A 72,089-nucleotide genomic window follows, 5' to 3' on the forward strand; every position below is an offset into this window, starting at 1 on the left:
CAAGCTGCCGGATGAAAACACAAAGATAAGCTGAGAACACAAATCACCTTTTCACCGCAGAGTTCTTGAACACAGACTCAGGTGCGTAGACAATAGATTTAATACATTTAACGCCTGTAACACGCTGATTAATAATATCCCAGCAAGGAATGTTGTAGTCTAGAAATAAAAAAAAAGGACACTTGGTTCTAAATGCAGGCTAAAAGTCTTTTTTCCCCGCCTTCTTGTTCTGCTTTAATAGAAGTCCGCCAGCCGGATCGTTTTACATCGTATTAATAACACTTTGCATTGTGGTGCCCTCTCCAGAAGCTGGACGAAAACCAAAGTAAGAATCCACTTTGTGCCCCAAACAGCTCTCCCTTATAGAAAGCTTTAAAGCTTTTATGAAACACATTTAATAAAAAGTGGAAAATACAAATGACATTATCTCCTCCTGCCTTGGCAACAACACAAAACGTACTTTGATTAATGATTATAATAACACATTATCCTAAGCTCGTGTAAAAACACAATCTCCGGTCTACAGTGTGAATTTACATAATCAATGCATATTCATAGCAGCCTGAAAATAAACTCTAATTGATATGAATGGAGCAGTAAAGCTGTTACATTGTTACGCTCTTTGCTTCGTGCACTTTGCACCGCTCCTCCACTTCCCTGGATAACTCAAGTCCTCTCTCTCTCTCTCTCTCTCTCTCTCTTTCTCTCTCTAGCCCAGCCCCCTTGATCCCCCTCTGTCCATTGGTGTCTTCGGGGTCTCTCCTCTCCCCCCCTCCCTCACCCCCCTTCACACCCCTCCTTTTTCCATAGGTAGTCCATCATGAGTGTCCATTGGTTTTTATTATGGCCTGTCCCCCTCCCACTGGCCGGCTTCGCCCTGCCCATGTTTTCTATGTCTCAGTCCGTCCATCTCCTGACGTTCAAGTTCGCAGGAACGTCACGTCCGCACTTGAACTTGCAGCTCAGGGGGGCTCCGCCGTACCCCCATCACTCTCTCTTCGCGAAAAAGTCATGAGGAGGTCCGCACAGCCCGCAGCGCGCCGCGACTCACCCTCTGTATGATCCGCAGCTCCTTTTTTTTTTTTTTTTTATGGTTTCTCTTTTTTTTTTTTTTTTGCTATTTGGATGTCAGACGCATCAATGAAGATATTTCATTTGGAGTCTACCTTGTAGGAACGGATTTCCCAATGTGAACTCAGCTGAAAAGCCGCCACTAAACCAACATGTCTCGCCGCAAGCAAGGCAAACCCCAGCACTTGAGCAAACGGGAGTTTTCGCGTAAGTGGACATGAACCGCATTTTTGACTTAATTCAGCTGCTCGTCCCTCTCAACGAGCCGCCTCTTGTCTTCTTTCCCCGCGTAGGGCAACTTCCTTGGGGGGTGGGAATATTAATAGGTAGGATACGGCCACGTACGGACCCTCCGCTGTCCTGAGTGAAATTACAAACGTATCAAAGACTGCAGGTTATTTGATATTGATTGTGGGATCACCTGGTGGAAGTTTTGAAACAACGTGACACAGAGCTTCAACTTGTGTTGGTCACCGTGTTGTATAACGCAGCCTTCAAGGTTTCTTTCGCCATTAAAGGGCATGCACGGGCTTTATGGCCAGAGACCTTTGGCTATATGAAGGCAGCCCAGGCTCGCTGCCGCTGCCGTTCGCTGCTCACAAGTTTTCAGGTGCGGCGCGTAAAAGCTGTTTGGCCACAACGACACACGCTTCTTTTTTGTCGTTGTTAGGACGTATTTGCAGAGGCTTGAGCTGCTTTGGACACAGGGAAGTGGTGTTTACATGACCACTTGTCCACAGCGCACAGACCTCGTGCGCGCCTATCAGGGAGGAATATAGTTTCCGTGCCACAGATTCCTCATTCCTTTAAATCCAGTGTCTTTAATGCGTTAGCCAGCGTTATCTGGTGTCACTAATCGGCATATTGGTTGTGTATAAATCCGCTGGAGTCTCTCACGACCGGTGATGTTTTTCCAACTACACGGGAGAGGAGGGCAGGAAAGTCGCTTTACGCGCGCGTGTGATAAAATTGCAGGGCATTAATTGAGATTGCATGATTGGGTTTTCACCATATGCTTCCATGTTTGCAGGGGAATAATTCCCCACTGCCCGCCTGATAAGTGCTTTATCAATACATTCTCACGCAGGCCAGTGACTGCGGAGGCTTCCTCACAGCCACAGATTGTTATAATTTAAGTTTTCAATGGCGATTTGGAGCCCATGTATTTCTTTTGTTCTTGGTCATTTTTGGCATAAAAGCGTCACTGCATGCTGCTCCCATTTCGTTCGGAGCCAATTATGCTCTCGCAACATGTATGCCTTCATTTGTGGGATAATTGTCAAAAGGTTTGTCAGTGGGGGGCGCAATATGATCGTAGTCCTGTAGGCCACTTATGAACTTGAACTTGATCCACTTTTATCCCTGTGCTGCTGGACCAGGCGCACGCAGAGGATGTTTTAGCAGAAATAAGTGATTGCATATATATATTTTATGTTCCTTGAAATGCTCATGTGTGGTTTCTAAAGGACGGGGGGCGGGGGTGGGGGGTGGGGGGGGACGTAAAATATTCAAAGAGAATGCAGACAAGCTGTTAGAGGCCTGTTTGCATGGAACAATTCAGCCTAAAAAAAAAAAAACCCCAACTAAAAACGGTTCTTCCACTTTCAGTGATTTCATTTAGCCTGTAAACTTTCTATTTTTGGCACAGAGCCAGAGTTCAGTAACATTTAATTTGACAGAATAAGTATGTTTTCATCTATTCATATTAGAGATTTTTGAACACACAAAATGTTTACACACTTTGCATAAATTTGCTTTGCAGCCCATGGTGAGCTGTCATGTAGCAAATGGACACTTAATTACAGATTTATACAGCCAGAGAGGAAATTCACCAACATGCTTCATACATTTATTTGTGTTTTATTCCATTTGACGATGAAATATATATATTTGCCCTTATGCTTTTTAAAAAAAAAAAAATTAAGTGATTGAGTTGAAATTAAATCATTGATCCTCTGTTGTAACAGGGAGTCATAACAGCCTAAAATAGCAAAGGAAGAGGCCTAATGATTTTCCTGATAGTGGAACAGACCTACTCCTGTAGCCCAGTGGGAAACACTGGCCTAAACTACTTTAAATTCTGGCGCAGTCAGATGCCTGAAAGAAGGATTATATTTTAGTTTTCAAAGTTATTCACATCACTCTTGCGTGGCATCAAAATGAGATTATTTGGTTTTGAAGAAAATCTTTCCACCTAGCCCAGCCTCACACACCTTGCCGATGTCCATGGCATAAGTTGGTTAAGATAAGCTCCACTAAAATAGGGGCAAATTCCCTCATCTTTAATGCAGTAGAACATACAGGTAACAGGGCCTATCTTGCATAGTCCCTCACCACCCTCTCGTCTGACCCGACATGGAATTAAAGGCTGAACCGGCGGCAAGAATTCATCACATCTTATCTCAACATCCCAGTCGGGGCGCCCAATGTCGTTTACCGTGTGGCTAGATTACTTCTTTTAAAATGCTCTCTCTCTCTCTCTCTCTCTCTCTCTCGCTCTCCTCTCTTCTCTCTCCTCTCTCCCTCTCTGTCGGTACTTCAGGGACCTACTCCACATCCAACCCCTCAATGTCTAACCTTGGTTCACGAGATCCCAGCACTTTTAACGAAATGGGGTCCAATCATCTTGAACTCAAATTAGAATCTATTTTTTGATTCTCAGAGGTGTTAGGTTCATTAAAAAAGCGAGATTGGCAGCACAATAAAGAGGGTCAAGCAACTTAATCGTTTGGCTGCTGCCTGCAAGCTGAACATGTCAGTCCTTATCGAAGTAGTCTGTGTGCTCTTTCTTTCTTTCTTTCTTTCTTTCTAAAAATAATTTTCTACACATTTTACAACCTGACCTTATTCCTGTACATGTCTGTATATATTGTAGCAGTGTGAGACTCAGTAATGTGCTTTTCCATTGCCTCTCCTGCCACATTTGTTTACAGAATCACTACATCTCACTGAACTATATCTCACAATCCTCTTTCTTGTCTGTCCGTCCAGCTGAGCCGCTGTCAGGTGTTTTACCAGAAGAAGACTCTCAGGACTCCCCCAGGCTGGGAGTGGCTCAGGGTGAGCCCCTCAAAGGGGACCAGGACCTGCTGACCTGCGGCCAGTGCCACTCCCGCTTCCCCCTGGCAGACATCCTGCTGTTCATTGAACACAAACGGAGGCAGTGCCACGGTAGCCTCTGTACGGACAAACCTCTGGACAGGCCGCCCTCCTCCCCGCTTGCCTCGCCCCTCTCCACATCCTCCTCACACTCGCGGACCCACCATCAGCACCCGCGGAGGGCGTATCACCCCGTGGAGGTGGCTGTTCAGGTGTCGCCGCAGGATGAGGATTGTTTATCTGCACCCTTGCAAGGAATAATCCCCAAGCAGGAGAATATCACAGGTAAACACAGTGGGAGCTTAAAATGGCTGCCACGCAAGTGTAAACAAATGAGCAAGAAAAGAATGTGGGAAGTGAGTTTGTAAAGCCTAAAGGTGTGTGGTGGGTCACGCTTTCCGAGGTTCATAGAGAGTTTATTTCAAAAGGAAACAAATGCTTTCTCAGATGCTTCCGGTAGTAGGGATGTATCCAATCTGCATAACCAGAGTGTGAAATATGTGAGCTGCATTTCAGAGCTGAGAGCTTCCCTCAGCTGAGCCATGAACCCATGAGAAGACTAGCAGCCCTGAAAACGATTGCGAGACAGGGAAACATTTCAAGATAGTGAAAAAAGACACACAGCGGCAAAGAAAGACAAAGAAACAGATTATGAAAGAGAAAGAGAGAGAGAGAGAGAGAGAGAGAGAGAAGATGGATTTCTATCGGTTTGTCGCTGCATCACAGATGTGCTCAGATCCTGTGGCCTCCACGTTCTCTCTCATGTGGTGCTGAGAGATGTATCTGTATCCCTCCCTGGCTTATTACGCTGCCATATCTCTCCTACCCTCAAATATGCGCCTGTGAAGGCTCACTCTGATGCTAAAATTAAAAAGAGATAGAAAAGAATGTAATTATGCTGAACTGTCAAGGAAGAAGCGTTTATTTGAGGAACCCCACAGCCACTAATTGTCAGTGTTTCTTGATTTGAGTAATTAAGGACTTCTTAAGGCGGCTGGTTTGTTGTTTGTCCACCGGGGCTAAATGAGGCTGTAGTGAAAACACGAGTCGCTGTGCAAACAAGCGTGGGTCCCTTATGACTGGTCATACAGAGTGGGGCTTGATTTTGACCGGCCCGTTTAAATGTTTATTCATTTCTGTTAACAGATGCGATATCGTGTGCCAGATTGGACTGATTGTCTGCGCCGTTGTGATTTAATTTGAAGCCAATTCAGGCTAAATGCACGGAGAGTAGTGCTCAATAACGTGCACTACTGTACTGTATTAGTCTGCGCTGCAGCTTTGCAGATGGCATTGTAAAGGGTCTACTGTTATCTGTTGTTAGCTAGTCCGCCCACTGTCATACAGAATGACCTCTGTTCATTAGTGTGCATTTTGTTAAACATCTGCCCTGTGCGCGCGCATACACACACACACACACACACGCGCGAATCCTCACACACACACATCCAACATGCCTCTTGGCCTTGTCAGCTGTTCGAACATGCTTTTCTTTGCTCATTTAGATCATCATGCAGAGGAGTTCACATGATATCATAAGGTCACTAGCATTGTGAGCAGAGCTTTATTTATAGGCCTTTATATGTCTCTTGGCTTTGTGTAGCAGTCAGGCTTTGTTGTAAGGAATAGATTAATTTGGTTGTTTGTGTGAGTTCTTGTCCTGTTCTGACACATCCTCTAATTTGTGTTGTAAACCTGATATAATATTGTTTTTGTACAAAACATAAGAGAAAGAAAACACGATCGTGTGAGGCCAAGATTTCAGATCAGGAAAAGCATAAACCTGCTACATTTTGGGTAAAACAAAAACCCGCACACCGCACATCAGTCACATATGCATAAAAGCCAGCCTCCCCCACCTTTGTTTTCTATGCTCAAGATTGATGGATCCAGCCTGGCAGTGCCAGTACGCCACCTTTTACCCCATATGCTAACTGCCATGTTCTCTCACCCTACTCAGTTAGAGGCTGACACTGAGATGAGGCATCTCCATACACACAGTATTGTCCCTAAACACTGTATTGCTGCCACATTGGCTTGATGTCCAGTTTCTCCCAGGGGGGTGTATTACATGTTGTGTATTACAGTGTATTACACCCTTAAAGATTTACCATATCTGCTGCATTGCATACCCCCAAACGAACGTGAGCCCTCTGCTCCCCACCCTCCCTCTTGATGGATTTCTGTATGGACGGCAGCTTATATGGGCAAGAGCTTTGGCTAGGTTTAGGGAAGAAGCCGCAGGACGGAAGGAGCTGACACCCAGGATGGTTGAACTTGGAGGTGGGGGAGGTGGGGGCAGTTGTCTGTAATGCACCCAGAGCTGGAGATGAAGCCGTGCCTCTCGGTCTTTGGGGCAGCTGAGGCCGTCTGGGAGGCTCATGGCTGCAGCTGGGGCTGGGGTCTGCAGTCTGGAGCTCTGGGCCGTTAGAAGAGGGCAGAGCAGCCTGCGTGCCATCATTTGCATGATAAACAATTTAAGATATGCATAGGGACACCGTAGCTTGTCTCCAGATTATGGATGGCCCAGAAAGAGAGCAGATGACGGTTTCTCACACAAACTATGTGACCGCAGAGTGGTGTAAAACTGAATTTATTACATAGGATATAGTCACTTTTCAACAGGCATAGTGGTGAAGTGGATTCATGCTTTTTATTTACAATAACAATAACATAAATGTGGTTGTTATCAGTGCAGTAAATGATTGTTTGGTCTTCCTACACTAAGTAATTGGAGCAAGATGCTGTTCATTGTTATGATTTAGGATGCACAGTCGCACTGCTGTATTAAAGCTCTATCATGTCCTATATACTATAATTAGTATTTTTACAAATCATTTCTCTTCACTACATTTTATGTGTGGTACTACAGTCTCGCGCTCGTATTGCTACATTACCGTGGCCTGTATTTATCCACCCCAGCATTAGCACCTCTTGCATTCTCGCCAGTGTAGCCATGTGTGATAATGAGGCCATTGTAGCCGCTCAAATCGACCACCATCTCACACTTCTTCCTCTTTCCAGCGCGCTGCCTCCATTGTAACCTGGACTCTGAATCGATACTGAGTTAATTATAGCAGCCACCTTTCCCCCTTTTTCTATATGAGGAGGAAAACATTCTTACGACGGAGAGGTATTTCTTGTAACACCTCTCTGTGGTTGTAGTGCGTCTTCCCGCAGCGGCCTGCCTGTCCTGTTTGTCCCTGTGTGTTGTGGAGACAAAGGTATTTAGCAGGGTCTGTATTGGCACTGTGCCACCTTTCTGCAAACCACCCCCCCCTTACCCTCATAAGCACATATATACACACTGGGTATCAGACAGGCAGAACAGGGGGGCTGGGCAGTGCAGAGAAAGTGTGTGTGTGTGTGAGTGTGAGTGGTGGGGGGCGAGAGGCTTCTTGGTAGTGATATCTTTTTTCATGTGTCCACAGTGTGTATGTGCGAGTGTATGGGTTGCTTCGCAAGCTCACATGCGGTGTGTGCCATTGTTTTGGTGATCACTTTAATTGATACTGAAAAGGCACAATGCACGCTATTGTAATTATTGGACACCAGCTAATATTTTCACCATAAGCGCTCCATTGTCTGTAAAAACTGACTCTAATTTGATCCTACAGTCGTTCTGGGCTCCGATAGAGTCAGTCGTGTTTTTGGATGTGGGCTTCACTAAGTTTTAATGAAGGCGAACATGAATGGTTTTTAGGATGAATTTTTCATAGAGGACATTTTTGTATTCCGAAGCCAACCTCCAATAACAACCACAAATGTTGTCGGCAGAGATTTGTCAGCCTTTGTTGCTGAATTGAGTGTTAGTGGCCTTGGCTGCAAGTGCTGAAGTGTAGTGGATGTTTACATCTCGAGTGTGGATGCGGTGTTAAACTAATGTATGTGCATACGTGTGCATGTGTTTGTGTGTATGAGTGCGGTTTTGACCACTTAAACTGTTTATAGCTTTCCGTGTGTGTGTGTGAGACAGAGAAGAGTGTGTGTGTGTGTGTGTGTGTGTGTGTGTGTGTGTGTGTGTCGGGCTGTTTGTTAAAGCTTTTACTACTCTGGGCGTGCAGGCTGAACATGAAAGGGTCTTTGACTTGGCAAGGCTCGCCTGAGGACACCCCTCTGTGGACCATGCCAGGCCAGACTTGGCACATAGCGCTGAGCCTGAGGGACGGGCTGGGCCTAAATGTGTGTGTGTGCATGTGTAAGAGGGAGGCAGAGGAGGTGTATCTGTGTGCTAAAGCAATCTTTTGTGGGTTTAGGAAGCAGGACTTATGGTGAGGTGGTTGTTATGTGTGTGACTGACAGCGGGAGTGTGTGTGTACTTAAGGGTAGGTGTGTGTGTGTGTGTGTGTGTGTGTGTGTGTGCTGTCCTCAGGGCCCCTGGCTTGGGCTTCCTGTGTCTCTGTTTGTCTTCTAACAACCCTGGTACCACAGCCTCAGGCCATTCAGGTGGAGGCTAGTTCAAGTATGCATGCTCACACACAGACACACACAAACATGCACACATACACACATAAAGAGGCACACACAAATGTATGCATCCACCCACTCACCCACCCACAAATGTACACAGACACACACACCTGTTTAATGAACACAACAATGCCACCCCCACCCTCACCCCTCTTTACAGACACACACACACAGCGCACACACACACATGGACAGTGTAAACCCCCTCCTGTGAACCTGTGCTTTGTCTGTAATAAATTTGCTGTGGCAGAGGCCCCGTGATGTGTTGTGAGCTGATGAGATCTGTCAGAAACATATGATACTTATTTCAGCCCCCTCCCGCTTTCCCTCTCTCTGCCTTTTTCTTTCTCTCTCCTTTCTCTTCCTCTCTGTCTCTCTATCTCTTTCTCTCCCTCTTTCACTCGTTCTCTCTCTCCACGCATCGCTCCTGCAGTTTGTCTCGAGGGACTGAAAAGTTTTGGCTATATTAGCATGTCTGCACCTCTTAAAGGCTTCCAACATTCACTCTAGAGCTCGTTCTCAAGCCAATGGACACACACACACACACACACACACACACACACACACACACACCTCTTTCTATCCCCTCTACCTACTGTCAAACGAAGCTATACGACAGAAACAACCTTGTTTGTCCACAGCCGCGTCACGCAGGATGAAAAAGTATGCTCAGAAATAAGCGTGTCCTGCCGCTGTCCTGTCAATAGCATGGCAGGCAGTCACATCACGGGGTCAGGGGTCATCTGACAGCGTCAGGGCCTGTCACGCCAACCGCCGGCTTCACCACCTGCAGGTTAATGACTTTATTTTTAGACAGAACAGAAACAGAGAAGAAAAAGTGTCTTTGATACAGCTGTAGCTCAGGAAGTGGTGGATATTTTAGGAAGTAGGCAGGTTGGTTAAGGTTAGAGTGAGAGCAGAGATTTTAATAAGAAAATCATCTTTTTAATTTTTTCTAAAAAAATGTATCCTTTTCCCTTTAAGTTTATGATCCCGATTTTTATTATTGTGGGTCACATCCCGTATCACTATTTAATATGTCAGCTCAACCTCAGCTGGTCCTATTGTGACTGTAGTGTTTAAAGTGCTGTGTTACTGAAGAACCATTGCTTTGTCTTCACACCCGTGGTGATAATGCTGAGGCCATGGGAGAGTCACAGTGACGAGGACGTCATGTTAGTCTGAACCCACTGATCGTGGTCACTATCTGCCTCTCGAGTGTTTCTTCCTCCACTATCTGTCCCGCTGCAGGTCCAGGCAATGGGGCTGGCCTGTCAGACTGTGCCTGTCTATGGGTGTGTGCGAGGCTGTTTGTACCTTTTGTATGTGGGTGGGTGGTCGTCTACAGCTGTGTCTCGCCAGCCTTATCTCAGCCATAGAGATACAGGACGGAGAGGCCCCCAGTGTCTGACATTACACTTGTGAAAATTCACAGCTCTCCGTATGTGTGGGTAAAAGTCTTAGAGTGCTTTAGCATGTACATGCGCATGCAAACCGTGTCTGCTGCTGCGCTTTTTCATAAATGTATACTAATAGGTTGCTGTGTTCCCCTGAGGGTTTTGTATTCCTAAGCTCATTGCCTCCTAATAGCTCAAGTTAACTGTACATTTGATCTTGAATCAAATCCCTCGTCTTTTAAACATTGATCAGATGATAGGGGCCTCATTCATTTTACGAGAGTGTTAATTTGGTTATTAGAACCACTTTAGGCTATATGGTAGTACTGGTGTAGTGTAGTGCCTTACACAGAAGCATGCAGGCACGAGTTGGCACACCAATGAGAACGACACACACCGTCATCATTTATGCAAGGATGCATACACACACACACACACACACACGCACATACTTACACCTCTACTCCATCCCCCATACCAAACTGACCCCCCAACCCTCATCACAAACAGACACACACATATATACACACTCATAAATGCACACTCCTGTCCCAGGCACCCTTTACTTTTGCAGGCTGAATCTCACTGATAACATGCTGGCGCCCTCATTTAAATTTGAAGCGCTTCTTTAATCTTCAAAGGCCTGATTGCTTTATGAATATGCATGGACTGAGCTGACTCTCAGTTCATTACCTTGTTGTAAATTCTAATGACCATTAGGGCCCCGCGCGGTAATTGCCAATTGTTTTGCATTTTTGATTAGCCCATTACCGGAGTGCATTCTGAACATGTCTGCCCTGCCTGCCTGCCAGGCCACGGCAAGAAGCAGAGGGAGGGAGGGAGAGATGAGGAGCAGAGGAAAAAAGGAAGAGTGTGCACTGAAAGTGGTGTGAGGGGTAGTGAAACACGGATTAGGCAGCGTAAATTTTGATGCTTGGCTCAAAATGTTAGTTTTGTTTAGCGAAAAAGCGGGACGACCTAGAGGGGGATGAAAGACACAAAGCAAGAAATGTAGAACTGGATGTTCTCTAAACAAGCTTGTTTCTGCAAAGCTTGAGTGCAAGAGCGTGTACCTGGCTGCATTAATGTCAGCATGTGTATCTGTTGACCATGTCCCCCTGACTGTGTGTACATGTCCAAGTTTGCGTGCAGTTCGGTGATGGGTTGGGGTGGTGTGCTGGGAGCGGTGGAGAGGTTCTGGTGGTGCATCCCAATGCACGCCGTGCCTAGGACTTATGAAAGATTGATGGCTCCTAGCAGAATGGCATCGCCCTGCTACAACTTGATAACATCTAATGGATAATTTAGCGCTCTAAAACTGGCAGGCCGGTCCCCCTCTCCAGCAGGCTGGAGTGGTGAGCAGCTGCTGGGCTTTTGGAGCTGTTGTGTGCCGTGGAGAGACATGAGGACAAGCAGAAAGAGGAGGAAGAAAGGGAGTGGAGGAGGGAAGAGGAGGGATGGAAAATGCACCTGAGTGCTAGTGTGACCATGACGCGAGTGCTAGTCATTCTCCTATGGCAGGAATGAGCTTGTAGTGCCACAATATATAACCGTATTATCTCCACATACCATAGAAGGAAGTATTGTGGTCCCTAGAATGCTATTTATCGTCATTTAATTGCAAAATAAGCAACGTTGTGTAGCCTCATTAATATAAAGTGGGCAGATAAACTCTTTGTAAGAGTATGCACCACAAACTAAAACCTCCAAAATGACCACAGAACAATGTAGCCTTAACGAAGGTAGGATTTATAGCAGGGCCGCTTTATTAGAATGCATTTATTTCGGCTAGCTGTGCATAAAAAAACTGGAAAGTGATTCTAAGTTTTAAACTCAGAAGTCGGCCTGTGTGACAATGCCCCATGCTCTTCTTCTGCGGTGTCCTTATTTTCCTACTCGCTGCTGTTTCAACATTGCTGCCACCTGTAATGAGCAGGAAATAATGCATGGAGTACTACATCACCTGGGAAAACACCTGCCACAGAATATTTCCATATAGTAGACCTGTGCATGAATGCCGAAAAAAAGCTTGAACCCATAAATGTTGCAGGAGCCATATATGAAAGGGGCTTCTCTCTCTCTGTCTCTCTTTCTCTCTCTCTCTCTTGTGTACCATTCATAATCTCAGTGGTGTTTACACACCGCTCCTAGGCCCACTGTCAGTCTCTTATTCCCAGACTATTAAGCTGTTGACAGTTTGGTTAATCGTCCCGCAGTTTGACTTCAGGGGAATCGGAGAGGGGTCAGCGGAGTCCCTCTCCGAGGTGTAGAGAGAAAGTGGCCTACGCGTGCATGCTGTTCTTCGCTCTATGATATGTCCTCATGTCGTGAGTTTGTCCCGTTTTAACAGGAGAGGGGGGGGGGGGGGGGGGGATTAGCAGAGGAGGGGTCTGTCTTTGCTCTGGTCTTGGAAGGGCCAGGAGTGGCCACGAACACAATTGGGAAATTGTCCAGATTGGGTTCAACTAGAGCAAGTAGTGTGTCAGGGTTAGCAGGCTTGCGGGCTGGTCTATGTCCAGCCTGAGTATGTTCACACTCACACATGCACATACAGATTGAGAGAGAGAGACATAGCAGCAGCGGCAGCAGCAGCAACATAGCCCTCTATGGCCAAAGGAGTCTCAGGCAGACAGCATGATAGATGGCTTTGTTAAAGGGTCCCAGGGTGTCCCCTGAACTTGAAGCACTCTGTTTATCTTGAATAGGAGAAGCACAGAGTGTTGGGGTGCAGTGAGGAGGAGGAGGAGGAGGAGGAGGAGACGGAGGAGGAGGAGAAAGGGAATGATATAGCTTTCAGGGCAAGGAAAGAAAGGGAGTGGAGGAGGAGGGAGAGGGAGAGTGAGGGCCTGTATCTGGGCAGGCCTGGCTGGGGGTTGGGGAGGTTAAGGGGGGGTCGTGAGCAGGCATGGCTGCTGGAGAGACAGAGAGGAGGGAAAGAGGGGGATGGGGCAGCTCTCCTAGTAGCTGTCCATTAACAGATGAACTTGGCAATGGTCCAGGCCTCAAAGGTCTTGGGAGACAGGCGCACACACATGCACATAAAGACACACACATGGATGCACACTTCCCTGGTACCTGCTGACTGTGGATGGAATGCCACCGTGGTTCGTTTTTATCCAGAGGGGAAAGAGGACACGTCTCTGGTTCACCTATGTCAGAACCAGTTCAGACCGGTTAGCCAGCCAGGCCCGAGGAGGCAGACGGACAGGCCTCGTCGCTTGGCCCTCCTCTCTCTCCCTCTTTTCTCTTCTCTCTCTCCAGCTCGCCTCCTCTCGTCCTCCTCCTCCGTTTTCCAGGCTGCAGAGGAGGAAACAGAGAGAACCTCTAACCTGAGGGCACAGGACAATGCAGAGAGGAGAGAAAAAAGAAGCGAGGGAGCGTGGGAACAAAGTGAGACACGAACGGATCCGGTCGTAAACAGGGTGGGAAGAGGAGGGGAAAGTGTTTGGTTGTTGTTGGTGCTCTCCTCTTGATGGGGCAACATGAGCTTAACACCGCCACTGCCATTGTGTACAGAAAACATTACAGCAAACATGAGAGTGGTGAAAACTGGGGGAGAGAATTTGATATAGAAGATTTACATAATGGACTGTTGTGCTGTGTGGGTCCGGAACTTTCTATCTGTGTCAGCTTTTCATGTATGAATATACCCATGGATCCATATCTCACATATGTACATATGTGCCAGTAATGGAAATCATGCCTGTGAACACGTTTGTGTCTGTGTACGCCATAAAATATGGACGCAGCTCCTCTCCTAATTACGACTCGGATGTGTCCCTTGAGTTTCGAGAGCAGGCTTTTCACCACTTCAAATGCTTTCAGCTCACACACAAACCCTGCCTCGAGATGGCAGATCAGAAGGCTCTGTCACATCAAGAACATCTAAGGAATTTGAGAGTTCATCACGGCAGGATTGTAGAAATTTTTAATTTGAGTCCTCACTCAGGCTACAGCTATCAATTGTCTGTCATTTTGAATAAATTGTTTCTGTGATTGATTTTAGTGCTTACAGCTTTGGACATGCACACGCTACTATATCGAGTAACAGGGAAAAAACGTGATCATGACTAAAACTAAAGTGACTGTGAGCTGCCGAGGTGAGAAAAGTGACTTGGTGAAAAGTGTGAAACTTGTGTGTGAAGTGCTGATGAGGTTTATGTAAGAGAAGAAGTGGTTTAGGTGTCAGCTTTCCAGCTAGCCTTGCAGGTGTCGTTCTCTTTCTCTCTCTCACTCTCTTTTTCTGTCCTCACTCAGCGCCCTGTGGTCTTTGATTATGACAAATGAACACGAGACAAAAGACTTCAAGTTCATGTGCAGCTATGGAGAAGTTGATTTGTCTAGTGTTGAACGTCTTCATAATATTCATTTCTATTGATTCTTTGAAGTTTACATCTATGAATGTAAATGTGTGCTTAATGTATAGGCACCATTTTTAAATTGTACATTCAAAACGTGTCAAAATATCACAAATTGGCATCAAATGCTTGGTCAGACTTCTGGGTTTGTTTATTTATTCTTTGAACTGATATTTACTGATAAAAATGAAGCAATTTTAAGCTAAGTTTTTTTTTAAATTTAATATAAAAGCATTGAGCATTAACTAGGTATGTTTTGGTATCATACCGCTACTCTTTCACACAATACCCAGCCTCATCATGATTATTGTTTGTGGGACCATCTGACCCTCATGTGATGCGTCTTGTCTCAATTGATGGAGCGAGTTTTTATGTGTGAATTCATCACATGCATGCTGCAGGGCAAACACGGATAATGTATGTTTGTGTGTCGGTGTGTGCATGTGTTTATGTGTGCCCCCATGTAAATGCATGCAATCCCATTTGCATGTATTTCACACATGTTCACATTAATTTGTTATTTATAAAGAAGGTTCTTCTTTTCATCTTCTCCTTTCTATTTGCCCTTTTCTTCCAGCCTTCCAGCTCTTGCTCTATTTCTCAGAAACACGTTTTCTTTTCCAAAACTCTTGCGTGGCTACTTTGGAGCCGAAGCCAACTAAATATCTCGCTTGTGTGTGTGTGTGTGTGTGTGTGTGTGTGATGATGGCTGTTTTTATAATGCCCCCCTGCAAATTTGCATATGTATATGTGCAGATTGTATGAGAAGAGCTCTCACACTTAGAGCAGTTGGATGGGGAGGGCGATGGGGGCCGTTGCAAGGGTGGTGTGTGTGGTTTATGTGTTGAAGGGGGGTCGTGCTGGCGCTTTCACCCCCCCCAGACAAAGCCGGCCACTACTCCCAGATGGTAGTCTGCTCTCTTCGGCCATGTGTCTGCTGTGTATGTGTGTGTGTGTGTGTGTGTGTGTGTGTGTGTGCGCGCACGTGTGTGTTTATGGACAGAGACAGATACAAAGACGGAGAGAGTGAGAGAGAAATTTGCAAGCAAGACTTTGTGTGCATGAGATGAAGATGGAGGATGCTGATGGAGGGACACTGAGTGTGTGTGTGTGTGTGTGTGTATGCGTGCACATGGACATAAATGTGAAGAGTGTGAGACTTTACGGACTTCCACAGTTCCATGTTGCATCCTTTGGATGGCTTTGCATCATGTGACTAAAAGCAACCCTGTGTGGTCTGCCATGTTGCCTGTGCCTTGTTCAAAAATGCATTAAAATACATAATGCAAGACAGATGGACAAAGATAGAGGTAGACAGAGGAAGAGAAGGTGTGGACACACAGACAGACAATAGGGAAGGGAGGAAGGAGAAGAACAGAGGTGAGGGTTGGTGATTCTTTGTCTCTGTGGTGATGACCTAGAGATGCCCATGGACGTCTGGCTAATGGGGTCAGCATTTAAGACTGGGCGTCAGGATTAGGTTTACATCAACTGTCTGTTGGACGGCGAGACAATAAGTGAGATACTTGTCGTTTATTGTAGAGAGCATGGCTTGAGAAGGCGTTTGATTGATTTGCTGAAAGCTGCATTTCAGATCAAATGTGGAGAACAAGAAATTAGATGAAATAATGACCTGTTTTGACATGGTTATAAAAGTATAGTTAACTTACAAGTGTCTTTCATATGTCAGGTGAGAAGTCATCGGCTTGGGAAATATCCCTGAGAGTTTCGCCGCCCGGATATTGAATTTGAAATGCCGCCTAAGGGTTCTGTCTAAAGCCTGGCGTCCCCCTGAGGTCGCATGTTAAAACAGGCCTGCAGCCCTGTTAAGAAGAGGCTATCTATCGCTTGGACAGGCTCCAGCCTCTCTGACCTTGATGTTTGTTTTCCTTGTATCCCCAGACATAAACATGGCTCTCACATCCAGACCCACAGACGGACAGGAAGTTATCCTCTCTGATGTCTTTCTCTTGCATCTGGCTCCTCGGTGAACACCGGGCAGATGTTATTGGGTTTGAAAATGTGTGCATGAGTACAAAGTCAACCCAAATGGTGTGTGAATATTTCAGTGTGCATTTCTTCACCCCCACACCTCCCTCAATCCCTCCCTCCCTGGCCCTTCTCCTCTCACATACCTGTCAGACTGGTTCTCTCTCTTTCATTAAAGCAAAGCCCTTCTCCTTTTCCTTGACCAGGTAGTATTTTGTTATCAGACAAGAAACCAGACTCCCTTATGACAGCCCTTTACCCCATAGTTCAAAGTGCCAAGATAACCATTCTCTATTTATACCTTTATTGAGGCAAGCCCTTCTCTGCCAGCGAGCGGTCTGGCAGGGAATGCTTTCCATGCTGGACATGCCCTGTTCTCCCCAGGCTCTGGTTCTGCTGTGGTCTGCCAAGTTGCAGGGCCAGATTGCCTGTAATAGGCCTGCCATTTCCCTCTCATCATCTGTCAGCACTCTGGATCCAACTGCAGGGTCCAAAGAGGACTACTACTCTCCAATTAAAAAGGTTAATTTGCCATCGCCCACTCTCTCGCTCTCCCCCCCATTTCTATAGCTTGCTATGTCTTCATTAGCACTCGTTTGTGCGTCTGTTTGTTTTCCTTTGAATTTTTCTGTTTCTTTCTTTTCTCTTCTCTTAGTTGCCTTTTGTAAACACTGTTTTTACGTTGAGAAAGTAAAGGTGAATGGCCATTAGCATATTTTGGCACACGCACATTGTGCAAAGCACTATTTTTTAGAGCCTCGTCTGATCAATACAGATTAAAATCAGCTCATTTTCAGATTAAACTGATGAGTTTTGGAAGAAGAAAATAGGAGGTTAAAGAAATAGTTCCACATTTTGGGAAATATACTTATTTGCCTACTTGCCGAGAGTTGGATGAGAAGATTGATTTCTTTACTTTAAATATGAAGTTACATCCAGACTTAGCTCAGCATGACGACTTATGAGAGTGGTATCAATGTTTTTGTAGAATTCTTGGCAAGAGAGTGACAAGGTGTAATTCCTGAAATATATCAAAATGAGCTATTTCTTTAAAGATAACTGATGTAATTCGCTCTTAGCCACAGACTCACCTGTGCTTCTAGAGGTGTAGATGTTATGTAGTAAATTGCCGCCTCTCAAAGTATTTTCTTTGCTAAAAACTTTGCTAATGCTCAACAAGTAGAAAAAAAGCTTTAAAAGTTTACAATAATTCTAAGAATTATGTTGATTAGGCAGAAATACCTGTCTTGCAAAATTAGGAGAAGTTGACAAGTGCTGCCATTTTTGTAGTGGCCACACTTCATTGTCACACACTGGTGTCAGTCTCTTAAGCCTAAGCCAAACCTGAGAGGATGAGCAATATGCAAGTGAGACCTGCTCCTGCAGGATAAAGAGTCACTAGCTTACTTTCGTCATCTGCCCCGTTCAGACTGAGGGAGCAGAGATCTGGTTCAGACAGACACCTCCCTGTCTCTTTTCTCCCCCATCCTCCCAGTTCTCCTCACTCCTGCCATCTTATTATCTGAGAGGTTGAAGGAAAGGGGCCCCTTGCATCTCCTCTTCCTCCTCTTCTTGCCCTGAGCTACAGCAGTGCCATCACACAGAAAAATAGCCCCTTCTCTTCCATGCCCCCCCCCCCCCCCCCCCCCCCCCCCCCCCCCCCCCCTTTCTCCTCAGTTTATCTGAATAAAATGTATGTGGACGCATGTGGACATGTCGCTTAGTGAACCCAAAGCCCAGGAAGGAAGCTGCCCCTAACCGCTGCCTGTACTGCTGCTTTCTGTCAGTTACCACTGCTGTCAAGGCTCCATCCTTTTGTCAGGCTAACATGGCCAGTAAGATGTTGTGGGTCCTTTTTTGTGTTTACATTTGGATATGTGAGTCTTTAGCAGCAGGATATTGAGTAGGCAGTTGAGATATAGCATTTGTTTTCAAAGGACACTGCTGGCATGTCCACTTCTAGGCTCATTGTGTTTGTGGCTTGTTTAATTATGACTTAGATCCTGTTAGACTTTGGGCCATTTTAAAGTCATATGCTTGTGGCAACAGTAATTTGGCAAGCCTTCACCCAGAGTTTTTAGCATAAACATATTGTTCTTACCAAGCGTATGAGAACATGATGCAGTAAGACAAAGCTGATGAAAAAAGGAAAAGGAGCAAATGAGTGAGGGAGAGTGTTTGCAGAAACAGATTTTGAGTTCATGTTAAGGATATATTTGAAAATAAAAAGAAATTGCATGAGGATGGGATTTTATTTCGTCACGCACTGTGTGCATCAAAGTCTGAGAATATGGATCACTGATACAAATTAACGCAAAATATAGGCTCAGTCATACAATTAGTTTACTCTAATAAATCAGCTGTAGCAGCTGCGTTGTCATCTGCTGTTAAGTATAGTGGCATACTAAATGAAATTGGGGGTCACTCTTGGTAGTTTTAGTGATTAACATAAGCTAATGACTTGGAAGGATGAACAGGAGGTGGAGATAAAAAGGGAGAGAAGGAGGGAAGAAGGGGGACGTTGTCTGGCTGCCTCACCCGCCATTAAGGGCCTGCCCTTGCACTGGGAGAGCGGGCCAGTTTCCCATGCACCGGCGGCACAGGCGAGCCCTCTTTGGTTACACAAAATGTCTGCCTGTATGGCCACGGAGAGAGATATTATTAGCGTTATTTTGCCTCCGTTATCTGAGAGCATGGTGCTTTTAGGCCCCCTTGTTTGAGTGGCTGACAGACACTTGAGTTTCTGCAGCAGATTAAATGAAATTTTAGCAGCTTTTTCTTGGGGCCAGGCCATAAAACCACACAAAGGAAGCAGCTGCCACTAATGTAATCTAGAATGGGGTGCTGCAGTGTAAAGCTGTCTGCCACTCTTTTGTTTTTCCCTTCTTCTCCTCTCCACAGCTTTTTACGCCGTTCTTGACACCCGTCAACTACAGCCCTTCCTCTTCAGATAATATCCTTGTTCTTTCACTGCCCTTAAGTCCTGTTTTCATCAGCTCCCCCTCTGTAGACTGCAAAGGTGATGAAACCGGACGAGAGCAATAAAGGCCATGTGTTTTAAGAGCAAACATGTCTTTTTATGTCTTTATACATCTATATGGCCATGTCAAATGTACATGAGATAGTCGTCTCTAATACATTCTCCTCCCGGGATTGTCTGTAGGCCTAAACTATATCAGCTGGACATTTACGGAATGAACATGTAGGATTTTTACGGTTTGACCTTGCGCAAACATGCAGAGTTCGTTTCTCGGAATGCAACACAAGCAGTCCACCGGGGTCGATGCCCCCGCAACCTCTGCGTCAGTCAGAGGTTGTCAGCCCCTCTCAAACTGACAGGGCGGATCTTGAGAACCTGAGTTCATGTTGGCAGGGAGTGGAGTAACATTCCTGTCAGAGCTGTTATTGTACGAGTGACATGAGAGACAGACAGAGAGAAAAATAGAGGAATTAAGAGAGAAACTGCAGGGGCCACAAGCATTCCCCCTAATGAAAGCCGTTTGTTAATTACATTTTTTAAATTACTTTGAGTGGACATTTGCATTAGCACAGCAATATTTTAGCATGTTGGCGATGCTTTACATTGAGACTCTGTTGTTGCCCTCTGTAAATGAAGTTTTATAGTCTGTTAGAGAAGCAATGGCACAAACATCTGGCCCATAAATCTCAGGTGGTGCTGCAGAGAGCAGCCTGAGAAACCAGCTCTACCCATCCCCTGATCAGCCATTAATCCAAATTTCCACTCTTCAACACTGACTTATTTATATACGTTAGCTAGTAGGCTGTCCAGGGTTGTAGGCATTGCATTGAAAAGTGCTGCTGTACCATTTAATGCACAGGACAATAAACTACAGTACAGTCGAACACATTGCTTCAGCAATTTAGAGCAGAGTTTCAGAGCCCTTTGTGTGGCCGCACAATATGTTATAGTGAGTGTAAGTGTGTGTGTATTTCCATCATGCCTGTGCATTGGTTCTATGTGTGTGTGGGTTTGTGTAAGTATGTCTTGCCACTGCCTGTTGTGGAATGACAGAGTTCATGGACCCTTTCTGTGCCAAAACGATGGCTTGAAGGTGGACTCATTCAACAAGTCAGTCAGCCAACCAGTCAGTGAGTCTTTACAGGCGTTATGTCCTGTCCTGCAGCTGTCTGTGAATAAATCCTTCTGTCACCAAAGGCACACAGGCTTTCTTCACATAACCCGTTTATCAAATCGACTCTCTCCAAATTCTAAAAGCTCACTTTAGTATTTTTTTATGTATTAACTATGTTTAGAGGAAGTAATTTATTGTCGTTTATTGTCGAAGTTCTACCTACCAAACTGTTACTACGGTCTTCCTCCTCTGTCTTAAGTCTTTATCTCCCTGTCTCTTATTAGCTCCATCTGTCATATTATTTCTCCTTGGTTACCCTTGCTTCTTATAGAGAGTCCTCATAAAAGCAAGAGAATTTGTTGTGGTGGAGCACACATGCATGCATGCACACTTATACGCCAACACCACACATGTTTACTTAAACCTGATGACCCAATAGAAATAGCTCTTGCCCCCCTTTTGCCACCCTCCTTCTCTGTTCCACCCTCCCTCCTTCCCTCCCATGGTAGGTCGCTATAGCCCCCCTTATAAACATAGTGATCTATAGGAGCCCTAGACCCAGACAGATTTTTGGCATGGCTGTGCAGGTAGCATTCCAACACGGTTTGAGATCTTAGGGCCCTAGCCTCGTTAAAAGCCTGATTTATGCTCTACAGCTGGGCACAAAGGAACCTACAGGTTGGCTACCTTAATTAATATCACGCTCGCTACTGCTTGGACCTATGCATGTTCCTAACACACCTCTAGGGAGAATAAGCTGAAGGGTCCACATGCTGTATTTTTAACATGCCAGTGACAGTGTGGCTGTGCACAGGACGTAACCTAAAAGACACGGCTAGCTGTGTTAAACATGATTTCAAATGATTCTTACAAGGACTTATGGGGCTGCAAAGTTAAACGTATCACTGATAAAAATGCAGATTTTGCCTTTTGTTGGAAGACAGAGGAATACGGCTCTAGGTCCTATTGTCCACCATTTTACCAACCTCGCTTGCATTGCTATAGTGGCTGATCAGACCACATGTCTTCAATTAGTAGGCAGGAATCTGGTAGAGCGAGCCTCGGAGATGAAGAATTGTGTGGAGCGTGGCCTGCCTTTGCCAAGCATATGGCCCATTCATCTTACAGGCTGTTATTGATGGTAAACGTTACATGTAGGTATTAACTGGCTGCTTTCACCCAGTTCTTACCCTACAGTCTTTTCTCCGGCGTGCACAGTGCAAAGTTGTGTCACTGGGAAAGAATACTGTGCCTGTAATGTTCGATGCAACTCTGACTCATTTGATTTGGCAACCATTTGCTTGGGGCATTTGCCCAAAACTACATGTCACAAAGGTGTGGCCCTGGTTGGCATCCAGCCTCTTGGGTAGCTCCATCAGATTTATTGTCAGGCTCTCAGAGGAGCACTGAAGGAAACATTTGTAGGTCACTTTGGATATCTGACCACTTCCCCACTCTGCCGCTTCTCTTCCTGCTTCTGTCAGAATGTCTTGAAGGGGCTGAATTAGGGCTGAACAGGAGGCCATTTTGCAATTTTAATCAGGATTTGGAAAGCGTCTGGGTTAAGAAGTGGCCCAGCACTGTTTCCTCCTTGATGAATTAATAATGGAACGGGGAATGGAGGGTTGGATGACTGGATGGCGGTGGGTTAGGGCATTGAAGTCTCACTGTTAGTGGCCGTGTCCTTATTACAGGATCAGGGTACTTAATGTCTTAGACCTTGCTAGTTATGGCATTTCAGTGAATTTAACGGGATAAAATGAGAGTGTGTCATACTGTAACAACATTAAAAAAAATACACTGAACTTGTGATATTATCTGTTTTGATTCAAAGTTCAGACTTCAGTTCTGCGGTCACTACACATACAAGCATATCTCTCTTGACTACCCAATCTCTCTATTTCTAAGAAAAATTGATTTGTGAGCTACATCTGACCCTGAGATACCCCTCGATCTAAAGAGTCCAGCTATTGATGCTTCCTTAACCACTCGACCACCGTGTGCACAGTCACACACAGCAGATGGGACGCGTGTTAAACCCTCAGCCTCCACAGCTCCGGGCCACGGGACACTCCAACACACTGGCCCTCTTGTTTTAAAGTGCCATGTCCCTCCTCAATGCCTTGAGGCTCGTATGCATAACGAGCTGCTATGGTTGGCTCGAGCTCACATGCCCTGGTCCTCTCACCCTGAGGTGGTAGGACAGGGTGAAAAATAACTGCATGTTTAAAACAGCCCTTGTTCACTGATATCTAAATGATGGCCCATGCTTAAGAGCTTCCGGGGCTACTGCAAGCGTGTTCAGGAAACAAACAACTGAGGTCAACATTAGCGATAACTTTATGTTTCCTAACAGTTCCCTGTTTCCTCTTGAACACCAGGGCATGAAAATGTGATATTTTACTATTCATCCAAGTACATCTGAAACTCCAAGCCCACCTTCAGCACAGTCCCACTGAGATTAAGATAATGATGAGTAAAGTATCTTTCCCTGTTTTACCCCCACCCCCCACTTTTTTTTCTCCTTTGCCCGTTCCGTGTGTCTTATTTTCTCTGGAAATATTATTTACAGTGACAGAGCACCTCAGGCAAAGGTAGGAGGAAAAGGCTTGCACACACTAGCCTGATGGATGGATTTTGAGATCTGCCTGGCTGTAAATGAGTGGGAGGGGAAGATGAGAGGTGTATCGTGGCACAGGTGTTTACAGCCAAAGGTAGTGTCCCTTTGTGCCAAAGAAAAGAAAGATTTAGAGAAACTATGTGTGTGTGTGTGTGTGTGTGTGTGTGTGTTATAGGCTAAGAGCAGAGTATTTAAGAGCTAGAAGAAGAGGGTGAGAAAGAAACTGTGTTCATGCGTGTGTGGGTCAGTGTTTGTGTGTGTGTGTGTGTGTGTGTGTGTGTGTGTGTGTGAGATTGTGAAAGACAGACCCACTTTAACCTCTCACAGTGCTGTCATCAGAGCATGTTAAGGAAATAGCGTGATGGAAGGAGGAGTAACAAAGGAGTATGCAGGCTGCATGAGGGACGGAGGGCTGGGGGGGTTGAGGGGGGGTGACTCTATCCTCCAGACAGACTGAAGTGTTTACACAGTCCAGACTCAGTGTGTGTGCGTGTGTGAGTGTGTGTGCGAGTATATGTGTGTCCGGACTTCCATCAGCTCAGAGATACCCTGACTGCAGGTCTGTGCCTGTAGATCAGGCGAAGTCTCTAACCCTCACGACCAACTCTTCCTCTTCATCTTTTCTTCTCTCTCTCTCTCTCTCTCTCTCTCTCTCTCTCTCTCTATGTCTCTCAGTCATCAACACACTAGTGCCTCCGAACTTCAGCTCTACGTTTTGACATCTATTAGCATTATGCTGCATTATCTATGGCTATGTGCATATTTATGTGCATGCTTTACTGGTGCAAGTTTGTACAAATCTGTCCGTGGTACATACTGTGTGGTTGCCACATGCTACCGTTTTTTGCCCTCTAACTAGTCATCTCACATTTAGTAAGTATGTGGCCTAAGTATAGGTGGATGGCCATGATAAGGCTGGAGCAAGTGCACAAAATAAAAGAAACACCAGCATTATATGCGCTAAATGTCAAAAACCTAATTGGGGAGCCATTTTTTTCAGGAGATCTTCAGTTTTTGGAGGAGAGTTCCATGCCCTTTATACTTTGCGCATTAGGAGATGTGAAATCTGTATCACACTTCCCTCACCAGAACAACCCATAAAAAGTTCAGTTTGTTTAGGTTAAGAGAGAGGGGAGGCATCCCTGCCTTGAAGTGTCTTTAAGCAAGATTTACACTGGATCCTTGGTGCTGCAACTAGGCTGACGCTGTGTTCCTGCCAAAGGGCAAAACTAGAATCATTTATTTGAGGAACAAATAAAGCACAAAAAACAATCAATTCTCGTTCAAGGGTGTTCTACAGAAACAAGAAAGAAATGGATGAAATGACAGCAAGGATATTGTTCTGTTCTCTATAGCCAGTGCAGCTTGCTTTGACACACAGTATTTTATAGTGTGCTTTTTGTGACAATAAAACAACAAGATAACACGAGTTCTACCTCTTGTTGCTCAGAATATTCATCAGTAAAGTTGTTGATTATCGGAGCATTTGTGTGTCTGCAATATGCTCTCTTAAAATCTTTGTAGTCTTTTACTGCTGTTCTGTCCAGCTCCCTGCATGTCTGTGAGGACTGAAGAGGGGGAAAGCAGGGAGGTCAGATACAGGGCCCTGTATGCTCCGGTGAAGCCGAATCACGTCCTGGCAAATGGTATGCCGGCTCATAACGCGCTCCACTCGTTCAATAGCCGGAGACGAAACAGTTTTGACAGTGTCGAATGCCCTGCCCCGGGGGCCTTATCATCCTCCGCTGCCTGCCTGCCTCCCTCCCCTGTTCCTCTTCTCCTGATGCTATCTATCTCGAGATTTATGCAGAAATGTGCAGCTAGTCGACCTCCCTGGTCCCCCTCCATCCTTTCTGCGGGGACGCAAGCCTGTCATAAGCTGAGCATGCAGAGATAGTGAAGCTCAGGCTGCTGGCCCCATGTCTTATGGAGGCTTTCTTGTCCATGCACTTCAAACAGGGATGATGCTTGTAAAGAAAGACAGCAGATGCTCTCATTTGAATGCTACAGCCTGTATGTTTGAAAGTAAAGATGGCAAACACATCTGTTCTATTGTATTCTATTTTATTCTCTTATATTCTTGGTTAGCCTACTTTACTCCAGTCTCCTCCCCTTAAGCTGCCGTTTATTGAGACATATCTTTCCTTTGACAGAACACTTTTCAAATTTCCCCTCTGAAGTGCTCAGAGACTCCTCGCCCATCTGGGATATTGCCCGAGTCCAAAAATACTCCTGCTTGATTAAGTCTTCTTATGTACCTGGATATGTGTGCTTAAACTGACACTTGGCAGTTTGCAGTTTCTTTGATTCCACTCCTTTATTTAATACCTACTCCATTGAGCGTTGGCTTTTGTTGACGGCGGTTTGATCCTGTGAAGCGGATCCCAACTCAATAAATAATCTCTGCGGATGCTTGCATAAGCGATGGTCCATTTAATTAGACTGGTTAAGCTTAGAAGCCCAGAGGTCTTTTCACTGTACCATTAGAGCTGCGATGAGAAACAACAGCATGCGCCCTCCCACCGTCGCTGGTAAGCAGAGAGCAAATAATGATCTGCATCAGAGACACGGCTGGCCCAGCCTATTATAAGGTCTGCCGGACCGAGCCGCACCCAGGCACGAAGCTGTCCAGCTGAGCTTAGTCGGAATGGATGAATGGATGGATAGATGGAGGTATAGTGAGATGGACGGATGGACGAATAGATGGCTGGGTGGACGGTCAGTTCAAACACAGTTCAACTGAGAAAAGATCAAAGAGAGTAAGGTTACGCAGGGAAGCAGACAGCGCAGTGATGCTAATTTTGAAATGATTGTAGCAAGTGTGTTACATACTAATGTCCACACACACACACTCACACACACACACACACACACAAACACACAGGAAGACATGCATTCACGTGGTCATACTCTCTATCAATGAGAATGTGTGAACACTCACATGCATGCAAAAGCACATGCATATTAAAATCACACCTCCCCAACACACACACACACACTTGTCTATTGTGTATGGTGCGTGCATTCATTGGCCCCTGTGTAGGTGCCATCTGTCCATAATGGTTTCTTAGTGGCTCAGAGAGACGCTCAGTTCCACTGTTGCTCTTATCAACTTTCAGGAGAAGGAGAAGGGGAAAGGAAAGGTAAGAAGTGTGAAAGTCTGATTGGAGACAAAGCCCCAGCCAGCAGATTACTTTATACTGGGCACAGGCCCTCAAAGACCACCATGCATCTTTATCAGGAGATCTGCCCCCCCCCCCCCCCCTTGCTTGTTCATGCCAGCTAGCCTTTTCTTGTCCCACTGTACCTCTCTTTTCCCTGTCTCTTACTCTCTTAGCTCTCCACTATTTCTTTTTCTTAGTGTCGCCTTCTCTTTTTTCACTTCTCGCCCATGTGTGATGTGTGTAGTGATTAGTGGTCAGCTTCTCCCAATTGTGTAATGTGTGACTCCAACACCGGCCAGCGTTGCAGGCCCTGGTCCACATCAGACTTGTAAAAGGCTGGGCTTAGGCCTGCTCTATTCCCTGGCTGGCTTTCTGTTTAGTAAACCGTATTTCCTGCATCCGGCTTTGTCTCAGGAACAAGTGTTGGTCAAACAAGCCTTTTGTCTGTGGCCAGTGGCTCAGCGCACCACAACGAGCCTGGCCCAGGACAAAGAAGTGAGTGTATGAGCCCTGGTGTGTGTGTGTGGCTGTGGCAGACAAACACAGACAAATAGACAGAGATAGAGAAGCAAGAGGGAAGGTTAAGGCCAGCCAGCCGGCCGGCCAGCCAGCCACTCTATTCTAAGGTATTTTCACAAATACAAACGGATGCAGAGACTGATAAAACACCTTCGGGTGTCAACATGCCGAAGACACACCTCGCAATACACAAGTATAAAACTAGCTGAAATAAAGCACCACCTTTTTTTTTCCCACTCAGACCTTGAGGACAGGTGAAAGTCATTGAGTGAATTTAGAAAATGCAGTGGAAGAGCTCTAATGGATGCCTCCACTACGTCGCCACCTTCTTCCTCAACCTGTCCTCTGCTGCTTCACCCTTCACCCCTGTCCAATCCCTGACTGTGAATACCCTAATGACATAAACAGACTAGTAATCACATTAACGGCAGTTATGGCTGAGGCACTCATAAGAGGCACTGTATTGACAACCCTCCGTCTTCCCAAGGCACTCACTCCAACACCCATAAACACTTATGAATATTGGCAAAGACCTGCTATTAGCATAATCACTTTTCAGGTGTGTGTGAGTGCTCCCGAGCCCAGGCAACTGATAACTTTGGGAAATGGTGGTGACATGCTGCATCTCCCCCCGTGTCCCCTGTCTGTGCGCCTTCCTCTTCCTCCTTCTCCTTTTGGACTGCCTGCGAGCTAATCCTGTTAGCTCGTTCCTCCATTAGCTAAATGACCAATATCAGTGAGAGCTGCGTGGTCACACCAGGACAGCCTGAGCCCACTATCAGGCGTGGTCAAGGACAAAACAAAAAAAAAATGGAGGTCAAGCCAAGTCTGCTAACTCTCGCATGCATGGCTAGAAAGTTTGAGGGAGTACGCTCAATAGAAGAGTGATGGGTTTGATTGAGAGATGAAGGCAGTTTATGACAGTTTTTTCCTTAACGCATCATTAACCTGCCAAGCCTGGGTCAAGGTCATGGATGTCTTGGCGTCTGTTGTTTTGTTTGTTTGTGTTTGCGGCTGTGTTTTGGCTGTTGGGAGAAAGAGGGAGGCAGGGGGTAGTAAGGTTACTCAGTGTGCGTGTGTGTGGTGATTGAGAGACTGAGTGCGTGTGAGACTGGCATTGGGGGTTGGGTCACTAACAATAGAGCAATCTGCATGAGCAAAGTGTACATGATGCCTTGGCCTCCTACACTGCTTGTGTGTATTGCTTTGTCTGGTCAACACTGTTGTCTGGGACAGTGTTGTGAATATGGTGTCAGCAGCTACAGGCGACCATATCTGCTGCTTAAGGCGCCATAATTTCCCCCGTGCCCTTGCGTCAGTCGGCCTTGTGCTTTTTGCGCGAGCCCTGGATCATATTCTCTGCCTGATAGCAGTGCACTGTGTCCGTTAGACACCATAATAGCCTCCCTCTGCTTTGTGTTGCAATGTGCTGAAATGGCTTTGAAGGAGCTGTTAACCCCTTTGACTGTTCTACGTCTCTCTGCTTTGCTCTGGCCCTTAAGTTCTTTATATTTCTCTCTTTCGTGATTACCATTCTTCTACTTTTCTGCTCCTGATCCCACTGCCCTCTCTCACTTCTCCTATATGCTTTCTGTCTTCTTTCCCCTAAAGTCCCCTCTTTCAGCCCCTGCCATGAAATGGCAGCTAAGGGGTTGTCAGTGTGGTTTCTCCTCTCTGCTGATCCTATTTCAAAGGGACCTGGAGATCCAGCATTAGCCCCAGCTCTCCTGCTCTCCAGTCCTAACTCTCCACAGACTTAGAGTTAATGGAGGGAGAGAAACAGACGGAGACAGTGAGATCGGCTCTCCTTTATTCCATTAGAGGACAGGCTCGTTTATAAGATCATCCTTCCTTTCTCGCGCAGTCTTCTGCTCTTCTTACTTGCAAAAAAAAAAGAGGCCTTGAAGGCCATCAAATGCCTTGTCACAATGTCTTTTCTCCTTTTAAATAACTGTCTTTCCATCCCTTTGAGGACAGCTATTAAGGACAATAGTGGGCTTATTTAGATATCTTCTCTGCTTTTGTTGTGAATCTGAGCATACGTTGGTCTGGCTTGTTGATGCCCATCAAAGTGTCCACTGCCTGGATGGGAGTAACAATTATCATAGCTGCTTGTGGCATGAGCACAGTTTGTCAAATGTCCACAGATTGGTTTGTGATTGCATAGCACAAGACATGCTGTTTTTGATACAGAAGAAAATGAATTGACTACTAGCTTTGAAGTGCAGTGTTGTGGCTCTCGTGTCCTTCAGAAATGTGGTGACTTGTCATTAGGAATGTCCCCTTCATGCCACACTTCTCTCCCTACTTCGCTGCCTTCCTTTCTCCCTGCCTCCTTCCTTCGCTTCCATGACCTCTCAGTGCTTTCTTTCCTCTGACGGACGCGGCTGTGTCTTGGAGGAGAAGACGACATTCTCGCCAACCCCCAATCTCCCTCCTGTGTCCTTCACAATAACAGAAAAAAAATCATCAATTTTCCTCCTCACGCATATACACTCTCTGCTCACACATTAAAGAAGGGCTGAGGAAGTGTGCATAGGCTGCAAATCAAAGCAAAGTGAACAGGAGAGGCCAGGTTATTGCAACCATTTTACGAGTGATATGGGGCTTTCTATTTAAACCCATAAAAACACACACATAATCGGGAACCTTACATATAGTCAAAGCCAACATAACGGGCACATTTTATTTGTGCTTATGAGAGAGGGAGCAAAAACGTGTATGGGCAAATGGCTTTTTTATGATGGAAAAAATTCCATAGTGGGTCAAAGCCCCTTGCAGGTGGCAGCAATTAACTGTAATTTTTGCAGATTGTAATGATCCATAATTTACCAGTATACCCCCCTTCCAACTCTTCAGTGAAGAGAAAAAGGTTTGCGTGGAGGTTTGATTGGGTGCACATTTTATGCCGTGTTCTGGTCTTTAAGTGAGATTGCTCGGAGGGGTACGCGGTGGCCGCGGACACGAGATAGAGAGGAGGACCACAAAACACCAGTCTGTTACGTCTATTGCTCATCCAAAACATCGCTATTTTCTCTCAGCAACCGTCCTCTCTTTCTGCCCCTTCTTCACCCCTTTGTCTCTTACCCACAGCAGGCTTATAACATGCAAGGCTGTCCATCCACCATCTTACGGATTGTTCATAGTCACAATCACACACACATGGCCTGTCTTCTTCTCTCCCTCCCTTCTTGCTCTCCCTCCACGGTTGTGGGTTCAGTGTCTGCAAATGACTTCAGAAAAATGCCCTCCAGTGAAAAAAGAAAAAAGAGAAGAAAGGATAAGAAAGCCAAAAGATGAAAGAGGGAGCACATTTGCAAGTGGCGGATGCTTCCTATTTTGCATATCTCTCACTTCTGCTTTCCCCTTCTTCTCCTTTTCTATTCACCTGAGAGGATTTAAATAAATCCATAAAGCATGAAATATCAGAAATAGAAAAGTAATGCATGAAATGCATTTTCATAGGAGCCTCCCCGCCCACACACAAACACATACAAACACAATTTCCTCCTTTGCTTCTTTTTGCTGCGAATGTGTGTTTTTTGTGATAAACGCTGGTACAATTTATTAACATGTGACCTCTTATTTTCATTCAACATTAATATGCAGCATCAGATACATGTCCCACTTTAGCCTAGCTAATTCTGTAAACATGGCATTGGAGGGGAGATGAGTGTGTTTAACGAGATTAGGCGTGCATTGTCAAGCAAATCTCCGGTCAGTGTGCAAGTGCTATTGAAAGTCAATTATTGTTTGAAATATTCCTATGCCTGCTCAGCTGTGTAAATTGTGTACTTGCTGCCTAAGATATCTCTCATTATTGTTTTATTTATTCTTTTGTTAAGCGTACAGGCACTGGACGTGATTATTGGTTTGAAAAAAAATCTAAAATGCTTATTTAATCTTTCACGTATGTTATAGCTCAGGATCTCAGATTTTGTAATCACAAAATGCATTGTGTAAAGATTCAGTCATGCTCAGTGATCACAAAGCAGAAAAGTGTATTTCTCTGTATTAACAAAATTACTTTCATTTAATTTTATTTCAACAAGATTTTTTAAATCATTTTTTAAAGCTTCAATCTAATCTCTCATTTTGGCTCCCTTAATTGGTGATGAAAGTGCTAGAAAATGACAAAAACAGCAGTGAACTCGTAATTAAAAAGTATACATATGGGCTTACTTCTAAATTCTGCCACATCCTCAGTTTTTGACATGTTTTAAAATCTCACTTTCATAATTGAAGTGCATCATTTTGAATGATTCCACAATTATGGTGTAATATCAGTCATTGTTCATCATTGAGTTGTCAATTTTATCAAATTTTCATGTTGTTTCTCTCTGTGTGTCCCTTTTTTGCCAGATAAAGATGAGCCCAGCAGTTACACCTGCACCACCTGTAAGCAGCCCTTCACCAGTGCCTGGTTCCTGCTCCAGCATGCCCAGAACACCCACGGCTTCCGCATCTATCTGGAGAGCGAACCTGGCAGCCCCCTCACCCCGCGCGTGGGTGCAGCTCCAGGGATGGGGGGTGACTGTGCCTCCTCCCAGCCTCCCCTTCATGCTGTCCACTTGGCTGATGGCAGTCCCTACAGCCTCCTGAGGATGCCGGGCTCTGGGTCTGGCCGGGATTCAGCATCCACACCTCGTGAGGGCCGTTACCCCAGAACCCCACCGCTATTCAGCCCACCACCACGCCACCACCTCAGCCCTGATGACCTGGCTCTGGCAACCCACCATCCCAGCGCCTTTGACAGGGTGATGAGGCTCAACTCAGTGCCACTAGAAGCCCCTCCGAGCATGGACTTCTCTAGACGTCTACGTGAGCTGGCTGGGAATGCCACCGGGGCATCCCCGCCTCTCTCCCCTAACAGGCCCAGCCCTATGCAACGGCTGCTGCAGCCATTCCAACCAGGTTCAAAGCCTCCATTTTCAGCTACACCTCCCCTTTCCACTTCTCAGTCACCTTCTGGCACACGCTCTACCCCCAATCCCATATCCAATGCGACCCAACCGGGCACACCTCTCAAGGCAAAGTCTTGTGAGTTCTGTGGGAAGACCTTCAAGTTCCAGAGCAACCTAATCGTTCACCGGCGTAGCCACACGGGGGAAAAGCCATTCAAGTGTCACCTTTGTAACCACGCCTGCACCCAGGCCAGCAAACTGAAGCGACACATGAAGACGCACTGTCAGAGCAAGTCGTCAGTGCTTAATGCCAAGTCAGATGACGGCCTCTCGACTGCAAGTTCCCCTGAACCTGGTACCAGTGATCTGTTGGGCAGTGCCACAGATGCTCTCAAGTCAGTGGTGGCCAAGTTCAAGAGTGAGAACAATGGCCTGATGTCTGAAAATGGAGAAGAAGAAGAGGAAGAGGAGGAGGAGGAGGAAGAGGAAGAAGAAGAGGAGGAGGAAGAAGAGGAAGAAGAAGAGGAGGAGGGGGAAGAGGAGGAAATTGAGAGTAAGCCTGGAGTTGAAGACGGCGAGGAAAGGAATGACTATCGTTTCAGCCTGCGGCTGGAAGGGGCCCGCCACCACCAGAACAGTGAGGCCCTACACCCACACCGTCGAAACTCGTCCCGGGAGCCTTGTGATGAAGACTCGGCCATGGAGTCAGACCGAGCAGATGATGGAACCACTACTACCATTAATGGCCTGGGACCACTATCCACAGACAGCCTGACCAGGAAGCTGCTGGGTGGAGGGGTCAGCCCTGAGTCCCTCAGTCCCCTGTCCAAGCGCATCAAGGTGGAGAAGGACCTTGACCCCCCCACACCCACCATCCCAAACACGGAGAACGTCTACTCCCAGTGGCTAGCTGGCTACGCTGCCTCACGACAACTCAAGGACCCCTTCATCAATTTTACAGGTGGGGACTCCAGACAATCGCCCTTTGCCTCGTCATCTGAGCACTCGTCAGAAAACGGCAGCTTGCGCTTTTCCACTCCACCTGGTGAGCTTGATGGGGAACGGGCTGCCTCAGGACGCAGCGGCACCGGCAGTGGGGCCAGCACTCCCCACGGCGGCAGTGGGAATGGCAGGCCAAACTCCAAGGACGGCCGCCGCAGTGACACCTGTGAGTATTGTGGCAAGGTGTTCAAGAACTGCAGCAACTTGACAGTGCACCGACGCAGTCACACTGGAGAGCGGCCCTACAAGTGTGAGCTGTGCAGTTATGCGTGCGCCCAGAGCTCAAAGCTCACCCGCCACATGAAGACCCACGGACAGATGGGCAAGGATGTGTACAAATGTGAAATCTGCCACATGCCTTTCAGTGTATACAGCACTCTGGAGAAACACATGAAGAAGTGGCACAGTGACCGCCCTCTGGCTAATGACATTAAGACCGAGTAGGCAAAGAGCAGCATGCTGGCAGCTCTCTCTCAACTCCCCTGGCTAAAAAGCGACCCTGGCTAACTAGCCAAAAAGTGAGGGGAAAGGACAACAGGGTTAGACACCAGTACATGGTACAGCCCTGTCATCATCCCCGACTGGAAAAAGCTGAATGCATGATCCATTATTGGGGCAATACTATTGCATCAAACGCAAAACTTTTTGAGCCTTTCTATTGTGCAATAATTTACACGTTTTGTATTTTTTGTAACTGGACAGCATGCTCAGTGTGTTTTGGCTACTTAGAGAGAAAATTGTCCTCGGCTGGTGGGTTTGGTTGTACATGTGTTGCTGTTGATACTTTTGATTTCTTCAACATAAAAAAAAAAAGTTAGTTATGAGAACCCATGCTGCATACAGTACATACTGTCATACATATCATGCACAGGTTTGTGTTCAAACATAGTGGACAGTGTCATATTATCAAACATCAAGACAAGCAGGGTCACACTTAAAACTGATCTTTGTGAAAGATTTTCCATGCAAGATTGAGATAAGAGTTATATATATATATGTATAAATTGGGCTGCCTATAAAATGGTAGGCACTAGCGCCATTGAATATTTCTTTGACAAACAGCACTGAAATGAATAATATGGTGTGAAATGACAACTAAGAGTGCCTTGGATACCTACATTAGTTAATCCTCCTTTTTGCTATAAGCTCGGAGTTTCAGCTATAGAAGATTACAGGACATTGTTGTGCACATACGGAATAAGCAGGTTCTTGCATCAAGCACCTGTACGACCCTGTCGTTTTGTGACTAAGCAGAGCATAAGGAACCAGCTGAAACAAAAACAAAACAAAAAAAAGATTATGTGTATCTCTGGTAAATCATTTATCTGCCTGATTCATGTATATTGTTATTCTCCTGATTATGATTCTGTTTACTGGCATGTTACATGCTAAAAAGGAGTAGGTTGTTTGGTGTGTAGAGTTTTGGTTTAGGCGTTTATGTTTTGTACCATACTGAGAGGGTAGTCTGACAAGTTGTTTTAACCAACTTAAAGCTCTTAATTTTCCAGAGTGTTTATTTTCTTTGAAAATTAAAAGTTTGCAGGTTTTTTTTGTAAGTAGCACAGAATTATGTTTCTTCAGTGTCCGCAAGCAGGCAGTGTAGCCAGCAGCCATTTGAAGACCACAGAGTGGGTTTTAGTTGTTCTAAGCCAGACAGAATTTGGGTGGTGGAGGTTTGGGTGGGTGTTTGGAGGGTAAGGGTGGGTGAGGGTCAGGGCAGCGGGTGGGGAGTGGGTTGACCAGGTGTCTCTACAATTCAAATGTGTATGTCCTTATAGCGCTTAATCTCTTTACTGCATTAGATCTTAGAAATCTTTAAGTAATCTGAAACCTTTTTTATGAACTCACATTGGAAACGATCTTAAATGGAAGTCCAAATCAAAAGTTAAGAATCTGAATTTAGTAAAAACATTTTTCTCAACAAATGACCCCCTCCACACAAGTTTTTAAGAGCAAAATTTTCACGCTTTGTGTTCTTTTCAGTTAACATGCTCTAGACCTCATTGTGGTAGTTGCATTTTTTTCTATCTCCATCTCCTGTCATTGTTGATGATATAGCACTTGTCACTCTGCCTTGGATTCTGTATCTGTCTCTCTAATCGGAGGTACAGTCGGTTGAGTATAAAATGAGGACCAGATTTCAGATCTGGGACTACCTACGTGCACTGTTCAATTTTCCCAGTTTACAGTCGGACACTCAAGGGAAAACATGCTCTTATGCTGACAGATTAGTGTGGTGTCATTGCTTTGCATTAAAAACGAAAAACAAACAAAAAAAAAAGAGTTGAAACTAGAAACTGTTGCCAGCCATGTCTCCTCCTGAGAACTAAACATCAGTTTGGCTCTTGGGGGTATCAATGCAGGAACCGCCATAGAAATATCCTGCTTCATACCAATTATAGAAATATACTGCTCAGTACAGGAAGATAAAAATTCTACAAATTTGATTTAACAAGATAAGTAAATTGTGTTGTTGAGTTTTTAAAGTAACACTTCAATATCTTTAGGGGAGAACCTTATTTAAATTTTGTTTTAATTTTTTTTTAATTGTTTATTGTTGTTTCTCTTTCTGTCTCGGTGACATCTGGGACTTGATCACTATGTAATGAATTGTAATGAACATCATCATCATCATCATCATCATCATCTTTTTTGCCTTTACTATACACAAGTCTTCAGGTTGAACAAAAATTTGCATTGGGGAGAGATTTATGATATATAAATATATAGAGAGAACTTAAAGCACATAGGAAAATGCACACTCATGTAAGTTCCTATGTTCAAAACACATTTATGGTCTACTTTTTTCCTGTATTTAGAATGGTATTTGAAATTAATGTTCACTTAGTGTAGGCACTTATAGTATTTATGTTGGAGCCTGTATTTTTACTGTTTTGCCTGTACTCTTTAAAGGTTTCAATGTACCCTTTTTTTCTGTAGTGAAAAAAATCCCAACAAGCTGCCACCGTATATTTTCTTAATTTGGCAGGATAATATAGTGTGAATAATTTGTATGCTTGAAAATAAGTATGTTTTTGAAAAAGAAAATGTTGTGGTGTTCCCCAAGGGTGAGAGGTCATATAATGGCTTTTTCAGGCAGTCCCGCTGGAGTGACCACAATGAGGTAAAAACAGGTGGTTGTACATATCTTTTTAGTTTGTTTTATATATTTTTCTCTCCTGCCATTTTATATGCAGTAATACAAGCTATTGTTGGGTTTTCTCGGTAGCCAACTTTTTACTGTCCTTGAACATGTACCACCTGATAACATTCCAGCCGTTTTTGAAAAAGACCTTTGTCATATGCAATCAATCCAACATCAATCTGAAAAGCATTTTTCCTACAGTTTTTTTTTTCCTTTTTGTCGTTATTTTGAATTTAGTTTTTGTTTTTTTCATTGCCAAAAGAACCATGGTGCTTTATAATTTAAATATGGTACATCTCATATGCAAGGCATATTCTAAATAAAACAGAAATCATAGAAAGAAAAAAAAAGTTTGGTACATGTTATCATTACTGATGGTATTGAGGTACATTTGAGTTTTCAGCCTGATTTCATCCTGTGTTCTGTATTTACTCTCAAGCTATTTGTTCTGAACTGAACTTGAAGTTGACCGACGGCATTGGTCGACATTATTTATTATGACTATACACTTAGATGCTCTGTTCAGAACAGAGTCACTGCAAAACAAATCAGTTCATTTTTCTCCCTCCTGGTGAATTGTTATGGCTTAATTTCTCTGTTTGATGACCAAAGGTCATTGACCAACATTCATGAGTTCCTGCTCGACTTACAGATTCTGTTGTTGTTATTTTTCAGTTACGGAGATGCCACTCTATTTTCAGCTGTTGTCTGCATTATTCTCTTCACTCAGCCATTTTGTCTTGAAAAAAATAAAAAGTATTACATACATGTCTGAATTTAGTGATCTTGTTTTTTTTTTAATGTGTCTGAATACTCTCAGTCTGATTAAAAAACACAATAGGGGACTATTCAGAGTTGAAAGAACCACCAGAACACACACACACACACACACACACACACTTAATATATGCAACATTGTGCATAAATGTGTACTGTGAGCATATTTGTTTGGATGTATTGCACCCAGGTGTGTTTGCATGTCTCAGCCTGAGTCATCCGTCATGGTAGGGTGGGGTGGAAGTTCACCACCATATCTTTGGTCTGTGGCTTTGTCAGGTCAGTGAGGCGTCTGCATTATATCTCCAGTAACCCTCCCACCTCCTCCCGTCTCTCTCCCTGTCTTGCTCTTCATCTCTTTTTTCCTAGCACAGCACTCTCTGAGCCTTTGCTCTGTCTTCGCGTCTCTTTTTCCCCTTCATGTGTTTTGTCTCTTTTTTTTCATTACGCTGCAACTAACTTTATATATCTTACTATGGCGCAATCTCTCTCTTTTCTTCCGACCTCTCCCTTCCCCGTTTCCTCCTCTCCCCACTGAAGCACTGGAGGGCAACGTGACAGACTAATCGCTCTCCTTGTCCGAGCCTGGCGCTGTTTGCCTAGCAGGGCCAGATTAAAGTTCACAGATAGAGAGAGGTTCCTGCTTAGGCCAGGTGTTGACAGTTAAGATAAAGCAGAGTCGCAAGGAAGTGGGGGTGGTTGGGTGGGTGTTGGGAGCAAGGAATTGTTAGCCTGTGTGTGTTCTTGCACATATATACACTTATAATGTACACCCCCCCCCTCTCCGATCTCTCAAGTTCAATGTCAAGAGAGCAACAATGCTCTGGCCCACAAATCCCACCACCAAACAACCCTTGCATAGCAGACATAGTTTTCCCATAGCAGACTCTCTGCCCTTGCCTACCATCCCCTGCCCCCTCCTCTTCCTCCTTGTGTAGACATATGTCCTTAACTTGCGAAGGCAACAGTCACAGCTCTTTAGCTGAAGGGAGAGTTTTCAAAAAGTTTGTCATACTGGGAATAATGCCTACAGTCCTGTCTGAATAGTTTTCCTCATCAGAATTGTTTTCATTTGTAGAACAAGATGTTGGAGAAAATGAAAAGTGTTATTTTTGTTACTCTCATTTCAGGCAAGTCTTAGGGGGATACACTGGCTCTCTGTTGAAGGGCAAGAATTTATTAGTTCATTATGCTAATCAAAACTAGTTCACAAACACTCTTGAAAAGATAAAGATTGCCCCCTCCCTCTTTTGCTTTTCCTCCCCCTACTTTACCTCTCTCTCTCTGTCCTGACTTGCCTGTGTGTTTAAAGCAGGGGAGGCCTGCCAGGCATAGCTGGGGAAATCCTGTCCAGGAGAGACTCGCGTTGAATCGACTCTAATCCTCCTAATATGCCACTTCTCCCTGTCTGCTGCCCTCCCTCTATTCCTCTGCCTTCCTCCGTCTCTCTGTCGCCTCTGTCTTCTTCTTGCGTCAGCTGTCAGTGGATTGTCCCGCTTTATCTCTTCTAGAACTCAGTTTTTCTTATTTCCATATATTATAAGCACTCTGTCATGCTCCGCTTCTCTGTCCATTCCTCTTCGTCTACTTCTTGCCTCTGTTTCAGGCAAATTTTTTCTTGAGCCTGAGCCCATCTCACAAGTGTCATGGAGTAGAGGAAGGCTGAAGAGCAGAGATGGAGAGACAGACTGCAGCTGTGCTGTGGTGCAGTGAAGAGGGGGCCTCGTCCAGACTCCTTGGAACAATATAAAAGCACTAATCACCCAGGACAGCTGACACCCAGTGCCTCACACATATACACACTATGCTTCACACACACACACACATACACACACACATACAAAGATCTGAGGATTGCCAGTACGGGTGGAAGGAGAGGAGCTCTGCCCAGACAAGACTTACAGGTCTGGCTCAGCTAGAAACAAAGTCTGTGTTTTGTCTATGGGCAGCAACGCTTGGGGGCTGAAAGTGCTTTCTCACATATGTGCATACAGTGTGTGTATGTGTGCACACACTCTTACCTACTGTACAAAGACGTGCAAACTTGCACACGCATGAAAACTTAAAAGGCAGTCTAGTACACAGGAGTATACAGGCAAACTTCCCGTCATACACTTTTGTATGCAGACACAGAATCAAACACACATGCTGATGCTGGAACACAAACCACATAATGGACTGGGTGCATGCACGCTCACACACACACACACACACACACACACACACACACACACACATAGACGCACACGTGCGTACACAAAAGTGTCTTCGGGAATGTGACCTTTCGCAAAAGCCTCCCTTTCCTGCCCTGGCTCCCCTCCCCCTCTGGCTGTGTGAAGACTGAAGGGGTCAAGGGTCAGGTTTTGGGGGGCTGGAGATTAGGTTTCACATGACTGAGCACCTTTGTTGGGGCAGGCCGGCAGAAAGGAAACGTCCAGGAGGGTAGCTGTGTCTGTCTGAGGAGAGAGAGAGAGGGGGAAGGGAGAAAAGAGGGACAGAGGGATAGATGGAGGGATAAGGTTTAAGTTGAAGTTTGGTCAGGCTGAAGTTTAAGTGTAAGAGCGCGGAGAAAGAAGTGACAGTGAAGGAAGGTGAGAAAATGTGAGAACATAAAAGAGAAAACCAGAATAACCTCACCCGCATTCCTCACCCTACACACTGGTTGGCTTTCTCCTTACACCTCTCCCCCTCTTAACTCTGTCTCCCTCTTTTTCTTTCTCTGGCCATGTGGCTTCTGTGTCAGGCTGTGGCCAGCCAGTGTCCTCAGTGCCTGCTGGCTGTGCCGATCTACCCCATGACCACACAGCGAGAAGAAAGCCCCAGCCAAAATAGTAAACTGGATCACAGCAGAGTCCCCCTTCCTCCTCCCCCTCCTCCTCCACCCTCTTCTCCTCCTCCTCCTCCTTTGCCTTCACAACATCTGAGTCGTAGACTACCCACTAGACAATATGTGCTGTAACTGGCAGTGAAAATCTTGGCAGAGACCCGGATTACCTCGCTTGTGAAGTATTGCTTTAAATGTCTGTGTGTGATTTTTTTTCTTTTTCCTACTTCTCAGACCTAGAGAGCAGGATTTTAACGATGTGCAACAGTTTCAACTAAATGAGTCACAGAGGTGGGACTGGTACTGCTGATGGCTTCCAGATAAGGTGAAAACTTTGACCCCGGAGTGAAAAAGAAGGACAGGAGGCGAGGGGTGAGGGGAAGGAATGTCTCAAATACTGTGCTGACCATAATTGAGTGGGCTCTTTTGGTTTCATGGTGCACAATCAGATATGAGCCTTAAGTTATTGCCTTTATTACTGACCTTTGGGACGTTGACATTCCTAAAAACTCTGCTGCATATCATTTATTTTCCAGTGCCACAAGTGTGTGCGTGTGTGTGTGTGTGTGTGTGTGTGTGTGTGTGTGTGTACAGGCTGTGCACGAATACATAAGGGCCAGCCTTGTCCAGGTCAGCACTATTTGAGTGAAAGCTGTACTGTATCTCTATCAGTATGTGGTTGGTTTATCGCTGAAGGGGTTTCCTTTGGCACACTGCAGGGGTGGCTCATTCCAGAGCATGGGTGGTTGGAGAAGGGGTGGGGGGGGGCGGGCGGTCATGGGGTGAGGGAGGTGGGGCGAGGCAGGGGCAGTAGATTCCAGAGACCGACTGATCTGACCTTGAACCGCGGGGCGTGGAGCTCAGAGTGGCACCGTGTTCTAACTGTTAAAGCCATGGTGTTCCACCACGCTGCCAAAAACTGTATGTTCACCGCCTGTGTGCTAAGCTTCATAACATGTGGACATGTTGCACAGACAGATGTATACATGGGGAGGAGGGGGGTTGTGTGCTCACATGCATGTATCTGCACATGGCTGAGTTAGTGCATCCTTATCTTCATATTTTTGTGTCATGTGTGTGTTCTCCAGGTGCAATGCTGCTGGCAGAATTTATATGACCAGTAAAACAGGGTCATATTATCAGTAACCTCTGACTTGTGTGTGCTTTTCGTGCACCTGCATGTGCGTCTATGTGTGTGTGAGCTGTATGCTGTGTGTGTAGTGGTAGACAGTAGGGCGCCTGTTTACAGTCCTTTTAATAAAGAGGCAAAGTTCATCTTCTGCCCTCTTAATGCCACTACATTATAGTGGGAGCTGGACAGCACAAATACACCATTTATAGTAAACTGCTTTATTGTAAACTATGTCACCCATGCCAGTTGAGATTTTCAGACTGATTAAATTTGGCGGCTATTTAGCTGAAATATATGAGATTTGTCTTTTTTCTGTAGGTATCACTATTTTTCTCCCATCTTTAACGTGGTGTGTCAGATACTGCAGCCACAGCTGAGGACAATGTGATACTGGTTCTCTAAGGTTGATCGTTATGTTTTTAATATCTTTCTGTGACCTTTTGGGAAATACGTTTGTTTGCCTTCTTGCTGAGAGTTGATGATTGATACCATGGTCACATCCGCGCGGGAAATATAAGGCTACAGCCAGCAACCAATGAGCTCTCCTCATAGTGATGACAAGACTTCACCACTTCCAGGTGAGACATGGTCCCATACATACATACATACATACATAGGTATTGAGCTTGCGTTTTTTTGTACAACAAGATATAACTTGTCAAAGAATGAGTTTCAAAGCTGTTGGCGGGCGCATTTTGCTACCTCTGGACAATTTCCCCCCTACTACTGCTAGATGCTTTTGAGTTGGGAAGTGTATGATCCAGTGTTTTAGGGGCTTGATCTATACTTGAGACTAAAAGTAAAAATGTCTCGGCCTCTGCTGCTTTAATTTCTTGTTAGTCCCTTAACTTTATAGAACTGCTAAATTACTGGAAAGTCCCTTTAATGTACATCTTTTATTTAGCATATCACTGTCTTTCTCTCACCTCAAATGTTTAAGTTGCCTAACTCTAATCATACCTTAACTGTAGTTTATTTGCCATAACTACAATCTTTCCATAATTCTAATCATACTGTAACATGTGCAGATATAGGAGAAAGTGATCATTTTAAAAAAACACTGGAAGGAACAAGGTGTAAAAAATGGCATTGACATCATTCCATGCTTTTGCTGAATTGTCCAAAACTGATATGTGATGAGGTTTGACCTCAGCATCTCTAAAAAAGCCTGGCTACAGCCCTGATTGTATCCTGTTCACATGTATAGCTCTTTTGTACTTACATATGTTTACTTTCCCCATCCCCTCTTATCTATATTTACCCACTATGTGTTCTCATGTATGTGTCCCTCTATGTCTTTGTGGGTATTAAAGGTGTATATGGTGGTACTGACCCTCCCTGTGGGGGTCGGCAGAGCTCTCTGAGACGCTCCAGATGTTGCTGGGGTGACAGAAGCTAAGACTGGCCGAGGGCGAGGGGTGTGAGGGCTCTGGAAGTTTCTGGAAGTTTCTGAGAATTGCCGCGCCACTCCCGGTTCACTCCTGGTTCATTCCTGAGGCCCATGGGTCAAAGTGAGCGAGATGGGGGGAGGGAAGAGGGACTGCAGGGCCACAGTCACATGCTTGACCTGCTAGACTGACCTTATTACACCCTGTACATACTTCCCTCTGCCTGCAGTATTTACAGTTTTTGTGTATGGGCTTGTATGTTTTGAAGTTGTTTTTACTTTTCTCGGAATAATGTCAGGATCTGCAGCAAGAGTGTATATATCACAGAGAGGGTTACAGAATTTGTGTCACATCCATATTTGGTATTACATAGACTCCCTCTTAGCTCTTTCTGTTCCTATCTTATATCTTACTCTCTCTTTCTGACATACACACTTGTCAATCTTCAAAATACACATGTTCACCCCCGTCCACACCTTTTGTTTCCTTCAGTTACACATTTTTAGAGCTTTTGCCCACATAAGGCTATCCTGCAGGACGGAGGTCGCAGTTGTCCAAACTACTCCAGGGGGTCGCAGTAGTGCTGTCGACTCTCTTGGACCAGGCAGCCTCTAATATTCGGGTCTTTATGGGGCCAACCGGTGGTCTTTAGTGGGGACACATTCATTGTGGGCCTCCTGTCCTACAAAGCGCTTGTCAGTCATTGTGCTGAACTTGTGTTGTTTCTTTGCAGTACTCGGCAGCACAGCTGTCGTCAAAAGACCCAAGGCTACTCTACCCTCGCCTGAAAGAAACAAACAAACAAAGCCGTAAAACAAGAAAATGAAAGACAAAAAAGGGTCACAAATAATGAGTGTACAAAAACCATCTTGTCGAATTGCACCTTGGGAGCCTGTCTTCAGGAAGAGTGAGGGGTAAGAAGCTTCTGAGCGGACCTGGGGCACAATGGGACTTGGCCCCTCCTGTGTTACTGTTAGCCAGGCCCTTTGGATGAACTTGTCTCCTTTCAGCTGGCGCTCTTATGCCCAGGTGTGTCCTTGTGTGTGTGTGTGTGTGTGTGTGTGTGTGTATGTATCCACAGCACTGACATCTCTTTGGCCCCAAGTGCTCCATTGAAAATAAGACGGAGAGCGGAGCGAATGAAAAGAGATAAAGTGCAAAACAAGGATGAGAGGAGGAATAAAAGAAGAGTGGCTTCCTTGCTTTTCAGGGCAAGGACAATGTTCAGGCCTTTCTCCCACGCTCTGTACAACACTCTCTCTGCCCTCATGGTCTACTTAGTGTCCAAGACCATCAGTTTATATTTTAATTCATTAAAGGGCATTCAGTAATTTCATGTTCAGTAAGCAGCTTTCTAGTAAACATTTCAACGAGAGAGAAACTCTTTCAAATGTCTGTGAAGTGACATTTAAAACGAAATGCAACAGAGTTTTATGGTTGAAAATGTCTGTCATTTTTTAACATTAGCCACCAAAATAAAAGTACCGAAGTGAATATGACATTTTGGAGGAAATTCACAATTTTGCTCACTAATTCAACAATAGTAGCCTCAATGTTGCTTTAAGCCACATATCACAGATTTGAGACTATGGAACTGAAGGAATATCAATTTCTTCTTCAAAATTCAGAGCTAATATTTTGTCCATACTTTCCCAATATTGCAATCATCGTGTAGATCTCTTGGGTTGGGTAGCCAGCCAGCCAGCCAAGCAGCCATCCAGACAGGCCAGTGAATGGCTCGATGCCAAGGCCAATTGAGAGGTGCTGCTGTGGTGGAGAGCCAGAGGGGAGATGGTCATCCATTATTCATCACTAAGCCAAATAATCCCCAACAGAATTGGTCTGGTCTTGTCTGGCCCAACGGTTGGGGAATGGATGGGATGGTCCGGGGGGCAAGAGGGGAGGGTTTCTGGGGCTGGGGGATGGCAGGTTTGAGGTTTTTTTCGGGGGAGGTTTAGTAGGATTTTTTTGGGGGGCCAAAAGGGGGTAGTGAGCTCTCTGTAAGGGGTGGGAGGGGGGTTCTTTGAGGATTAGATGCAAATATGTCTTTGATAGCTTTCACAGTCTGGGAGTCCCATTCTGTTTATGGATATTCATATTAAGTCTAATCTTTGGAAACAATCCCTGGCATGGAGGAGTGAGAGGCTGCTGTGATGGGGATGGAGCACAGAAGCAGCAGGGGGTTCTGGGGGATGGAATGGACCTGAATGGGGTCTCCCCTGACCCAGATCAGGGGCAGGACCAGCAGAAACCCTTATGGTGTGTGTGTTTGTGCATGTGTGTGTGTGTGGGTGTGTGTGTGAGTGAACCACCTAGTGGACTGAGGACCAGCTGAGCGGTGACTGTGTGTCCTGTGAAAGCACAGACTTGCAAATATGTCAACATAAACACACTTAAACACAACCAAACGTATCAATTCTTGCACAGACACACACACATACAAACACAGACAAAGCAATGCGAACCATCAGTGTCGTGGACAAACAACTTATTCAGACACAATATAGCCTTCACCTTCTCTCCCACCCAAATTTTCTTTCTTTGTGACTTATCTGTGGATTTGTCCTCGACTTGGGTCCATGTCACTGTTTTGTCTGTACGTCTTTCCCTACAGGCAGCTGCTCTCAGAGCGGAGATCACGATGAAGAACAAGAAGAAGAAGACCCTTCTTAAGTCGAAGTCAACAACCAGCAGCTTTGTCTCTGCTAGTACACAAAAAGCTCTGTAGATGTGTTGTTTTCCATTTGCCGTGGTCAAGGGCACGCTCTCAGTAGAAGAGATACTAAGAGTATATTGCAGGATATCACAAAGCACAAACGTTGCATTGGATCTCAAAGCAGAATCATGAAACTGGGTAGCACAGCATATAGTGCCCATGCATCACCTGGTAACCAAGGTTACCTGTCCAACATCTTCCTGACACGCTTGACTGGCTGATGGATGTTATGTTTGATAGCAGTCTAGAGTGTAGCATAACAACCCAAACAATGTAAATTTAATTTCTGCTCCTAATTTGTCAATGCTTCTAAATTTGACACCTTGCTCATTACTGTGATTTATCATTTAACAAATACTTTGTACCAAGGGAAAAAAGAAGTTGGGAGCTTGCTTGCACTGGGAAGCAAAGTTCTGCACTCAGACGCACGAAATTAGTTGCAGATGCAGAACTTTCATAGAAGACACACTCCCTGTGGATGTCCAATGTATGAACAAACGGGAAAAAGGCAAGTAATCTTGAGTCTTTTGAGCTACACATTAGAGTGTGTAGTTATTTCCCTGTTGCACTCTTTCCTTGTACTTTGATTTAAAACAAGGCGTCCTAAGGTGTTTCAATAAGAGCAAACAGCCCAAAGAATGCAACAATCTACTCAAATCAAAATGTATGGAAACTGTTAATGTCACTATAAGATGAAGCAGGGCTGGCCAAGTTCACCAACATTCAAAATAGCTTGAAAGCTTACAAAAACAAATCATGCAAAATGTTAGTTTGACAAACCGATCACAGATTAAGTCCATAAAATAAAATATATGCAGACTTCTTGTCTGGTTGCTATCGTGAGCTGAGGTTGAAAAACCTGGTCAGTGTAACATCACAGTATAAGTTTATTGCGTCCAAGAATAAGTAGATAGATCAAGATATTACCATTCTTACACAATTGTGCTATTGAAATGCACTGCTCTCCATTTTTTGTCTAAACTGCACAGCGTGCATGGAATGTGTCATTCTTGCAATACATTTTAGAACTTAGGTGAAGTCAACTTCTCTTATTATAGTGCAGCAAATAGTTCACAGCATAGTTCGGATGAGTGAAACAGAACATGCTGCGCTACCAGAAGCAGCATTCCTACCCGCGAAAAGTGTTGGACAACTCATCCACTGCCAAGTAGTGGACCAGACATGGCAAGTCCTCCTCCTTGCAGCAGGTCAGAGAGCAGAGGGTGAGGGAGGGTTTTATTCTCCTCCCCCACCCCAGCTGGGCCTGCAGTCTCTCCTCTCTTCACAAACTTCCCTCCCCCATCTCCCCCTCTTTCCCGCCCTGTCCTGGTAGGCTGTATAGGGCTCCAGGTCGGGAGGTTCATGAAGGATATAGAGGTTTTCCCTCTTTATCGTACACTCTATGTGTGTGTGTGTGTGTGCGCGCGGCAGGCAGTGTGTCGGGGCATCAGGGAAAAGGAAGAGAGCCAGACAGCAGATCATCTCCCTACACACCCAAGCATGCACATACACATAAATGCAGACGTGTGTGTGCATGTAACACTCTATCCTAAATACACCATGACTCTATCATAGTATTTAATAAAGTGGAACATTCCCCATACAATAACTACTGCAAGCACATACACACATTTCTGCTGTAAATTAATGTTGCAAAAGTGTAACTAATACACCATTCGTCACGTGACAGGGGATGTGACATCACTGACAGTGACTGCGTTGTTATCTGCCGTTGCTACAACTGCACATTTCTGTTTGCTGGCCAGTGCAGCTATTTACATCATGAGGAGACAAAACACTGGTCACAGCGGACTATGTTTTCCATTTGAATGTGCTCACTCTCTTCTTTCAGTGCGGTCGGAGGTGGGGGGGGTGGGGGGTGGGCTGGGGTACTAGGGAGGTGCACTGTCTGGAGGGGGGGCTCAGCTGATGCTGACCAGCGCACATAGATTTCTCTCACACACCTTCACTCCATGACCAAAGATTATTACACAGTGTTTGTGTGTGTGTTTTATCTCCAAGTGTGTATAGTATTGGTTTTATGGCAAATTCATATACAAATGAATTGACTGGACTGTTACATGTATACATATGTGTCTACTTGTATGTGTGTGGGTGTGTGTGCGGAATGGAGGGGTTTGGGGATCCTGGGACCCCCTTTCCCAGACATGCACTGACCTTTCCAACCAGACAGGGATAAAGGGACAAGGAGGGAGGGCCCAGGGCATGAGGGCACTGGAGTGTGTGTGTGAGTGTGTGTGTGTGAGAGAGAGAGAGTGTGTGTGTGTGTGTGTTAGTTGATATCGTGGACCTCTGAACCAGTTAGTTCTCCCTGTCCTGCTGAGTTTGGCCTGGTGCAACCAACCCCCACCCGCAAATGCACACCATCCCCTACAAACCCCCCTCCCTCCCTCTTTCTCACTCTCTCCTCATCCCTCTCTCCTCTCGTCTTTTGTTGGACCAAGTCATTGTGCTATTCCTGCGGCGCTCTGTATGCAAAAAAGGTGGTGCTCTGAGGGCTCGCCAGCTCCGGACCCTTGCAAATCAATTTGTCTGTGGAAGGGGTGAGGGCAAGGAGGTGGGATGGGGGGATTGTGGCGCTCAGAGGACGACTCTGTGAAAAGCCTGAGGTATGCAACTCTCCCTCCTGAAAACAATGTCATAGTCTCTACTTCTTTGCACTATTTATTACAAATGAGGACGAGACCAATAATTCAATAAGGCCAATTAGCACAGACATGTGATTTTGTGTTATAGTTTGAGCGTCACCAAAGTAAAACTAAGAACTTGTGTAAATTTTGTGCAAGACTCTTATTATTCTAGAGAGATTTTTCACTGAATTTTGTCATCATTGTTTTCATTTTCTGAAGACATAAGCTAAAAAACATGAATATTGATGTTTTGATGTTTTTCGCTACTCGGATGTTCGTTTACTGACATGTCTTATTTTAGTGCTGTCAGTCAGAAATAAGAAAGAGAGGTAAATCCAGCCTGACCCTGCCGCTCTGAGAGGAGGATCAGGCATTGATTGTGGTTGTCCCTGTCTCCCTCTCTCCCCCTGGATGCAGACAGGACTCTCCCCAAAGCACACAGGCCTGAGCGGGTCTTTGCTTGACTGGAACAACGATGATCAATACCTGTCACTTCTGTCTCGTCTGGCCAGAGCCCTGCTCTCTTGCCCCCCAGCCCCCCACCCCTCCAGCACACGGTGGGAGGACTTGATGATGCATTCACACTCACATTCACACACACACACACACACACACATGAGGATGAGACGAGCGCCGTCGAGACAATCGTGCACCGTCAACACCAATATGCACACATGCAAATAGCTAAATATAAATAGGTGCCCCGCACAGATGCCCACATGGGTATAAGAGGCTGCAAACATGCAAACACGCACAGGAAGACATATGCGCAAATATACAGAACACACATGGCATACACACAAAGCATCTTGTCAGATGGATGAACAGACACACACATGCATGCACACACACACACGCACACACATACACACAAACACAGGCTGTGACAGCGAGGTCAGACAGGGCATTCAAACCCAGACACCAGTCTTTTCTCTGGGGTCAGACCACAAGGCCAAGGTCTACTCCCTAACCCCAATGGCCCTTCAGATGCACACACACACACACACACATACACACACACACAATACGCGTCCACACACACAAACCCACTGACCAGCCGGGACAACAGAGATGGGGACACTGAGGAGGGGTGATAGGGAGTGAAAGAAGGGTCTGATGGGGGATGGTTCAAGGAGAAAGGATTGAGTTTGAATACAACCATTGATGGTAAGGCGAGGGGTTAATATTTGAGTATGCAAATATGCATTAACTTGGCAGATTAGTTAATAAAGAGCAACTTTTCGATCAATTCAAAGCAAGTAAAAAAAAAAGTTCTTTAACCTCAAACTATCATTATTCAGTAAATGTAAATTAATCCATACAATCCAGCTTTTTTCTTTATCAGGCTGGCAGTGTGAAGGTGTGAAAATAAAAAGAAAATGTATTGTGCTGGCTGTTATAGAAGAAAAGGGAGGGTAGGAAGTCATAAGTAAAACCTGCTTCCTTTCTGCAACTTGCCCATTCATTTGCTTGAGGTCTTCTTCGTCTCGATTCTTCTTATTTTCATGTCTCTCTCTCTCTCTCTCTCTGCTGTCTCTCTCTCTTTCACTCTTCCTGCTCCTTCTGTCCTCCCTGTCCTCGTACTCAAGAGACCCTTGCTCTGCCCAGCCAGAGAGATAAGGAAGTGGAGGGGCCAAGTTTACCACTGCAGATAAGCTGTAATTGCAGGGTAATAAAATGATTGAAAAAAAGAGAAAGAAAATGGAGGAAGAGAGGAAGAAAGAATGGACACAAAGGGGGGAATTGAGCAGCAAGAGAAATGATTGATGTAAGCGGTGACACTCTGGTTCGCCGACAGTTATCAGCGAGGGCAACCTTTTGCTCATTACAGTCATGTACGTGCAGCAGAGGACCAGTGGCTGCACTCAAACAATAACTGCCAGCCTTGACCCCTCTGATAAACAGCAACTGCAAACTAACTAGCTGAACAATCACTCCTCTGTTCTGCGACATCGCTCAGTCGGTCAGCTCCTGGAAGTGGTGCTTATTAACACGGACATTGTGTTCACATAACATAAAACCAGCTGTTCCACTTTTGTACACTTTTGCTGGTGTCACAAAACAAGTAAGTCACTCAAAAGGCCGTTATTGTTTGTTGATCACATTTACAATATTTCACCAGGCTAAGCCCAAACTATAGTGCCAAATGTTTCATACTGCTTGCTTTTCAATTTTACAGCAAAAAGAATAGACTTGAACTGTAGAGCTCATGTTATGTCTGACAAATAACCTGATATACAGTGTTATTCATACAAAATGTGTATTATATATTCTTAATAAATTGAATTTTATGAACTAGTTCTTAGCCAATTATTTTGCCCAGTCCACACTCATGTGACTTATAAGACAAATAGAAAGATTTTTTTAAATAAAAAAAAGATATTATTTTACCAAAAAAGTGTGATGAGCAATGAGCAGTACAGCATGAAGTGTGCTTTAACCTGCATCACAACACAACCAAAGCCTTTTCTTCTCCTGAAGACCAGTGAACCAGATAATGTTAATGTAGGACTTGGTCACACTCTAATACTTTCAAAGTCATCATATCACTGCGCTGTTCACACTGCACAACTATCTGCCTTGTAATTAGGAATCTTGAACTCATGGTCTCCAAACTACATTTATCACGAAAAAAAACAATCAGAAGAACTACATTTTTCTCTTTTTCTTGTGTCCAAGCTTGTTGCCATATAGCAGTTGCTGTTGTGTTTGCATGTGTGTTTTGGCTACACCTGTGCCCTTCCATCTTTCCTTCTTGACACCTAACCGTGTCTGCTCTCATTGGCTGTAGCTCATTGCGTGGCTCCTCGACATGACCAGATAATTAACCTGCTTGATATCTTTCGTGCATCTGCAAGACATCGGCGAGCTCTCTGATCTTGTCTTCTTAAAGTTCACACATAGCAATCGAACACCAATATGCACGCGCTGTGCGAACACCGATTATCGGCGATCCCTACACGACAATCCTACGGTGTGACGAGAGCGACATTCTGCCTCACATACTGCTCTACACTGTAATTACAATGCTAACAAACATCGACGAAAATGTCCCTGTTAAAGATCTCTCTAGTGAGCTGTTGTTCAGGTATGTTCACAAGTCTGTTCCAAAAGCTTGATCACTATGTCTGACATTTAGAGATTTCCATTCCATATCACCAATAATGGCCAACAGAGAAGCATTTTATAATATAAAAAAATGTGTGCACTACTCAAAAATGTACTGTTACTGTTAAATCTCAAACATTTGAATGTAAATCTTTGTCAGACTATAGGTACTTTGGCTAACTCACAGTGTGTCCCTACAGGGTTTTAGACACATTCCTGACACAGACACAAATTAAGTAGTAGTTACAGTATTTTTGAGAATAAGTCTTATTCTTGCAGTAATGCCATTTAGGTTGTTTTTGTACTAAAAACCTCCTTGAGACTGCTGAATACACCTTTTCAGGACTTTGAAAACGGTATACAAAGAAATGTTATCACCTTCACTCTAAAATGTCTTCAGTCCTGAAAAGTTCCATCTACTTTCAGAAACCAGCTTAAGAAAATTGTAAGTGGAACTGTAAGAATTGTGAGAAGAAGAATTGTATGGTTATTGTCAAAACATGAATCTTGGAGGGCAGTTCAGTGTTCAGTGTGCATGCTGTGCAACAAAAAAAGTGAACTGAATAGTTTGTTTTGAGAGTTGAAGTTTCCACATCACATGTTGAAGTTTCAAAGTTTCAAAGCCAAACTGAACTGCATTGTAATGTGGACATTTTTCATGATGATGAATAGAACAAGTTCATGTTTAATAAAAAAACAGAATAAAAAATGAATAACTCAACATATTTCATTACGCTGTCTATTCATTTTGGAGGTTATGCTGGTGAAAGGAGACTGCAACTTGTGTGTGACAGGCAGGTTTGCCGTTAGCGTGCTGTGTGACCACCAGCCCTTACTTCCTTCCTCTCTGCTGGCCTGGGGAAGAGTGTGTGTCCTGTTGCTCTGTTCCTCTAGGGCCCGTGCATGTGTGTGTGTGTGCGTGTGTTTTCGGTCACACTCCACCACTCACAGGAGGTCAGGTGAGATTGGGTCTGGTTCCTGATTCCTGGAAGAGTGGACAGCTGCAACATCTCACACAAAAGCCATGATACATGACAAACACGTTTAAAGACAAACAGAGCGAAAAAAACACACACTCATTATCTTTTTTCTCTTGCTGTTCTCTGACTCATCTAGCTAGTAGAGTTAAGTATCACACTGCAACACTTTTGTTGGTATCAACTGCTCCAAATTGATGCCAAACGCTGATTCGTGTACTTCTTTCATTATTCTTTGATCAGATAGTTCCAGATTGAAATCATCATTTTAGTTTTGTATGGCTGCTTTAATAGTAAACATCAAAGCACTTTGGCTTATTTTGTTATATGACAAAACATGTTTGGTTTCCTAAAAGTACAGCATTAAATAAAGTATCATACCGACACCTCTATCAAACAGTTTGAAACAATTCACAGCCCCACTTGTAAGGTACATCTTATGTATGTGCTGACTGGCAGCAGTGTGGAACATTTCATATTCTAGTGTCTGACCACCTTTTTTAATCTAATCATGTGTTATCTGCCCACCTCACTCTCCTGTACACAGCCTTATCTGAGGGGCCATTATAGCAGCTTCTCCATATACTCTGTATCTTCACAGTGATAAGATACCTGGGAGGGAGGTAGACCAGAGAAGGGTCCCAGCAGGGTCTCTCTCTCTCTCTCTCTCTCTCTCTCTGTCTCTCTCTCACACACACACATACAAGGCCATAAACAGGTTGTCTGTGTAGTATCAGCGGTATGGCTTTGCTGTGATGCACTGGAGGAGCCACAGTCTCCTGCTCTCTTAGCTCCGTGTAAATACACCGCTCATTGTTTATATAGCGCGGTGTGGCTTCAGGTTCCAGGGACCATCACTCTGGGTCTGGGTCAGATCGCCAGAAACACACACACATACACACTCGCTCACGCGCGCACGCACGCACATCACACACACACACACACACACACATGCACAGAGGACTTGTAGAAGTATGGGCGCACATGTGGCTAGACACACACACTCACACACACATTCATCCTAATGCAAACCAGACTCCCTCTCTCCCTCTTTTCTTAGAGAGAGAGAGGGAGCAGTAGTAGGGAGACCGCACAGCGTTGGATCTCGGCCAAATGGACCAGCGGAGCTTGTTTGGAAAGCTTTCAGTCAGAAAGCCACTTTTTGGCAGGGGCCCTGCGAGTGCTGCTGAGCCCTCTGAAGCGGGCTGGAGCTGCTAAAATAAATAATGGTTAGGGCCGAGGGGGTAAGAGTGGCGTTGGAGGGTGGGGGGTAGCAAGAGGAAAAAGGAGGGGTGGAGTGGGGTGGAGGGGAGGATGAAGGAGGGAGAGATGAGGGAGGGGGGAGGAGGGGAGAGGTTTTAGAGACCGCTCCTGTAATTATATCTGTCAGTCGACACCAAGGCACTTGGACCGCCAACGCTCACGTTTCCCCTCGCTCTCTTGCTGTCACCAGATAGAGAGAGAAATGAAGAGAGGGAGGGGGCGAGGGAGAGAGAGGGAAAGAGAGAGAGAGAGAGAGCATATGGATGTTTGTGTCTGAATCTGTCCGACTGCATACACATTTTTATGTGTGCATCAGCACGAGTCTGTGAACAGTCTTGCTTGCTCCCTGGGTGGTGTATGAGTGTGTGTGTGAGTGTGTGAGTGTGTGTGTTGGTGGGCCTGCAGGGAAACAAACCTGGTCATTCTGGGAGAGGGAGATAAGGAGGTGTTTCACACGAGAGTATGTTGGTCTTTCAGCAGGGAGCAAAGTAGTGGCCCCTCTGTACACTTGTTCACAACAAAATAGCCCAGAACAGCTTTTCACACATTATCTGAGTGGGGCTTGTGCCCCAAGTATGTGGAAGTGCACTAAAATTGGATTACTATCTATTTTACATGTATCAATCACAGGTAATCAATCTGTTGTTTCTGTGGCACATCCCCGGTGGACAGTGTCAAATCTGATCTATCTAGCTAGCCTTTTTCTTTTATCTGTGAAAAGCCACTCTTTGTTCCTGTAAAAGAATCATTTTATCATGCTATGATAACACTGCATTCATGCACGTTATCATTGTTGCATATCTGCATTCATGTCAACAGAAGCTTGTCACACAATTAACTGTAAATTACCTAAATTACATGCTACTTTTGCAGTGTTCGGTATTTGGAGTAGTTCATTCACAAGTGAAACCAGATACAAACAAATGTTGTATAGCTCCTCCCTAAAGTAGAAGAAATGATTGTATGAATATTGGATTTTACATAAACTGCTAGAAAAGATGATTTTTCAGCCATTTTGCCAAGTGTTTGTTAACACCTCTGTAGCTCCATCCATGAAGTGGAAGACACCAGTCAGTCTGATATCTGACAGTCTGAACTCAATATGTCTGACGACTATATCAGACTGTAAAGCATGTACACATGAGCAGAAAGTTTGGGTAATAATTTGCCTTTGTTTTCTTTTCCAAATCAGTTAGTCTAACATGGTGTCTTGTTTAGACCCTCTATTATCAACTGACACTGTCCAACAGCCACTTATAGATCTCAACAGTTTTGTTTGTAAGTACAATGCGGCTCTATCTGAAACAAATGCTGACCAGGCTGTAACAAACTGGTATTATCCTTTGAGGTCACAGGAAACATTTTGACTTGTTATAGTAGGAAAAGCACACATGTTACTAATAACATTAGCATTGTCCCATTGTATTCAAGTGTTCTAGTATGTAATAATGATGCCGTGACAGTAAGCCAATACCAGGATGCTGAATCTGAAGCAGTTTAGTGGAATTCAGCCATCATTAAATGTCTTAACGACATCCTTGCTTTTCCAATTGTGACATGTCAACATGTGTTCAGAGAGAAAAGGCAACCTGTTGCCTCTGTGGCTTACACTGTATGTATATTGTGTCTAATCCATCTCGTTAGCTTATTTAAAGGACCGTGTACCTGATATGCAACGTCATCTCTGCCTCCCAGGTACAGCTGCAAAATCAGTTGTTCTTCTGGCATCAGCGCTATCATTTGATGTATGCAGGGACATATTTGGGGGCAAGGTGTGTAGCCAGGGGGTGTGCTCTACCTTCAGTGGAAATGGCATTCTTAAATAAGGGTCTAGCAGACATTATGGACAAGGTGACATTTTACAGTGCTTTGGCTGACTCAGATGTTCAGCTGTATTTATTCGTGCCACAGTCTACGGCTGAAGAAATGCAGAGGAGAGAGGCTGAGGCTGCAGCTGGATTGATTTAGGGCTTTGTTGTCAGAAGCTTACATGCAGTGCATCCTGGTAAATGTAGGCACTGCCACCACAGCTGCATGGGCAGGAGAGCTCAGCCGTCTTGCTTCAATTAACTACATTTACCATCAACACTGATTAGACATCCACATACAATTCAGTGAAATTTGCCTCATTGTAGGTGTTAACACCTACTGTATCCGACCTCGGTAAAACATAGAATAAAGCTAATAAAGGTGTTTATACACTCACTCTAACAATTACATCAACCTACATAAGAGTGCCACCGTATACAGCATTCCCTTGCTCTCTGTGTCTAATTCTTTCCCTTTCTTCTTCTGCTTTGTAGTAATCTGCCTTGCTCTCTGATCTCAGCCAGGATAAGGTCCAAGGATCTCACCCCAGAGACACAATTACCACACCGGGCTAAATGTGCTGCCCACAACCTACAGTACCCATCAAAGGGCCTCCACACTCTCTCCAACCTTGTTTTCCTCTGATGGTTTCTGCCTTTCTCTCTCTGTATTTCATGCACACATTCTGGATGCTTGTTCCTCTTCAGTTCCTTACTTCTTTCTCTTTCACACTTTTTTCTCAGTCATGCTGCAAATGATGCAAGATGAAAAATTCTAATTTTTTAAAGGCGGGGTATAGACATATTGTAAGGGACATATGTCCATTAGGCATTACTCTGTCCCGAAACCATCGCAGATATTGAAAAAAAAAACCAGTTGCACGCAGACTGTCGACAGCTGAAATCCCACCAAGACGGACAGTCTCATAGAGGAGCAGACAGTCCGCAGTGGTGGTCCGAACCAGCTAGGAGTGTGTGAGAGGTGTTGATTTAGCTGTAAGAAGGAGGATTAAATGGCTCATTGGTGGGGCTAGGAGGGGAGAAGGTGTGAAGCGATCAGCCCTCCCTCTCTCCTGGTTTCTCTTTCTTTCTCTCTCCCTCTCTCTCCCTCCCTCAGCCAAGAGAAGAGACCATTGGGGCTGAACAAACAAATCACATGGCCATCAAACACTACTCACCACTGCTGCACTGGGACTTCATTCAGACAGCATTTTACTGGTCTCTGCAGTGTGCTCACACCCACATCCGAAGACGCACACACAGTCTGAACACACACACACACATGCACGCAAACGTGCACACTGCTGATTTTTCCCATCAACATGACAGTGGTTTTACAAGTCCCCGCAGTGTGAGGTCTCTTACTCCCCGAGTAGCACTAGAACAACATCAGCAGTATGAGTTAAGGGAAAAGGGAAAGAGGGACAATTCAACTATTGAACTGCTGTTGTAGGGAGAGTTGTCAATAAAGCTCATAAAAAAGGTTGTGAAAGTTGTAACTGTTTTGTAATGGGAAGTTGGTGTCAACTCCCTTTAAAGTTATGGCCCATTTAAAGAGAAGTGTGCTTAAATGTGACAAGGATGCACCTTGCAGGACATTTAAGATTGATGGGGAAACCTGAAAATGGTCGTTACTTTTTCTACTTCAGTTGCCTGTGTGTGTGTGTGTGTGTGTGTGTGCATGCTTGTGCGGTTTGGGAGTGTGTGTGTGTGGTACAACAACCTGCCTGTAACAGAAACCTTAGGCTGGCATTTTCTTTTCAAAAACGAAACTTTTACTTTCATGTTCTCTCCCTCGCCCCTTGGTTAGCCACTAAATGTCACTCTCCCTTCTTTAAAACAAACAAAGCCAGTTGAGTCTAGCATTAGCTGCTATTTGAAATGGCTCCGAGCCCTCAGAAGGAGCCCCTACAATCCTTTAAAAAGTGTATCATACACAAAACACGCACCAACACCCCATTAGTTTTAAAAATCAGATGGAAAATATCAGAGAAAATCTCTGACTTGACTGGATAATCACAGCTGTTGGATATTAAAGGGCTACCGTGGCATTATGGAGGGATGTGGGAGAGGCTGAGGGAGACACAGATAGTGGTAGAGTGAGATAGAGAGACAGTGGGAGAGAGAGACAGATAGCAAAGGGCACAGACTTTGGTTTTGAGCTACGCTAAATACCAGCTACCTCCAAACCACACATGACATGGAGCTATCGCCAAAGATAAGTCTTCCATGTCACAACTGTCATAACATAATCACAATGAGCTTACAGTAAATGAGCTGTGTTGCCACTGGTTTATGAAAACATATCCAAGCAACTCCCGTGTTTCATCAGCTGTTTTCATTTTCGGGGGGGGTCTCCAACGGCTCAAAACATTAAAAAGCTGTAACTTTTCCTAAGTTTTTAAGATTTTTCTGTAGGCTGAGTTTTCTAATTTGTTTTGGGTTTGATGAAACCTCTTTTTGTTCCACCAGAGGTTGTTCTATGACTGTCATGATCTTTTGTGGTTGTGACTGAACCATTTTTTAGGAATATTTCCACAATAAAAGCTGCCAAAACTGATTGTTCAGCTGCTGAACCTTCTGTTACTGGCTAAGTAAAACTACAACCTGGAAGAAATTAAAATTTTTACAATGTAAGGCCTAATATCATATTCATTTATCTTCACAAATTCAAAGCAATCATCATTATTAGAGTTATTTCAGATTTGATTTGAGCAAAAGTTAATTTTAAATATATTTACTGTGTTATTACACTATGTTTTCTTTTTAAAGGCAGCCTTCCATCCTCACTCAATAAAACAAAATAGGAAGAAAGAGATAACTATTAATTACTACATACACAGCTAATGTACTAAATATCAGGAGCAGAACTCATATTCTGGTGACAAGTAGATCTACCTGAATGCTACAAAAATGAATTTTGCACCACTGTTCTCTCAGGGTTCAAGGTGTTTGTCAAATCTCTGTCTCTATCGAGAGGCAGTCTGACATCTGTAATGCATTTTTCTGTTCTTTTTGCATGATTAAGCAAACTTGGCATGCAGGTGCTACCCAGTGGACTGCACCAGTACAACAATATTCCCAGAACAAATTAAAGTAGCTGTCGTATGGATCAGTCTCTCTCTTTCTTTCCTCTCTCTCGCTCTCTCTCTCCTTCTCTCTCTCTCTTGCTCTCTCTCTTTTCTCACACAAGCACGCATGCACGCACACACACACACACACACACACACACACACACACACACACACACACACACACACGCACACACGCACATACACACACACACATGCAAAACCAACCCGAAAAACAAACTAATAACACAGCCGATCTCAAATCACAGGAGAACAGCACAAATCAAACAAACACAGATTCATGAAACAACAAATCTCTCAAACTTGAATGGATGGGTCTAGAGAGAGCCTTAGTTTCCCTGTATAATGTACGCTGTATGCTCTGATGTTGGTACATCAGCACCATGGGCCCACTCACTACAGTAACGCCGAAAGTGAGGCGGTGCAGTAAATCCTCTAACCCAAATCCACTGCGTCCTGCTCTAAAAGTAGTGATGAAGGGGCCTCCAGTGACATCACTAATGTGCTAACTAGTTTCAGTCCTCTGCAGTCTCATCACTTATTCAGATAGACCCAGAGAGAGAAAGAGACAGATACAGAGAGAGGGAGAGAGAGGCGACAAGCACTTCACACTCTCAATTACGCAGTGGAGCTCATCACTTGGCAATCTGTCCCGATCGCTTTAATTGGCTTGTAATATTGCCTCTGATCTTGTCGCCCAATTAACAGGCCTGTCTGGCAGTAGGAATGGGAAGCGGCGAGCATGTGATGGCTCCCAATCTGTGCCATATGGAACAGAACCACTGATTGGCCACTGATGAGGCACCACTTTGCCCCTCTCACACCAAGCCATTGTATGGCAAGGATGACTGTATGTCCCTTAATGTGAGTGTGTGTGTGTGCGTGCGTGCATGTGTGTTGTGTGATGGGTCACATTATGGCAGTAATTTTGTGTGCATGAGGATGATTCAGTTTCGCAGTTTTGGAACAAGAGGACTTGCCACAAGCATTATGAGTAAGTTGATCTAAAGGGACAGCTTATAATTATCAACTTTGTACAGTAACACTTGCTCAGCCTGATGGTCCCACTGACACACAGTAAGAAAGAGGGAAAAACAAAATTTACACAATTTCACACAACAGAATTTCATCAGCTTGTTCTAAACTAAATTTAAACAGATTTGTTAAGCTTTTCAATTCCATTCTGAGATAGAGAATACCATTTTGGATTTTTTTTAAATCACAAACAAACACCCATTAATGTTTTCCATAAGGATCTTTTCGTGTTTTCAAACAACTGTAAAATACCAGGCCAGATATTTATTTTACTGCTACCAACTGTAGTATAGTGTAGTGCTCTCTGACGGACAAACTCTATAATGGTCACATTTCTAAATTACATCAAACATGTCTTTTGCAATTTCTTGTTTATTGTCAACATACATAAAAGCCAATAACAATATATCTAGAAAAGCTAATATCTGCAGTTAAATTCATCCAGTTCTATGCTATCCATCTGAAGCCTACCTCTCCTGTGTGGTCCCCCAAGGTTCTATTATTGGACCAATCAATTTACATGTTCCAGTCAGGCCACTGTATCCAAAAACACAGCATCTCATTTAAGCTCTATGCTGATGACACGCACATTTACCTTAAAATCAAATCAGTCAGCTCCTCATCACTGAGAGCAATTCTCTCTGTCCACTTGTTTGTAGTAATGCAAATGTGTAGTGCATGCAATATATGTGACGATCAATTTCATGCTATTACATTGATCAACATTTAATGGGAGGAAGAAGACTGCTAGCAGAATGTTGAAGTAAATGCAATGGCCTCATGAAAACACATGAGTCCATTACATTTACTTGGTGTATGTTTACAAGAAAACTCCACAGGGTATCTTTAACAGCACATCACAACATATTGCTCATTATTTTTTGGAGGTAACGACAGCTCTGTAACCCAGCAATCTGCAGATGTACAGCCCTCTTTGTGGTAGCTGGTCCTTCCATGGTGAGATTTCTCAGACTGAGAAAGAGAGAGGATTCCAGTGCTCCAGTGCTCTGTCATTAGGCATGGTGACGGCTGAGGGCCCTCAAATGGGAAGCAGATCCTTTTAAACTCTGACCCACTTCAGGCAGAAAACCCAAAGGAGGGAGATTCACAGAAATATTAGCATTTGGTGTTACATAGGCAACACGCTAAAAGGATAATCAGTCAGTTACACACTTATTTAACCTTCAAGTTAGCTGGAATTTTGTGCTTTATCTCAGCTTTTTTCTTCCAGTCAGTAGTATTTGCCCTGCAGTGATCCACGTATTTTGTGGATAAAACCCTCTCTCCCTCAGCAACGTACATTAGGAGATGGACACAATATCTTACATTCCATAATCCTTTCCATTTCATCCCTCTTCCCCTCAGGAATCAGTGACATAATATTCTGCGAAGATAGTACAAGTCAAATATCTGCAGTGCCTTTGATTTCCCAGTCCAAGGTGTTTAACTTTCAACTGCTCTGCCAGCTGACCAGAGGCCTGGGCCCCAGCCAGTGCACTACTGCCAGACGAGTATCCCTGGACGCTGAGCGTTTGGCAGAGAACCCACTCAACAGTACATGGCATGAAACCCAGCCTGGTCTAGCAAAGCTGCACCTGAGAAGAGGAGATGGGGAGAAAGGGCAGGGGCGAGAAAGTGGCAAGAGAGGAAAGAAGAGATTGGGGGAGAAAGAGTTTGGAAGTGGTGGAGCGGAAAGGGGAAAATCAGAACAGGGAAAAGAGACAAAGATAGAGAATATGAGAGAACATGAGCGAGCCTATCTGGCCTTGTCCACAGCTTTTTCTGGCTCTTTTCAAGTGACTGGACCATCCCAGTGCTGCTATTTCCCCATTAACAGGGCCCCACATCTGTTTCTCTCATTCCAGCCGTGCTTTAAGGTCCCTGAAGGTGCAGTTAAATTAGAGCCAGCACAGGTTTATAAATGTAAAATCCTCCAATAATCTGGAGCTGACATGACCCCTAATCTTCTTGCTCTAGTCAGCAGGGAAAACAGCGCTAACTAAGGCTTTGGCAGCACCAACATGTGTTTTGGACGTTTAAGAGGAAGGTGCAGAGCAGGCAGGATTTTATGGGGGAACAAGTTCTTATTTGTGTGTCTTGTCTCACATGGTTGAGACATGTACCTGGGGTTGGACAGGTACCTGTGGTGTTGTATTGCTGTTTTGAAAAATATAATGAAAAGAAAAAATATATATAGTTATTCTAAGGAATTCATTTCTGTCCTGGATATTTAACTGCACGTGGAGGAACATATTTTATGCAGAAATAAAGGTATCTTCTTTGATTTATTTAACTTGTTTCTTCTATTTACAATGAATGATTCAACCATGTATCACAAAATCTTTCAAGATCCTGACTAAAACCTTTGGGGATATAAACAGCATATAAAGGATGGAGAGAAGAAAAGAAGACAGAATACCCATGTCTCTCAGCTCCAGAGGAGGGGGTTTCACTAAACTAGCCTGTCTAATGCAATTAATCTAATTGGAGCTGGCGTAAAGTGACAAATTACTACCTTTCACACTAGGGACTAAGAGGGAACCTCTAGAGATGGATGTAGGAAAGGATACCTAGGTAGTTAATGTTATATCTTTTAATTCCATCTTAAACCCTATTGTATATGGTATAAAAAACCAGTCCATTATATAAAAACCATTTGCCATTATCCATTATGCTTTGTTGATGACGTCTGCTTTGATGACATTTGATACATATGTACAATAAGTACACACGCAAATAGTCTAGTTCTTTCTATAGTTTTGGGCCACAAATACAAACGCATGATATTTATAACACCTACATATGACATTCATGTCTTCATAACAGATGACAATTACAATAATTGATTCTTGGGAGAGGCTAAATATCAAGCATTAGTCATTTTTTGATTTGCATGCACTGACTGATCATTAACTGAAATCATATACCTCTTTGAGCCTTCCAGTCATACTATCAATATCAGCATCTTGGCTCTGTTTGGTGGGGTCTGCATGCATTTACACTTGACATTTGAGTTTTTTGATTTAATCTCAGAACATATGCACATGAACTCTGCATATTTCAGTGAAATTGTGTTAATGTGTGCCCTTTTCTGTAACCTTGATTACTTGCTGTGGTATCAAAAAACCTTTTTGCGGACATTGATTTCTGCCCGGGGCCAAACTACTGAACCTGGGGCAGCGTATCTCCGCGGATATAATGAACTTAAAGAAAGCTAGCTATTACCGAAACCTCTGACATTTTGACATTATCAAATGCCTTGGTTAAAGCGCACATATGGAATAAAAATACAATGTGATATACATATGATTTGCATGCCATTTTCATAAGTGATGGGAAGCCGAACAGCATCCCTTTCAGTTTGCAGGTGTTGATCTCAATCATTACATAAATGTTTTAATTGGATTTTATAGACAGCAATGTCAAGTGCTGTTGAAGTATTTATGTAAAGTGGAAACCATCCACTTTCAAGGATTTTTTTTTTTCTTGTCAGCCATGAAATTCCACATTTGTGTGATTCCACTTACCCACAATAACCATGAACTGTGACCCCAATAATTGTTCCAAATTGTGACCTGTGAACCTCTGAGCTTGTGAAAAAAACAGAGAAAGAGGCATCCAGGGGTGGAATGCTCTGCTGTTTCTCTCTCAGGGCAGGTACTAGCGTGTTCCAAGTGAAAACCTCACTGACCCAAAAATGCGTCTCTTCTCCACCTAGTTCGACCCTCCACCTAAATCCCTCTCTTCGTTGCCCCTTCCTGATCTTATTTTTCCCTTCCTCTCTTTCTATAGTGTTGTCACTTTTCCTATTTACCTTTTTCTTCATCCTTCTCCTCTTTAGTCTCTCAAAGTCCATCCCCCTCTGTCACCTTCACTCCAACCTCAGTCCCCCCTCCCTCTCTTTCTTTCTCTGTCTGGAGAGGAAACGGTGGCCATTAAACGTGTCTGCTGGGGTCTGGGGGTCTGTAGAACAACCGTCACATTGTGTGACCCCGCCTTGGACCCCAGACGGACTAATGAATAAGGGTAACCCCACCCCCCCCTCTCTCTCCAACCCCACCCCCCCTCCCTTCATGCCAGACCCCTGGTAGGTAATTCTCCCACTTCTTTCACAGGGTCCCAGACATCTCCCGCGGCCTTTGACTGAGGGCTTATCTTTTCAGAGGGAAATGTGTGTCATTTGGGGTTTAAGGAAAAACCAAAACAAAAACATTGTCACTACCATACAGTTCGACCCCCTCCCTGAACCCCCGGTCCTTCACTTCTTTCCCTTCTCTTCCAAAACTTGCAGGGTCTGGACGCAGGCTTAAGGAAATAGTGTGAGACATCTACAGTGTCTCCAATTATCTTGAGGAATATGTAAATAGGTGAAGAGACAGTGGCAGGATTATATGCAACTGGCAACGGCTCATGACATGAGGTGGACAAAGGGCTCGGTGGAAAACAGGATTATTCTAACACAGAGGGGCCAATATATTACTGAGACAGATTCTCAACCTAATTATTCTATAAAACTACTGTACAAACTGAGCGAGGCACATTGGAAATAAACCATGCAGAATATATCAGAAACATGCTGCAAAAATGTACATAAAACTATTATACATTTTAAAAGGACAACGTGTCATTTTTCATGCTCTACATCTGATCATTTGCGCACTGACAAACAAAATACACAGCCACGAAAAAAGAAAATGGTCCATCTTTTTGTTCTGAGACACCCACGCCAGCAGTAGACTCTTCAATAACCACATGAATAACACAAAGCACTGGTGCTCCTCTGAAAGGCAACCATGTATCCCTAGGAGATTTAACAATGGTGACATGTGTAAGCTCAATGCATACAAAATATCTCTCCTCTGCTCTGTCTCTTCTTTTTCTCCCTTTCTTCTTCTTCCTCTGTCATGTTTGTCTTACATGGCATCTGCCCACAGCACATCTGAGCATCATTTCACAACACTCAGCAATTCAGAGTGGTCTCATTATTAGTATTTCTTCAGCAGCTTTGTAGCCAAAGTACTTGCACTTACGGCTAATGTATTCTGCACACACCAAGACTGACTGCAGCTATCAAAGGACTTGCCTGAACGGCAGTAATAACTGGAAAATTATTTCTGATAGCCTGAAACAATCTTCCAAATCATCACAGAACTTTATTAAAATAATATCAAATCAAATTAGCCAGCGTCCCCCTGTAATGAATTAAGTAAAGGGTTATGCCAGCATTAATCCCATCATGCTCGGAGGCATGGGGGCGGTGGGAGCGTTTAATAAACCAGTCAGTCCCTTCAAGCAGCGGGGCCAGCTTCGGATGCACCATCCGCCCCAGTGCCCGCTCTGGAGAGGGAAACACATCAAAAGACTTCCTCTCGCCTCGCTTTCTCTCTACCCTTCGTCCCCTCCCACCCTCCTCCTTCCCTCTCCCTTTACTCTCTCCATCCCGCACCTCTCTCTCTCTCTCTCGTCTCCCCCTTTTCCTCTCTCTTTTTTCCTCCTTATTCCCCCTCAAACCATTCCTAACCCTCCCTGTGTCTTTCTAAATAATCTCTCGCTTTTTCCCCCTTCCATTGCTCCATTGTGCCTGTGGGTGAGATTATTCATAAGGGGGTGAATCTTGGTGGAATCTCAGAAGGCCGGTGATAAGTGGTGGAGCCCGTTGGGATGGCTAGGCCTGTCCTCCCAGTGCAGTCTTTCCTTCCAAGCCGGCGCGCAGAGAGAGGAGTGAGACGTAATCAAATAGGTCACTCTTTAGCAATGGAAAGACAGAGGTATTTTGGATGTAGCTGTGTCCAAATATCATTGAATAGCCCAGAAGAGGCTGTCACATAAAAAAAAAAATGAACCGCCTTTTGAATGTGGGGAAAAATGAAATATTCAATCTCAAATTCTCATTATATAAGTGCTAAAGGACTTGTTGCACTCCAGCAGGAGGTGTTGTTAAAATACACTCTGACCTGTCTGACCTGACTCAGCGTGTGCCCTGTTGCCCTCATTAAACTGGGCGACTGATATTTTTGCTAATGCAAAATGGAGAAATATAACGTACTACTCTGAATGGATAATCAGGACACCTCTCCATCTGAGAAGTAACAATCATCACCTGCCAAATTTGATGATAAAGGTAAGGCGACTTCCCTACAGTAACATTAGCTTGTCACGAAGGCAACAGGAACAATGAGGCACAACCGATGGCAATGAACGTCAAAATTATTAATATAAGACTCATGTTGTAATGAACTGCTATGTCAACATATAGCTAATTATGAAACTTTCTCATAGCCATCATTTACATGGCATTTGTCACGGACGTGCTTTGACCAATGTGGCCACCTCCAGCAACAACAATATACTCCAGCCCTTCTTACTTCACCCACATTCATTCCTGAACTTCCTATCTCCTCTATCTCTGTCTCTGAACCGCTCACCCATTACCAACACCGCCACTCCTTATGAAGGTTTTTGGACAGGATTCATGAGTCCTATTGCTGCTAGGCAGCAGAGGTCTGGAGGCGGGTCACTGTGTACCATGCAGGCGGAGGCGAGATAGCATCTTCAGGTAGCAGGGCATGGATGGCAGACAAAGTGAAGGCAGCAAGTGTTTGATGTGGGGCAATGTCCATGAGTCAGTGCAGCAGGCGCACAGGCTAGCCAAATTTTTGAGGGGCTATTCAAATTCTTCGCCTGCCTCAGAATATGTCAAGGCATGCCTTGATATCCGTGAATCTTAGGAGTTAGTCAGTGCGAAGCTTGTGTGTGTGTGTGTGTGTGTGTGTGTGTGTGCTTTGATGGGCATCACTGATACCCCCCCCATCTCTGTTTCCATGTGTCTTCAATGTGTGAGAAAGTATGGGTGAGAGAGGGAGGGGTCACCACGCTGTTTCCCCTAAGGAGGGTTTGTCCTGTGCCATCTGGCACCTCAGTAGCATGGGCACAGGAGCAGGAGGGGGGCCTCTGTGTGTGTGTGTGTGTGTGTGTGTGTGTGTGTGTGTGTGCATGTGTGATGGGGGGGGGGGGGGGGGGGGGCTTAATATTACGATGCTATGTGCCTTGTATGTCCCGTGTGCCGCACTCCTTCATACCCCTAATTTCTACCCCTCAACATCCGGTACTCATGTTTTCTTTCATTCACTTTTTTGTCTGTCTTTCTACGGCTCCAAACCACGATGGGAAAGTGCATTTTTTTTGTGCGTGAGTGACCCCTCCTTCCTTTACTGCTTTATATTCTCACCAATCACTTTGTCACATATTCTTCTCCTCACCTTCTTTACTTCCTTGGCTAACTGATCACATTGTTGTTACCCCTCCTCACTTCCCTCCATCTTACCCCTTTCTCTCACATCACACTTTGTCTCTCCTCTGCATGTGATGCATGGCAACAGCTCGGCCAGCTGATGAGAGATAGCGCCCAACCTTGACACCCGCAGCTGCATTCCACACACACACACACAGGCACACACATAGAGGGGCAGAAGGATTGGGGGCATTGCGCTATGTAAAATAATCACAATGCATTTACATTCATTGTGGTGTGGATTTGTTGCTATAATAAGGCTGGAGAAATCATGAATATTCACACACACTTTAAGCAATTATGATAATCTGCATTATTCCTAGCCTCACCACTATCTGTCAGAGGAGGCGGCAGCAGAGGCGAGAAAAGTAGGTTGGGATAGTCTGCAGTTTTACACTCTTGAAATTATATTACATTTTTCTTTCTTCCCTTTCCCCTCTCTCCTTCTTTGTCTGCCTCGCTCTGCTCCTTTGTATCTTTGTTTCTGTGTTCTTCCTCCGTCGGCTTCTTCATCTCCTTCTCTCCTCATATTTTACTCTCTTCTTCTTCTTCTAGGCTTGTTCTGAGCTAAAGTCCATTGTGCTGTATAGAGAGGAGGGGTAGGATCCTGGAGTGAGAATGGCCCCTGGGTGCTACAGAGCTGGCAGCAGTGTTGGTCTAATCTTCCGGGTCAGGCCTGGCGCTTTCATCTTCTCTCACTTGGAGCCCCTTGTGTTTGATGTGAACTTAGCCCAGGAATAACCGTTCCTTTCTTCTCTGCTAACCTGGCCCTGGAGTAGGGGAAAGCACTTTGTTGTTATCCTAGGAGCCAAACAATGCTGGAAGGAGTGCAGAAAACCTTAATGAAAGGCTTTTGATCCACAGTGATATTAAAGCGAGAACCTTGAGAGAGAGAAAGAGAGTGTGAGGGAGCAAAATAAAAAAAGTGCAGAAATCGCAGAAATCAAAATGCAAATTGCATCGGAATGGTTAGATGGAAATGTTCTTTAATTCCCACCCTTTGAAATTAATTATTTTAGATTTGCCTGCATTTGTTTCAAGTTTGAGGGAAAAGAATAAAGGAGCAAGCTAATTTATTGTAGAAGTGGAATTCAAATTAGCACATGGAGCCTTGCAGGGTTTTAATGATTAATTTTCTCAGGTTTGCACCATGCAAAACAATTTCTCTGCTTCCCACAATTAAAGCCAAGTATATCTGTGCCACCCATGTCAAGGCAAAAGTATTTTTCTACAGTATGTGTGTGTACATTACTGATGCAACGCTGCACCTCACAACAACTGGTCAGTTGTTATCTTCCCTTAAACTCATCCGTTGACTTCAGCCCTTGACCTTGTGACCTTTCGTACATGTGCTGCAGGCCAGGAAGAACAAACGTCCTGGTGTTTAAAGAGGAACTTTGGGGTGATTTAGTGCTCTCTGCTGGACTGTTGGACTTGGAGAAGATTTCCCCAGTACTGGCTCAACAGCAGTAAAACATTGTCTTTTCACCCTCAACTTACTTGAAAGTGTCAAAGTTAAACCTTTCCAAGCTGCAATTTGAAAATGAAGTTGAACCCAAAGGCCAAAAAAACAAGCCACAAACAAACCTCTCTTTTAGAAGGAAGGAAATACACCTTGGTATTCGACATGCTTGCTGCCATGGTGATAGCCCAAACCTCTGTGCAACAGCAGCACATTAACCCCTCTTGACCCTCTATTCTCACCTGTGATAAAAGAGGAGGAAGGGAAGGAGGAGGTGCCCCCCTTTCCACAGTGCCGCACTTTCGAGTACCCGGGCACCAGCAGGCCCTTGAGAGCCCACGGTCATTAGGAGCGCTTTATTCTTGTAGAGGTAGAGAAAAGGAGAGAAGAGGAAAAAGGAGAGGAGGAAGAGGAGCATTGAGTCTGAAAGATAATGTATGGTCAAGGCTGAAGACTTGTGGGCACTGGATGAAGAGAGGGTCGAGAGAGAAGCAGTGCTTTCATACAGAAGCAGCTGCTTTTCGGTTTTTGTTTGTCTTTCATTCTAAGTAAAGAAAAGTAGGGGAAAGAGCTATGGATAATTGGTCCAGGGCGCTGACTTACACACAGGGCTGTGGACACAGGATATAGAGTTTCAAACTCTTTGTTCCTCATCTTACCTATTGGCCTGCTTGTGTTTTGTCTGCTGAAGATGGAGAAAAGCTTTTTCATCCCTTTTCCTGGAGCGCACAAAGTTTGAATGAACTAAAGACAAAATAAGACTGTCAAGAATGCAGATATGATTTGAACATTATTTCTCCCGTCTTTGCATACACACAAAGCATCTAACCCGCACATAAGAGGATAGCGTGCAGTGACACTCTCCTGACAAAAAGGACTGGCTCCCTTCCATTGACCAACGGCACTGGGGTGCTAACCTTAACTTTCACTGGGAGCTAATCCCTCTGATAATCAATAATAAAGACTAGCTTTCATCTCAGCTGGGGTCTTGATAAAGTTGAGAGGCCATAAATGATTGAATAGTGTGAATGTGTTCTGTGAGACCCTGAGAAGTAATGGAGGAAAAAAATAATAATAAATGCCTCTCCCCAAAAATAACTGGGTGAAGCTTATGCACGTCTGATGATATGATGAAAATAAATGAATAATGCATTGGCTATCAATGAGGGAGCAGAAGACGCATTGCTTCAGGCCATGGTTAAGCCTCTATTCATAAAGAGGAGACAGACACAAAGGCCCAAGGACTGTGGGAGTCCACCATCGGGGAGAAAGGAATGAGGACACCCATTTTAAGAGGAAAATATTTTCTTTCCCCTCTCGTGTGGTTTCTCTTATTCTGTCATATTTCTAATAATTAGATGTGTTGCAAAGATGGTTGTTTGTTTACAGTAGGATTAGCCTGAAGAAGCTAGGATGTGGGAGTGAAGCCTCAGGATTAGGTAGGCAAACACATGTTTAGTGCCCTCATCCTTTATTTTGCAATTTCAAAATGCTGCTTTCACCTCGGACTGTTAGTTTGATTATTTTCTCATATTCCTAATAAAAAAAGAGTAATTTCTGAGAGTATATCTTCAGTTTACACGTGTATATTTGGTTTATGCTTTATTGTCTTTTAAAACACATTAGAATGGTTATTGCCTCTAATCCATTAGGTGTCATGATCTCCGCTCACCCGACGCAGCATATGTTCATAAAAACACACACACACACAAAAACAGTGCACATAAAGAAGGCCAGCTTGAATGCAGGCCAGATTAAGGAGGGGAGACAGGAATATCACTGCGCCTTGAAACATGCAGAGAGAGCAGAATAGGGGGCTCTGTTCTTTTTCCTCCTTTTGAGTAGAGTTTGAGCTGTCTGCGAATAAAGATGTCTGGGCCTGTTGGTTATTGATTGGCGAGTACTTGGAGAACAAAGAGTTAATCCTCATAAGGCCCACAATGAGTGTTCTCTTAAGTTGTTAAAGTTTGAAATGGCTTCTTCTGTCTGTGCTTCCCCCACAGACAGTTATTTTTTTTCTTCATATTTAACCCTGAACAATGAATACCGACTTTAGCTGACTGCGTGACCCAAGGCCGACTTGCAATTCACAACTTGACTACCATTTATCTGACACTAGGATGGTCAGCCTCTATTATTAGCTAGTGTTGGTTTGTGAACAATGCGTAGTGAAGGACGCCCAGGATTTAATACTGGCAAGAAGAGTTTCGCTTGTAAGTGAAATCTATTCAACAAACCATTTAATCCCGCACATCCACCAGCACTAGCAATGTGGTGGAAATCTAAATAAAGTCATGATAAATTATTTTTCACTTGTAATTTGAAAAAAATGCAACATACAAAGTTAATACAACTATTCTAGTCACATTCATGTCATTATTATTATCATGATTATATTATCAATATTCAATATTTCATTTCTCTGCTGTTTGCAAAAAAAGGCATAAAAATACCACTCAAAAAATTCATAGCACAGCAAGAATGAATGAATGAATAAATAAATGAATAAGCAGATATATAGATACATTTTACTTGATACTCTTTTTCATATTATCTTCAAATAGCAACTGACTTAAAGTTAAAGTATAAGGTTAAGGTTAGGCAACAAAACGCTTGGTTAAGTCTGAGATTGTGATCGTGGTTAAACAATTATACAGATAACTTACCAGCGACACTTCCACAAAGACTGTAGGCTTGAGACACATTAAAAGAAGAATTGTCAAAATCAAAGAAGAGGCTGAGGTATGATGAATTCTAGTCACCAGTATTGATTAAGCTCCTAAAACACCGGATCCTACATTTCCCATAATGCAAATCAATAACGTCTATTGTTAGATTTTCCCATTAAATATCCATGTATTTCAAGCTCTGTACCCCCATAGTTTATAACACAAGCTTTCTGTTAATCATTTTCAGTCTCCAGCCCAACCCGTGATGACATCGTCAGGGTCATTTTCTCCGATTTTAGAGAGCTCTTTCCAGAGCCACATTACATATTAAGCATCTGTTTTCACAGGCTGAGTAGTACTCCCCGTGATGAGTGACTGAGCGTCATGTGTAAAATCTGTGAAGTGCTCATTTAAATGCACCAAAGTGTTATCAGGTGTTTTCTAGTTTATAGTGGTATTATTGGCATAAACCAGCTCAGTATCTGGGATATTACATGTATAACAGACCGCATTTACAATTTCAGGCAAATAATAATAAACCAATAAAATACTGCTGTTATGTGGTAATATGTTATGTCCTATACAAAACTTAATTCTGATGCAAATATTTCCATATGACACAGTAGAATAAACATACATGCCATTTCCTATTTAATACCAGATGACCTTTTTTTTTTTTATTTGTGTGACTAATTTGTGGTGCAATACAGGGGAAATGTCAACATTTCCGCACCACTTTATGTTTTGTGGAATGGTGAAGAATGCAGAGGGGCCTGGAGGCCAAGGCTTGAACCTGTGTCTGTTTCTTGTCAAGTCAGATTTCTTGGTAGGGGGGTCTAGGGTACCCTGGCATTTTCTCTTCTGAGGGTTTTGTTTATATGGCCGAAGGACTCTGCTCAGTCTCATCAGCCCACAGCAACTAAACACGTATACCTCCATCACAAGGGAGCCTGGATTCGACACTTTGTCCTGATAAGTTTGTTATCATTTGATTTAATTATATTAATGTTTGACCAAAACAGCTATTTCTGTCAGTCGGAGGACATTTACTCATCAGCAACATTTCAGCGTACGTCCCTCAAAATGTTTTGACATGTCATTACAAGGCTTCTGATGGAAAGGGCAGTGACATACAGTGACCATTCCACCACTGTTACAACGCGTTACTTCACCCAGGCAACACACAAGTCATATGGACCAATGACACAACTCCTGCCAGGGCCCCAATGTCCTAATGTCACACACGTCCCAACAGTTTTACTTCAAACTTCCTCCCCTCTCTTCACCCCTCCTTTCCTTCACCCCATCACCCCCCTCATTCCCTCCCGCCTTTCACGCACAGCCTCTGTCCCTTTTAACATCCACTCCCCCTCCACCTCTCTGCATCTTATTTCTCTCACCCACACTTCTCTGTCTGTCTGTCCATATGTCTACCTGCCAGTCTGTTTGTCTCTCTTATCATGCCTTGCATTAACCCCTTTCTTTACCCCTCCGTCTCCGTCTTGTCCTGTCTCTCCGGTGCTTTGTCCCTGTGCAACATATGCTTAAACTGGCATCCCATCCCAGAGCCGCTGCGGGTCTTGTCCGCTTCATGTCGCGTGAGGATGGACGTTTGAAGAGTCCTCCAGGCATCACTCTTTGTCACCAGCACTTAGCCTCAACACTGCCGCGAACCAACCGCAAATCTGCCGCAAATACCGTCACTACGTCTGACACACTGGCCACTGCCGCAGAGATAAACACAGATGCAGGAATGTTTACATGACTGCGGACATATATTAAATTGGCATGCACTTGTATGCATACACCCCAGGTCCTTCACCCCAAGTTGGGCCTTACCTATTCCCTACCCGTCTATCTGACCAGGGCATATAGGTTTCTTTCAGGCACAATAGTGGGTTTTGTCTTGAGGTTGTGCTCTGACAGTGGTCACAGACTGATTCCTCCTGATATGTTAATCGGGATGACAACCGATGAAGCCGTATTGGAAATTAAGAGTCTCTTTGTCCTGTTTTGCTTAACAGCCTTTCAGACCGGCTATTTTAGGGAAAGCTATCCCACAGA

The 72,089-nt window shown here is 44.4% G+C and overlaps 1 protein-coding gene across 1 annotated transcript; it reads left to right on the forward strand.

Annotated features, from left to right (window-relative positions):
• The first annotated feature begins 864 nt into the window (after positions 1-864).
• On the forward strand, positions 865-34,344 carry LOC139225681 (B-cell lymphoma/leukemia 11A-like). The gene is made up of 3 exons (XM_070856510.1): positions 865-1,278; positions 4,063-4,455; positions 31,144-34,344. Exons 1-3 carry the CDS (start codon positions 1,224-1,226, stop codon positions 33,129-33,131), a joined length of 2,436 nt encoding a protein of 811 aa, XP_070712611.1. The 5' UTR covers positions 865-1,223; the 3' UTR covers positions 33,132-34,344.
• The last annotated feature ends 37,745 nt before the right edge of the window (positions 34,345-72,089 follow it).

The sequence above is a fragment of the Pempheris klunzingeri genome, chromosome 3 (assembly GCF_042242105.1).
Source record: "Pempheris klunzingeri isolate RE-2024b chromosome 3, fPemKlu1.hap1, whole genome shotgun sequence".
NCBI classification, from domain to species: domain Eukaryota; kingdom Metazoa; phylum Chordata; class Actinopteri; order Acropomatiformes; family Pempheridae; genus Pempheris; species Pempheris klunzingeri.

Excerpts from the sequence above, each read along its gene's own strand:
- LOC139225681 (XM_070856510.1), top strand. The coding sequence starts at position 1,224 with ATGTCTCGCCGCAAGCAAGGCAAACCCCAGCACTTGAGCAAACGGGAG. Across the intron at positions 1,279-4,062 it reads GAGCAAACGGGAGTTTTCGC|CTGAGCCGCTGTCAGGTGTT; the intron begins GTAAGTGGACAT and ends CTGTCCGTCCAG. Across the intron at positions 4,456-31,143 it reads CAAGCAGGAGAATATCACAG|ATAAAGATGAGCCCAGCAGT; the intron begins GTAAACACAGTG and ends CTTTTTTGCCAG.